Here is a 72,089-nt window from a genome sequence, read left to right on the forward strand (position 1 = left end):
GGTAAATTTCAGACTTTTTAAGACATTTTTAATCCCACCGTATATGGAATTTAAAACCATCTCATGGCTGTCATACATGCAATTTATTATTGCAATATTTGGAGAATTACAGCAAGGAAAAAATTATATCTTTCTTCGGTCTGTACAATGATTGTAAACTGTCATTGGGTCTGTCAGGCTGGAGACATTTTCACAGTAATGTGACCAAAGATATCTAAGACCCATTGAATCTGAATTTAAGACAATTTTAAACTATTTAAGGCCTTATATTAAGAAAACTTTAAATCATTTCAAAGGACCCGTAGACACCCTGATAAAAGATCACAGTAACGGGACAAATCTTCTGGGATCAGTTTATTACTGTGCTCACTGCAAAATCAGTCATACTTTTAATTACAGGTTCCGCTCACAGTTTCATGGACAATATTTCCAAACTTTTTCATGACTTTTCAAGGACTCATGAAAATTTTTTTCTTTCCCCACTTGCCCAGCAGTTTTCAAACATCAGATTCAAACTCTATGTAAACATAATTGGCACACAGGAAGGGAGAGACAAACTGAGGGAGAAAATGACAAAACAATAACAATAACAACAGCAATTGAAAATAAAGGATATGCAATAGGTGTATTTCTTGACCTGAAAAAGCTTTTGACACTGTTGATCACAACTTATTATTAAAAAAGTTATTTTAATATGGAATTAGAGGGGTTGCTTTAACATGGGTAAGTAGTTACCTGAAAAATAGAAGTCAACAGGGTCCACTGTTCCACAGGGATCTGTTCTGGGACCATTGCAATTTATATTATACATCAATGAAATATGTAATCTCCAAAATAATGAAAACAGTATTATTTGCAGATGACACCAACTCATTGTGCTGTGGCAACAACTTGGAACAGCTTCTGGATGATGTGGAAAATGATTTAAAAAAACTAAAGAGTTGGTTTGACTACAATAAACTAACACCGAATTTTCTTTCTCTAATAAAATTTCTTGGAGGAATAACTGATAATAAACTATGCTGGAAACCACACATTAATTATATTAAAAACAAAATATCAAAACCAGTTGCAATCCTTTACAAAGTTAAAGATCTCGTGTGTCAAAAGTCATTATACCTTCTGTACTTTTAAACAAATTTAAAAGATTGTTCAAAAACAGTAGATTGTATTAATATGAAGCACAGCTGGCATAGGAAGTATCTTCCTTCCATGAGTATCCAATCCACACTACAACTAGGTTCTCTCATATCACTTACATATAATCAGAACCAGAAGTATTCCAGCTCGCATTTGTGATTGTATTTCTTTGATTATGTATGTATGCATGCTAATATGCATCTGTGAATCTATATTCGATTGTAGAAACATTACTTGAAATAAGGGGTAGGTCAAGATTAGTGTATAACTTCTACCTACTCCTTTTCGAACGCTAAATAGTTACCTGTTACTATGATTGTTTTATTTTATTTTATTTTGTATGACTGATTACCTTATTGATCACCTACATTTTATTCTATTTTATTTATGTTTGAAATAAAGATTTAAAAAAAAAAAGAAAATAGAAAAAAAGATGGTAAACATTGTCACACATCGCCGCATATTAAAGCTAGGGGTGTCAAATTATCGCGTTAATTGCGATTAATTAATTACAGTCATATTTAGCGCGTTTTGTTTTTTTAATCAAGTTAATCTAATTTTTAATCTCTAACTTTACTGTGTCTGTGTGCGAGTTGCTTTTTTATAAAATCCATTTGTAGGCGTTGGGCTTCTTGTGCTTGAGTTGTTGGGGGTGCAAAACAATGGTCAGTCACACCCTGAAGTGGACATTGATTGACTGTCATTGTGTTTCGGCTTGTTTAGCATAAACTGAGAGGCTCCCATTGTAGTTGGGAGGGCAAGGTGAGGAGCAGTGAGTAGCAGAGAGGACACGTGAAAATGGAGGAACATGTGAGAGTTGTTGGTCCAATGAATGGGAAATTTACATTTCAAAAACGCCCCAAACGGCACCATTGATAAAGGTAGAGTGATATGTTTTCTTTGTAAAAAGGAGTTTGCTTACCACCGAAGCAGTTCAAGTTTAGCCTACCACATCAACGCAAAGCACCCAGTCGCGAGTGCAGCCACAACTAGAGGCGAAGACGTTAGCAATTTAGTGAGCCATAGCAAAGCTCTTCGCCAAACTACACTCCAGGAGAACACCCGTGTATGAGCAAGTGTGCGACCGACAGGCTGATGAACATCCTTGCTAAGTGGATAGCGATGAACTGCAGGCCGATAAACATAGTGGAAGACGAGGGGTTAACAGAGGTGTTGCAAACTGCGTCCAATGACCCATCATACAAGCCACCGTACAGGACAGTGACGGCCAAAATCAGCAAGATGTACGACGGCAAAAAGAAAAACAAACTTGAGATTCTGGTGGAGGATTCGCCCAACTGTGTTGCTATAACCGGAGATCACTGGACCTCAGCTGGCAACCACAGCTATTTGGGGGTGACCAGACACTTTATTGATGGTGAGTGGAACCTCAACTCATTTGCACTGACCGTCATGAAAACAGAAACCAGGCACTTTGCTGATAAATGCGCTGAACAGTTCCTCAAGGTGGCAAATGACTGAGGAATTGAAAACAAGATATCCACCATCTGTACCGACAGCGCAGCAAACATGCTGGCTGCTATGAGAGCCCTGGATGGCAGTGGGTTTGTCGGTGTACTAGCAAAGTGCGGCAAGAATGTTGGCCATTTCAAACAAAGCCCTGCAAGCACCACAGAGCTTAACCAGCAACAAGTAGCACTTGGACAAAAGAGCGAGCAACTTATACAAGATGTACCAACGAGGTGGAATTCGACACTCGCAATGGTCTCATGCCTCATACACAACCAAAATGCTTTCCAGGTTACGTTGGACCAACAGAACAACCACAGATTGGTCATGCCAACCGAAGCTGAGTGGGGGAAACTGCAGAGGCTGGAGGTCCTGCTTGAACCATGCAGGTAAGCCTGAATAAACACCTGTCCATTTTAATGAAATGAACTACTGTCACATGTGCAATCTAAAAATGAATAAACATAAGGTAGTTACTTTTAAGGACAATTAAATTGGAAATCAGTTACACTTTCTTTAAATATCTAGCAAAATTTATTTTGCAAACTTATCCACCTCTGCAGGTATGTGACTGAGCTGCTGGGTGGTGAGGCCTACGTCTCCTGCTCCATAATGCTGCCTGCTTTTTGCCATCTGGACCCTGTCATGGACATCACTGATGATGATCCAGCCTATGTGGTGAAGTTCAAGAATGCCTTCCAGAGGGACCTGGCAGCACACCGAGCTGATGCCAACAAGACATGGTTCAAGGTGGCCACAGCACTGGATCCTCGTTTCAAGTATTTGAAATGTCTTTGAAGAGAAAAGAGAGAACAGGTAAAGACTATAAGGATAAGCTGGACTAATGAGTCCAATTTAGGCCTACTGCACTTAATAGTAATGACAATCATTCATTCATCCACCCGTCCATCTATCCATTCATTCATCCACCCACCCATCCATTCATTCATTCAGGTGTGGACCAGTCTGGAGAACATGCTCCAAGCAGCAGAGCCCAGAAGAGCAGCTACTCTCCAGCCCTCCACAGAGGATGATGAACCAGCTCAGAAGAGGAGGAGCGCTCTCCTGCTGGGGTCCGACTCTGACTCAGAGGAAGATGGAATGGAGTCTGGAGAACTGCAGCGCTACAGAGCAGAGCCCAGCATCAGTATTGATGACTGTTCCCTGCAGTGGTGGTATGCTCTCTCAGGAGCCTATGAAAAGCTGTCAGCCCTAGCATGCAAATATTTGGCCTCCCCGACAACCTCCGTACCTTGTGAGAGACTGTTTAGCCTCGCAGGCCACATAATGCAAAAGAAAAGGGCAGCCTTGCTCCCAGAAAATGTGACCAAGCTGGTCTGTCTCAGTGACTGGCTGAAGAAGAAGAAATAAGAGGCATGAGGTCAGCGTAGCTGCTATGTCCTCTGTAGCCTACTAGAAGTGATTGCTTGATGTTATTTCAGCACTTTATTTTGCGATGGTGAACAATGTCATTTTTGGTGTGCTAACTTACAGCACTGTGATTGATGGGTCTGTTTTATTTATTTTATATTATCTGAAGCAGAGGAAAAGCAACAAGTTCAGTGTTCAATACTTGTATTGCTCAGAAAAGTGTTCTTACTGTTTTTTAATGTGTTAACTTACAACACTTTATATGGACCTGATGTTTTATTTTATTTTTTATAGTCTGAAGCATTCTCAGGAAAACAAGTTCAGTGTTCAATAACAGCCCTAATTACAGCAATATTTTGCCCCTTGGTGGTCGAAACTGAAGGTTGCAGGCAGCACTTGGGAATAGTCTAAAATACAGTGGAATGTAAATGGCTAGGACTGCATCTGTTCAAGTCTGTTAAAAACAAATAAATGACTTTATAAAGCCACTTTTTTTTGTTATATATCAATCTTTTGATCTGCCACAATAGTGTAATGAATTTAAATGAAAATACCTCAAGTTGAGGGCTTTTCTCAGCAATTTTTAGGTGAGATTAAAAAAGAGATTAATTAGCAGCAAGGGCTAGCGCATTTTGTGGCCGCGGCAGCTAGTCGCGCTGCCAGCTGCCGGATGAGCTGCCTCGCCAGCTGCCACCACCGCAGCAGCAGACGGTATTTCGGCAGCTGCTGCAGCACTACCTCTGTTTTTACTTACTGCCACAGAATGGCAGGTTGTTTGCATGTGTTTATAAACGAAGTTGCCTTTGTCAGCGGTCAATGTATATTAGTTTGTATATTATACAAAGCTAGATCCTCATCATTCCACCTGTTTTAAACTACAAATTACAATAACGAACTGCCTCACTAGCCTCCGAGGCGCTGTCGAGGCAGCTCCCGAGGGCAACTGACGGTACTTCGGCACTTGCCAGTTACATCTTCAGGTGTTCCCACAGCTGCCAGTGAGTTGCCATGGCAACTGCCACTGTTTTACCTACACTAAAGTTATGCCCTTGATGTTTTTAATTTCCAACTATTTTTCAGACCCAGATAGAACACCAGGAAGTCCAGCCAGAGCACTGTTCCCACCTGCTTCAAGACTACAACCCCACCCACCCACAACACGGACTGTTGTGGGTGAAGCCTAGCCTACAAAAGTGTGAAATGCAGAACATCAAGGCTGAAAAACTCTTTCATCCCCTTTGCCATCAGACTCCTCAACAGATGACAGGAGTCACACCCACGGACTCTCTCATCACTGTAGACTACATTTTGCACATAATAATCTGCGCATTTGATTTGCACATTGTAATTTGCACATTGCATTGCTAACATCAGACACTTCACTTTTATATATACCAGATATATAAGATTTGTATTCTTTATTTATTGTAATTTCTCTTTTTTTCATACTGTAATTTTATACTATTGTACAACTTGGCATCAGTGTGGACAGCAAAGAAAAAATTTCATTGCACAGAGAAACTTGTTTTTTCTTGCTGTACATGACAATAAACACTTTGAATCTCTTGTTTATTGTTTGAAATAGCTCTAAATACATGGGTCATTTTTTCATACTTATATGTCAAAGAGATGGCGCAGTGGGATAAGCAGGCGCCCCATATGTAGGGGCTACAGTCCTCACTGCAGCGGCCCCGGTTCGAGTCCCGCATTGGACGGCCCTTTGCTTCGTGTCTCTCCCCCTCTCTCTCCAAGATGAGGACTATCTAAGATGAGGACTATCTAAGATGAGGACTATCAATAAAGGCATAAAATGCCCAAAAAAACAATATTAAAAAAAGTAAATTTAGCCTTTTAATAAATAAAGTAATGAAAAATAAAGATTTTTGGAAAGTGAAAAGATGTATAGCCTATAGTAACATAGTTATATAGTTAGAATGCATTCATTTCAAATATAGCCTAAAGAAAAGGAACATTCAGGCATGTATGACATTACATGAATACAGGTAATTTTGATCCATGTTGTGCATGAAAGTGCTAATTAGTACATTAGATACACACAAGTACATTAAAAATTCTCCAAACATGACAAGGCCACACACTGGAAAAGAGCGATGTAAGACCTACACAATAAGTTGTTATTCCTGTTTTGTTTTTTGTTTTTTTTCCATGTCTATTACTCCCCCAGACAGAAGACATTATCCAGAGAGTAGAAAAAGTCCTGTCAGTAACCCCACCATTGCTGAGAAGCAGCTCTTCCTCACGGACGTAATTTTGCCTGAGGTGAGATAAAGAGAATATGTAACAACTTACTTAGTAGTACAAGAATACAATTCACAGCATGAAATTCTGAGTAATGGTATCTGTGTCTTAAGAGTTGCAAATGTCAAAAGACTTTGGATATAGATATAGAGATATATCTATTACTCTATGGTACCATTAAATTCTAATATAATTCTCTAGCTGTTGGAATCAAAATTATAGTGCTTAAATCTATAAGGAAGAAACATATGTATACATGGCTAAATTCAATATCTTTTAAGTTGACAGTTATTCTCATAATTTCTTTGGTTGGTTTTGATTCAGTGGCTGCAAAAAAGTCACAGCATGTCCCGATACCAAGCTGAATCTGTGCTTCTGAAGAGCACATCTTCTAAGGATGACAAAAGGTAAAGGGCGTTGGCTACGGTTACATGATGCCTTCTCATTCGGAATGAAATAAATCTGAATGAAATCATTCGGAATTAAAGTCTTTCCAGGTAGTTTACATGGGAAATATTCATTCCGAATGAGGGTTTACATGGGAGATCAGTTCAATCGCCTTTATTCAGGTCTGTGCAAGGTTTGGGCGAGGGAACGTTTCTGATTGGATAGGGGGCGGGGCGGATGCTACGTGTTTACGTTTACTGGAAGAAAACACTGTAGTCCTCGCTCCGGATAACAAGATGCTTGACGACGCCGTTCTTAGTGCCTTTTTCGGGCGTGTTTTGCTTATATTCTTGAAGCAGCAGTACGACAACAACCATGTTCTGCTAATGCTTCATCTGTTGAGGAGGAGAAGGGAGGTAGAAGGTCGAAGAAGGGAGACAGAAGACCGTGCTGTGGCGAATGGAAACCCTAGAGTGCAACAAGTCCGACTGCTCTATCTCAGCCCGTTGCTATGCAGCCCGTTGCTATGCGCGCTATACACGTCATCGCGCCAGAAGGGCAAGGAAACGAGCATGCGCAGAAAGACCGGAATGAACTTAAAGAGGAATGAGTGTATACATGCACACAAAATTCTTTCATTCGGAATGACGAACGGAATAAACCACCCCCTTTAATCGGATTTAATTTTCAATCGGAATGACCGTTTTTCAATCGGAATGACCGTTTACATGACCACTTTTAATCGGAATGGCCTTTCATTCCGATTAAAAGTGGAATTAAACTGTGCATGTAAACGTACTGATTGTGTGTAGGTGTACATGCTAAATCTCTAAATCCATTCTGCCAGTCATGAACCACAGTACTTTTGTAGGTTAAGTTGACATCACTGTAATGATGGCACCAGTGCATTTACAGATCATATTTTTTACAGACCTGGAGAGATCACAGAAGGTGACTCAGAAAGCATGGATGAGGTAAGACCTTTTCTATCCCAAACCCTCACAGCTATAGACCCATTAAATGCTACTGCAATTTTATTATTGAAGTGGCTTTAGTTGCACGAGACAATAAAAACAAAGCTAAGCATATATGATCTCATCCACTCCACACATTTTTTTGTTGCTGAAAGTAACATTGCATCTTACTGTGAAATGCTTTACACAACTATAACTTATTATTTTGCAGCACAGCCTACTTGACTTGCAGAAAGGTGACACATTGTGGTGGAACTTTAACAAAAAATTATGACCCTTTGGTTTTTTGTTTCTATGAATTGCATGCATGTAAAGGAATAACAATGGAATTATATACAAACCAAGAAGACAAATGAGGTTTAAAGTTTATTTTAATGAAACTTAAATAACAGTTAAGTGTGGGGTCTTAAAAACAAGACAAAACAGTTCACAGAAGGAAGTACTGAAATAGTTAACATTACCAAACTTATGAAAGCCACTTTCACATAAAATATACAATCTTGCTTTTATCGTAAGGCAATATAGCACATTCAATACTGTGAACAATGGTAGCCTACTTAATAAAGAGTATCTATAAATCTCTGGTTAGGGAGTTTGTTGACAATAAAGTATTAAGCATTTCTAATTATATCATCAATTTGTTAATTTGCTGTAAATTATAAGCAAGTTTGAATCATTACTTGGTAATATCAATATACAATGAATACTTTGACCTTGTTTTCTTGTTTACTGCAGAGCATTGTTTTTTTGAGAGACTGCATAGCTGCTGCTGAGTGCTGTCGCAAGACAAAGTTTGATGGAAGGCTTGAAATATCAGCGGCCCTTTCCATGGACAAAGAGGAGCAACCTAAAATCCTCCAGGACCTTCGTAGTTGGGAAGATGAGCATTATGTTGATTCTCCAGCAGAAATGTTTACTTTCATTTTTCAAAAGAAAACGGACTGTGACAATTTCTGGACACAAGTTGTCGAGGTGAAGAACTACAAAGTTTTTGCCAGATTTGAAGAACAAGACTGATTTTTTTTTCTTTGTGGACCATGCAATAACAGTGCAATATACCCACTTAACTTTTTTTTTTTACTTGGTGTGAAATATTTTATTACAGTATTTCTATTACAGATTGGATAAAGGCGTTACATAAAAATCTTAACAGCTGTATAATCTCTTTATTCCTCTTCAATGATACAAAGCCTGTAGTACATGATTGGAAAATGCTGAGGTCAACAGCTGGAATGATCTCGAAGCAGTGTGTATACATACATACTCATTCATACTCATTCGTAGGGCACCATAGGCAATCGTCAGACAAATACACATACAAAACAAACATCCTCTACCCTACACTAGAAATCCACAACCCCAATAACCATGAACAACACACAAGTGCTCCTTATATAAAGTGCAACATCTTCTCCACAGAGGTTCAATTATTAATTTCACTGTTTATTGATGAGTACTCTCCTGACCAGCACAAATGATCTGTGAGCCCTTATTATACATACATACATACATACATACATACATATATATATATATATATATATATATATATATATATATATATATATATATATATATATATATATATACATACATATACAGTAGTGGCAGCTGCCTCGGAGGCTAGTGGCAGCTAGTGTAGGTAAAACAGTGGCAGTTGCCATGGCAACTCACTGGCAGCTATGGGAACACCTGAAGATGTAACCGGCAAGTGCCGAAGTACCGTCAGTTGCCCTCGGGAGCTGCCTCGACAGCGGCAGCTGCCACTACTGAGGCAGCTGCCTCGGTGGTGGCAGCTGGTGAGGCAGCTGCGACTAGCTGCCACAGCCACAAAATGCGCTAGCCCTCTCTCTTAATTAGATCAATTAATTACAGATCATAATTAATTGATCTCTCAATTTTTTTAATCTCTTGACAGCACTAATTAAAGCTACATTAATACACCAGCTGCAGAAAATGAATTTGCCATTATGTTACATTATATGGAGGGTTATCCACTAAAGATGATTCTAATAATTTCATTATACACAAACAAGTTCTGTGACTTATAATGATTTTGACTAATTCCATGACTTTTCCAGGTTTTCCATGACTCTTGCAAGTATAAAATTCAAACTTTAAAGCAGTCTCCTCCTTTTGTTCTTTATCTCACTAGTTTAACTTTTCCAGACCTGCAATTTCAATTAAAATTCAGGATTTGGACCTCACTCCCCACTTTTCTTAGCATGCTTTATGGAAGAGGCCTCTGAAAGCTCTGCCACATGTTTTGCATTTAAACAGTCTCTTTCCTGTATATGTGTGACTTCAACTGGAACCTCTGTGCTCAAGTGATGCACCTTTACACCTGTGTGCGTTCTCATGTGGGCTGTCAAGTTACTGGCAGATCTGAAGTGTCTCCCACATGTTTTGCAAGGATACGGCTTCTCCCCTGAATGAGTCCTCATGTGGTCTAACAAGACACTATTACGTCCAAAAGCTTTCCCACATACGTTACAAGTATGTGGCTTCTCACCTGTGTGAGTCCTCATGTGGACTAACAAGTCACCATTACGTCCAAAAGCTCTCCCACATATGTTACAACTATGTGGCTTCTCACCTGTGTGAGTCTTCATGTGGACTAACAAGTGACCATTATATCTGAAAGCTTTCCCACATACGTTACAAGTATATGGCTTCTCACCTGTGTGAGTCCTCATGTGGACTAACAAGACACCATTACGTCCGAAAGCTTTCCCACATACTTTACAAGTATACGGCTTCTCACCTGTGTGAGTCCTCATGTGGACTAACAAGACATTATTATGTCTGAAAGCTTTCCCACATACTTTACAAGTATGTGGCTTCTCACCTGTGTGGCTTTTCAGGTGTCTTTGCAATTTTGACTTGCACTCAAAAACTTTCCCACATACGTCACATTTTAAAGGCTTTTTACCTGTATTTAAGTTGATCACAGCAGAGGTGTGTGGACTGTTACTGTTAATTTCACTTTCATGATGTCTTTCCTCTGCTTGAAGCTCTGTGTTTCTAGTTGATCCTGAGTCTCCATGCTGGTATTCTTCCTCATCTTGGCTCTCAGCTACATGAGAGTTGTGAGAGAGCAGCTGGTGGTCACTGCTTGGTATCACAGAGCTTATAACTGGTATGATGACGACAGACTCTTTCTCTGCTGCACTTTGAGTGTCGTCATGAATGAAGTCCAGAGTCTGATCTTCACTGTGCTCACTTTCCTCATCAGCAGGAGTCAACATAAAGCCATCAGTCTCCTGCTTCAGTACAAGCTGCTCTCCCTCCTGACTGCTGCACACTTCCTCCTCTTCCTCTTTAATCTGTGAAGGCTCTGGGTGCTCTTGGTCCACACTGGACTTCCTCTCCTCAATACAGAGCTGCTGCTCAGGGACAACCTCCTCCTCCTTACACACATGTTGCTGTGGGAGCTCTGGAGGGACACACAACAACACCAACAGCATACTAATGCGATGCTACAGCAAATATACAGACATGGCAGTAAATTAGTTAAATTAGGTTTCACCCACCTGTCCTGTGTAACTTTATTTCAGGCTTCAAAACGATATCCAACAGTCTGCGCTGACGATCGATCTCTTCCTCGTACTCGACGATGGTTCTTATAAAAACTCCCAATATTTCTTCAGCAGCAGCAGTTAGTCGCTCGTTGACAAACTCTCTCAAAGACTCAGCTGAACACATTGTTGTCTAATGTAGGCTACAGTAAATGTGGCTCGAGGTTTAACTCATAGAGTAACCTCCCGAAGTTAACGCGACTGCCGCCTTTGTTATGTTTACTTCCGCCGGATGTTACACCAGTAAGTTCCGACGGTGAAATACATGAGGTTTTCATTTGTTCCGCTTCCAGTGGTTGGCGATTATAATTTCTAATATCAGTGTCCGGGCTGTAACAAGTAGTCTCAATATCATTGGTGGCTCATAAAAAGGCAGCAATAACTACACGGCTGTCTTTTTTTGGTGTTTAAAGGTCCCATATAATGCTTATTCATAGGTTCATACTTGTATTTGGGGTTTCTACTAGAACCTGTTTTCACGCTTTAATTAAATAACATATTATTTTCCTCATACTGTCAACCTGAATGTACTCGTATTCACCCTAAGTCTGAAACGCTCAGTTTGACCACCCGTCTCTTGAAGCTCTTCTCCTGAAAAAGCCCAGTCCGCTTTGATAGGTCAGTTTTATCAGGTCTTGATGGCATTTTAATAAAATGTACTTCTTCAGTCTCCTCATAATGAGACATTGTTCTTCATTCATTTCATGAACGCATCTCCACAGAAGTTTCAGCTGTGTTTATTGATCTTCAGGTGTGATTTGAGTAAAAAACATTTTAACCACACTCTGCAAACATGTGACTCCTCACTTCCAGAGTTCTTGTGTGTTTTGACCATGAACCAGAACTGACATGTCTCCTACTTGTTTTTAAAACACAAGGCCACTTGACTGTGTGAGATCTTATGTGCCTTTTTACTTGAGACACATCAAAGTTTCTTTTCCTGCAGGTCTTGGAGAGTTATGACTTCTCACCTGTGTGGATTCTCATGTGGGTCGTCAGGCTACTTTTACATCTCAAAGCATTCTCACATGTTGTCCAAGTAAATGGCTTCTCACCTGTGTGGATTGTGTGTGATGTTTGAAATGTTAATCTGGTCGTCAGTGGGACAAAAGAAATCCCGTGCTAACAAAGTTATCGTTTTTTTTTTAACTTTACTAAAATCATTAAGGGTTCATTTTCTGAAGTCAGCTGCTGTAGTGTACCTCCTCTAAATGTGGTCCGGCCAAACTGAGCTCTGGTCAACCTGCATTCTGATCGCGGTGGCTTCTGCGTGCATCTACACCTGCAGTAGCATTGCATTTTTCCTCATTCAGTCTACAGGCATAGATCACAGATGTAACAGGCACAAGGTAAAACCAGTTTTGCCCACATTCTGCTGTCATTGTTGACAAGTTGCTCATATGCACCAAAGAACACGGTGTCTGCAGATATAACCAAGGTAAATTTCAGACTTTTTAAGACATTTGTAATCCCACCTTATATGGAATTTAAAACCATCTCATGGCTGTCATACATGCAATTTATTATTGCAATATTCAGAGAAATACAGCAAGGAAAAAAAAATAGTTTTCTTCGGTCTGTACAATGATTGTAAACTGTCATTGGGTCTGTGAGGCTGGAGAAATGTTCACAGTAATGTGACCAAAGATATCTAATACCCATTGAATCTGAATTTAAGGTGTATTTCTTGACCTGAAAAAAGCTTTTGACACTGTTGATCACAACTTATTATTAAAGAAGTTATTTAAATATGGAATTAGAGGGGTTGCTTTAACATGGGTAAGTAGTTACTTGATAAATTGAAGTCAATATGTTCATATTTATAACGTCAACTCTAATCTGAAGGATGTCACATGTGGGGTTCCACAGGGATCTGTTCTGGGACCATTGCGATTTATATTATACATCAATGAAATATGTGTAATCTCCAGAATAATGAAAACAGTATTATTTGCAGATGACACCAACTTATTGTGCTGTGGCAACAACTTGGAACAGCTTCTGGATGATGTGGAAAATGATTTAAAAAAACTAAAGAGTTGGTTTGACTATGATAAACTAACACTGAACTTTCTTTCTCTAATAAAATTTCGTGGAGTAATAATTGATAATAAACTATGTTGGAAACCACACATTAATTATATTAAAAACAAAATATCAAAACCAGTTGCAATCCTTTACAAAATTAAAGATCTCGTGTGTCAAAAGTCATTATACCTTCTGTACTGCTCATTTATACTTCCATACATAACTTACTGTGTGGAGGTGTGGGGGAACACGTACAGTGCCAACACCAAACCAATATTTACACTACAAAAAAGTGCGATAAGAATAGTAAACAAGACCACCTACAGTGAACTGTCAAACCCACTCTTTATCAAACTAAAAACACTCAGGATTTAGGATTTAGTTGACCTCAAAACTGCACAGATTATGTATAAAGATAAAAATCAGTCATTGCCACAAAATATTCAGAATTTGTTCCAAGCAAGAGACAAACACCACAACTTGAGAGGACTGGATATGTTCAGTAAACCCTTGGTAACAACCAATTCCAAATATCACAGCATCACAGTCAAAGGAGTCAAAATATGGAATGAATGTAGAGATGAAATGAAAAACAGCAGCACTTTAAACAAATTTAAAAGATTGTTCAAAAACAGTAGATTGTATGAATATGAAGCACAGCTGGCATAGGAAGTATCTTCCTTCCATGGGTATCCAATCCACACTACAACTAGGTTCTCTCATATCACTTACATATAATCAGAACCAGAAGTATTCCAGCTCGCATTTGTGATTGTATTTCTTTAATTATGTATGTATGCATGCTAATATGCAACTGTTGGGAACATAAATTTGGGCTTCACACGGAGGCACCAAATATGTAGGGATTTAATTGGCTATCGGAAATAATTAATAATTATTGTCAATAATTAATAATCATGTCAAATAATGTGACTTAATTAACATTAAATCACCTCGTGGGGCACCATTCCCGTAAAGGGAAAAATGATAGCCATTTAAAGATATCAGTCTCAGAAAATAGGTTAAACTATTAATTTGGAGTTTGATTAATAATTAAATTAATGACAACAACCAAAATTAACATTAACGCCTGAAGGATTTCGGAGTTCTTGACACAGCAGCGGTTGACCATTCATTCACTCTTGTGCAACATTAAACAGACAGCAGGTATGATTCCAAAGAATTATATTTATTCACAAACTAGCAAAGCAAACCAAAACACACAAATTCTAACTAACTATATACAAGCTTGGTGTGTATATGTGTGTGTGTGCAAGAGAGAAAAGAGAAAGACAAAGGCGGGTGTGGTGATCAAGGAGCCGTTTGGCCTACAAAACAAAATGGTTGACAACAGGGAACTACAAGATGGCCGAATCAAAGCTGCCTTCAGGTTGGGGGAGGTGTCTGTCTGACCGTGTGGTCAGGACAAAGACAAAGGAAAAGAAGCGGGAACTTTGAGATGCCTGTTTGGGTGTAGCTCTGTTGAAAGCCTATTTGTTAATGAGTCTATGTGAATGTGATATGTGTTGCAAACAGTCTGGATTAGTGCAGAGATTGTTTAGTTGTGTGCAAGAATCTGCTTGTGAACAGTATTAGCAAACTAAACACTTAGCTTTGGCGAAGCCAACTAATCAATGACCTAACTGCAAACAATCACAACAATAACTCAATGACAGCATTAAATCACATACAACAAGTTAAACAGTCTTGCTTAGCTTGTAAAGCTGTGATAAGCTATGCCCAGTTGTTGCATTACCAATCCTTGAATGGATGGAAGAAAGAGTCACTTGGTGGTGTGCTGCTTTGTTAGCTAGCAGAAGAAGGCTGGGAGATGGTTTCAGGTGCAGTCTTTGTTGGGTCCTTTGTTCCAAAGGTGAAACTCTGAGGAAGCTGGACGCTCAGGGTTTAGCAGAGTTAGACGCTGGGTGCTAACTCACTAGGTTTTCTTCGTTGCTGGAACGCTAGTTGCAAACCTTGTGTTTGCAAGAGAGTCTGTGATCAATTGCCCTCCCTTTAGTGGTTTGGGCTATGGAGCAAGGGTCTGGGTCTCTGTGCTGGTCCAAGCAAGAGAGAGAGATCTGTTGGGAGGGAGCAGATCTTTGCAGGCCTGTGACATCACAGAGTCAAATGTTACTGTAAAAGTCCTGTCCAATCAAGTTGTGAGACTTGTGTCTCACTGAGGTGTGAGGTGAGACGTCCTGTGGAGATGGGTGTCACCTAGCTCTCTTTGTTTGAAGACAAAGAGCATGCAGAGGAAAAAGCCTTTAAATGTCCAGTGATGATTTTACCAAATGATAAATCATCTGTGGTCCTGTGAATCCCAACACATCTCTGAATCTATATTTAATTGTAGCAACATTACTTGAAATAACGGGTAGGTCAAGATAAGTGTATAACTTCTACCTACTCCTTTTCGAAGGCTAAATATTTAACTCTGTTACTATGATTGTTTTTTTAATTTTATTCTGTATGACTGATTACATTATTGATCACCTATATTTTGTTTTATTTTATTTATGTTCGAAATAAAGAATCTAAAAAAAAGAAAAAGAAAAAAAAGATGGTAAACAAACACTATCACACATCGACGCATATTAAAGCTACATTACGACGCCAGCTGCAGAAAATGAATTTGCCATTATGTTACATTATATGGAGGGTTATCCACTGAAGATGATTCTAATAATTTCATTATACACAAACAAGTTCTGTGACTTATAATGATTTTGACTAATTCCATGACTTTTCCAGGTTTTCCATGACTCTTGCAAGTATAAAATTCAAACTTTAAAGCAGTCTCCTCCTTTTGTTCTTTATCTCACTAGTTTAACTTTTCCAGACCTGCAATTTCAATTAAAATTCAGGATTTGGACCTCACTCCCCACTTTTCTTAGCATGCATTATAGAAGAGGCCTCTGAAAGCTCTGCCATATGTTTTGCATGTAAACCGTCTCTCTCCTGCATATGTGTGACTTCAACTGGAACCCCTGTGCTCAAATGATGCACCTTTACACCTGTGTGCGTTCTCATGTGGGCTGTCAAGTGACTGGCAGTTCTGAAGTGTCTCCCACATGTTTTGCAAGGATACGGCTTCTCCCCTGAATGAGTCCTCATGTGGATTAACAAAACACTATTACGTCCGAAAGCTCTCCCACATACGTTACAAGTATGTGGCTTCTCACCTGTGTGAGTCCTCATGTGGACTAACAAGTCACCACTACGTCCGAAAGCTTTCCCACATACATTACAAGTATGTGGCTTCTCACCTGTGTGAGTCCTCATGTGGACTAAAAAGTGACCATTATAGCTGAAAGCTCTCCCACATACGTTACAAGTGTACGGCTTCTCACCTGTGTGAGTCCTCATGTGGACTAACAAGACACCATCACGTCTGAAAGCTTTCCCACATACTTTACAAGTATATGGCTTCTCATCTGTGTGAGTCCTCATGTGGACTAACAAGACACTATTATGTCCGAAAGCTTTCCCACATACGTTACAAGTATACGGCTTCTCACCTGTGTGAGTCCTCATGTGGACTAACAAGACATATTTACGTCCAAAAGCTTTCCCACATACATTACAAGTATGTGGCTTCTCACCTGTGTGGGTTTTCAGGTGTCTCTGAAATTTTGACTTGCACTCAAAAACTTCCCCACATACGTCACATTCTAAAGGCTTTTTACCTGTATTTAAGTTGATCACAGCAGAGGTGTGTGGACTGTTACTGTTAATTTCACTTTCATGATGTCTTTCCTCTGCTTGAAGCTCTGTGTTTCTAGTTGATCCTGAGTCTCCATGCTGGTATTCTTCCTCATCTTGGCTCTCAGCTACATGAGAGTTGTGAGAGAGCAGCTGGTGGTCACTGGTTGCTTGTGATATCACAGAGCTTATAACTGGTATGATGACGACAGACTCTTTGTCTGCTGCACTTTGAGTGTCGTCATGAATGAAGTCCAGAGTCTGATCTTCACTGTGCTCACTTTCCTCATCAGCAGGAGTCAACATAAAGCCATCAGTCTCCTGCTTCAGTACAAGCTGCTCTCCCTCCTGACTGCTGCACACTTCCTCCTCTTCCTCTTCCTCTTTAATGTGTGGAGGCTCTGGGTGCTCTTGGTCCACACTGGACTTCCTCTCCTCAATACAGAGCTGCTGCTCAGGGACAACCTCCTCCTCCGTACACACATGTTGCTGTGGGAGCTCTGGAGGGACACACAACAACACCAACAGCATACTAATGTGATGCTACAGCAAATATACAGACATGGCAGTAAATTAGTTAAATCGGGTTTCACCCACCTGTCCTGTGTAACTTTATTTCAGGCTTCAAAACGATATCCAACAGTCTGCGCTGACGATCGATCTCTTCCTCGTACTCGACGATGGTTCTTACAAAAACTCCCAATATTTCTTCAGCAGCAGCAGTTAGTCGCTCCTTGACAAACTCTCTCAAAGACTCAACTGAAGACATTGTTGTCTAATGTAGGCTACAGTAAATGTGGCTCGAGGTTTAACTCATAGAGTAACGCCTTTGTTGTGTTTACTTCCGCCGGATGTTACACTATTAAGTTCCGACGGTGAAATACATGAGGTTATCACGAGTTCCGCTTCCAATGGTTGGCAACTATAATTTCTAATATCAGTGTCCGGGCTGTAACAAGTAGTCTCAGTATCATTGGTGGCTCATAAAAAGACAGCAATAACTACACGGATGTCTTTTTTTTTTGTTGGTGTTTAAAGGTCGTAGTAATAGTAGTAATCCAATATCTTGGTTGAACAACGAACCTCATTTCCGGTTTTACCATTTTTTCGTCAAAACAAAAGCATGAATTTCCTCAGTCCATATAAAACAACATGAATAAAAACATTTATAAGCCTATATAGTGTCATTGTGACCAAATTGATCGAAATCTACGCAATTTCAGCTATGTTTATTGACGGAAATCTATTACCACAGTCAATACATGCGTTTATTTTTTTAGTTACAAACCGGAAATAGCGCTTGTAGTTTTTGTTACTTTATAGCACTACTGTAACGTGCAGCAGTTCCTGTGAAACGTGTTTTTAGCCTCTACAGGGTCAGAATAACATGCATGTGGAAGCCGCAGGACAAATAACATCTGGTATGTAATCATATTTTTCTTGTAACTATTGTCAAGCGTGGACCCATCCTGTACATACTCTCAATTTATAATGTTATAGCTGTAACTTATTCTTTAAATATATTAGCTAGCTAAGAGTGTAGTGTTTCCTGTGTAACTTACTCTTAACTCACACTTTAGTTTAAATGAGTTTAGTTCACTGTTTCAGGGTGGAATGTGCCACACTGGAATCAGTTCACTTAGCCTACACCTGCAAACAAAATGCTTAAACTTACTGTATTTTATTTACTAGACAGTTTCAGCACTAATAAAGCAAACACCTTATGATACAGTCACTACTAGATATGCTTTTAATGCACATGTCCTCCTAATAATGGGATAAAGTACCATAGAATTTAAGCCACAACTTATCCTATTAATCACTGTGTTGCTTTACAGCTTAAGTAATCTAAATAACCAAATCACCAGCATGTTATTCTACATATTCTGATAAATAAATACATAAAATAAAACTAGGTTTTACCTGGTGAAGGATGAAGTTGCTCCAGAATATCAGTCAGTCAAGTAGTTGCTGATTGGACTGAGTAATTTTTGATATTTTTCAATACTTATGCCAATATAATAGGCTACCTATACTAAAACATAACTTGTTTCAGTGCCGCACATTGAGGAATATATTTCTATATTATTTTTTACACAAACCCTGCTCTGTTTTTTGTTTCAGACGTCTATGATGGAATTTACCTGCAGAATTACTTTGAAGCTTCTTTTCTTCATCTCCTTCTCAGTGTTTATTGTTTTATAGTGTTAAGGTTTTATGTTTTCTTAATACAAAGCAGCTGCTGTCTAAAATACAGTTTAAGATTATAATTTTAATAAGGAAATACCTGATCAAAGAATAAGTTAACAGCACTTACAGCATAATTGGCAGTTTTGATATTTGAAGCTACAGACACATTTTAGTCAATTTCTAAAAAGTATTGAGCTTTAATTCAAAGACTAGTCGGCCAAACACAGGACTTCCTGTTCTACCTTCATTTAATTAAATCTTAGACGTACACAAAGTCCTGCTTAAATGATAGAGCTTCTGGATGATGTGGAAAATGATTTAAAATAAACTAAAGAGTTGGTTTGACTACAATAAACTAACACTGAACTTTCTTTCTCTAATAAAATGTCTTGGAGGAATAATTGATAATAAACTATGTTGGAAACCACACATTAATTATATTAAAAACAAAATATCAAAATCAGTTGCAATCCTTTACAAAGTTAAAGATCTTGTGTGTCAAAAGTCATTATACCTTCTGTACTGCTCATTTATACTTCCATACATAACTTACTGTGTGGAGGTGTGGGGGAACACGTACAGTGCCAACACCAAACCAATATTTACACTACAAAAATTCCTGTTCTACCTTCATTAAATTAAATCTTAGACGTACATAAAGTCCTGCTTAAATGATAGAGTTTGACATTTGACAGTTAGGAGACAAAGTCATTTCAAATGTCTTTTTAAAAAAATCTCCCAGCTTAAACATGGAGCCTTCTGCAGCAGCAGGATGCAACGGAAAGAAAAGAAAGAACACCGCCCCCACAGCACATGAGGAAGCCAAGAGATTAAAAATTGGTCAGGAAAGTGAGGAGACGCCGGAGTATGGACATTCCTCCCGCTCACCGCAGATCGCTGTGCTGCTCGACCGCCTTCAACAACCAATTACACCGAATGAGCTGACAGAGCTGCTGCATTATGCCGCTCTGGGGAAAACAGGTGGCATTAAACAGCCCAGGTAATGACTGTGGAAGTAAGGTGTAATCTACTTCATCAGTTGTATCCAAATAACTCTCTGTAATGCACTTTTACTGTGTCCCTGTGCTCCGGCAATAATCTAAATGATCCTTTTAAAGTCTACACCACTTAAACTCTCAAAGTCTTCTCATCTTCTTCCCCACTGTGTCTCCTGTAGTTGGTGTCGCCTCCACCATCAGAAGAAGATTAAAGCTGTGAATGTGGTGATCGTGGAGGGCCTGACCCAGAGTCACTTTTACAAGCACTACCTCAGCTTGCGACACCTCAGGACCAACTACACCACTGTAAGAACAAGAAGAGATCTATACATATATGGATGGTGTCAGTGTTTTGGGTTAACACTGATCCTTGTTGTTTATCTGCCTGGATTAGAGGGTGACTTTTACTCCATCACCTACCGACCTGGTGTCAGGAATCTTCAGCAGTGAAGTTCCTAAATCGGATGGTACATCTTTTTCTCAAAGACAGAGTGAGAGCAGTAAACTGGACAAAGGTGAGAGTCATGTGTGGATGTGTTTTGAGTGTCGACTTTGGTTGTCAAAACATGATGATGTAGCCCACACAACTTTACCGTTTCCCAGTTTTTTTAAAGGCTGCTAAAGAGTTAAATGTTTCAATATTTCCTGGACTTTTTAATTTGTTCTGTGTGACGTAATGAACAATGATTGTTTCATATCCTCACTTTAATCAACTGTTAGTCAAAATAATCTTATTGTGTGTAGTTAATGATCCTCTGAATGCTCTAATTTTCATCCCTAGAATATTGTCACGTTATAATATTGTGGCATGAAGTCAAAACATTACACCACTCAGCAGTAGTTTTGTTTTCCCCCAGAGTTTCTACTCTTACTGATTATTGGGTGTGTGTGTTATTGTGCACTGCTGCAGCACTGTGGTGTCACCCAGTAATCACCAAGTTTGGGACACAGAAGAGAGGACTGACTGCATATGTTCTCACTGAGGAGGAGATGATCAAGAGACACTACCCACTCAAAGGTGACTCTTTTTTTTATTACATCTGCAGTAAGCAGGATAAATGAAGTATTTCCTTGCTGGATGCTTTCATGTTGTTGTTGTTGTTGTTGTTTTTTCTTACTGCCGACTGTATCTTAGAAATCATGAAGCTGTGTTTTCCCTGTCCTCACTAAAATGTGCACCTAGATTTTCCTACCATAGATACATTTTTTTAATCAAAAGCTCAATTTTTGGGGGTCAAAACGTGCTGGGTTAGTGTGGATGTGGTCTCACTCTTTCTTGGTTGCTTTCTGTGTCTCCATCTCTGTGATCTCACTTCTTTTTTGTTTTTGTTTGCACAGGAATGCCAGGCTTTGAGGAGTTTGTGTGCACAGACAGTGTTGACAGCGTGACTGACAGCAGCCCTCTGTATGGGCTTGACTGTGAAATGGTGAGATGCTCCCGGTTATATTCTTCATTCCCATTTCATTGCAGAATCCAGTTATGTATGTTCAAACGATCAACACAGCAGTATGTGCTGTGACAAATCCATGTTTCATACATAATGCAGTGTTGCACAAGTGCAGTGTTCTTGATACGCCAGTTTTACAGTTCCATTTTAAGTGATATGTTACGAGTACACCGGCTATACCATTGCATCAAGTTTAAAAAACAAAAAGTTTCCCTTTGGAGAAGTCTGCGTAAACGATCCCCACCTCTAATGGGCACCTGTATTGATTCTCAACCTTCTATCCTCATTAAAGAATCATTACTCTTGTGTACCTCTTTAAAGTGTTTGGCCATGGAGTGGTCTTCCTAATCGCATATTTATGTTCTGACAGTCTATCTTTTTGTGCATCCTACATAAAAACAGTTGCATGGGCATGTTAGACCAAACCATGTCTAAACTGTCAAACAACCTGTTTTTTATGTCCTCTCCTTTAGCGCAGACTCCATTTATTCAGTATTTCTCAGCCTCTTATAATGGTGATATTATTTCTTTTGTGGATTTTGTGAGAAAGATGTTTAAAAGAAGTTTGTGTCTTGAGTTATTTGAAGGTTTCTATCCCTGTTCCAGCTGTTAACCAGTGTGTCCATGTTGTGTTTCAGTGTCTAACAGAAAAGGGAAATGAGTTGGCTCGTGTCTCTCTGGTGGACAGTGATGGAAACTGTGTGCTGGATGAGCTGGTGAAACCTCAAAACCGAATCCTCAACTACCTCACCAGGTACACACACATACGCACACACACTCACAGACATACACTTATGTATTAAAGCAAGCACATTTTCAAGTAGTGTTTCTATTTTACACCTGTTAAACACCAACGCAGCATTGTAGCAACCACAAAACTCACAGACCAAGTCATTAATTTTTTATTTTTTGTAACCGCTTATCCTGTTGGGGGTTGCGGGGGGCTGGAGCCTATCCCACCTGACATTGGGCGAGAGGCAGGGTACACCCTGGACAGGTCACCAGACTATCACAGGGCTGACACATAGAGACAGACAACTGTTCACACTCACATTCACACCTACGGACAATTTAGAGTCACCAGTTAACCTGCATGTCTTTGGACTGTGGGAGGAAGCTGGAGTACCCCGAGAAAACCCACGCTGACACAGGGAGAACATGTATCAGTACTCATGGGAAGCTTCTCGTCCAATCACATCACTTGATCAGATTAAAATGTTATAACACATTTTTGTTCCCCATGCTGCTGGGTCCCTTCTGACAGGTTCTCTGGTATTACCGCAGCGATGTTGCGACCAGTCAGAACCACCCTGCGAGATGTCCAAGTAAAGCTCAGGACGTTGTTGCCGAGCGATGCAGTTTTGGTGGGGCATTCACTCAACAACGACCTCATGGCTCTGAAAGTGAGTTGCTACTGACAGTTTGATTTCTGCTTGTAACAGTGTTATCATCAGGACAAGGTTGAGTCCTGAGTTAAAGATGTTACAGATTACTGAACAGATTTTTGTTGCAGAACTTTTCCTCTTTCCTCTCCCATTAATCATCTCATGATCCGGTGAAATGTATCTTGCCCTTCTTTGGAGAGGCTGGGCCCTTAGGCTGAAAACCATGGGACTGAAATACAATATTGTAATAAAGTGGTGTATAAAAGTAAATCTCTGGTGTATCAATTTAAAAAAGCTTTGTACAGTAAGTTAGGAACTTTATTGTCCAGTATAAGGGAATGTTTTTGTACCTTTATCACACTCAAAAAATGAATAAACAGACATTGGGAGCACCAGGAACAAGATATCTGTAACATGTCAGTAACTCATATCAGTTGTTTAATAAAAAGGCAGAGAATTGCATTGTCAAAAATGTCAGTATTTCTGGATTTTAAAATAGTGATTTTATTCCCTTCATGTCAGCAATCATTTTAAAGTAGTCACAAAAGTTTGAAGTTTCGCCCTATATTGTGTTTGTGTCCCTGCAGCTGATCCACCAGCATGTAATCGACACCTCGCTGCTGTACAGGAGAGAGTTTGGGCAGAGGTTTAAGCTGAAGGTCCTGGCTGAGACAGTGCTGAAGTAAGCTGAGTCTGTCTGTGTCTCCCTGTCTCTCTCACCCAGCACGGCTTATAATTAAATTTTCCACTTGTGTCCCAGGAGGCAAATACAAACTGAAGAGAACAGGGGTCATAATCCCATTGAGGATGCCGTGGCAGCCCTGGAACTGGCTGAGTACTTTATTAAAACAGGACCACGTCAGGTGACACATCGCTTCCTAACACACACACACTTACGCACACACATACAATTTATATAACTTGTTCTGTGTGTGCCTGCCGTCAGGTTGTAGAACTTCATCTGGAAGAGCTGTGGGGATATACGATCGTGGAGGAGTCCACTGACTGTGCACCTGCACCCACACCAAGTCTCAGGTGCACTACATTACATAATCTGTACACCTCTTTCCACTCTTTACATTTGACTGTAGTTATTCAAACCGTGTCCAGACTTAGTCAGATGAACTGTATCTTTACTCTGGGTTTTTGCCTCCATGATGGGTCAGCAGTTTCCACGCCTCAGGATGGAGCTTTTAAAAATGCTCCCCATGGTGGATCAATACGAAATACAGCCTTTTGCAGTGGTGAAATATAGCTTTTGAAAATGTCTACTCAAATGTCTATGATTTAGTTGTCCCATGGAATCATTTTAGCTACAGCACAAGGGTGTATGAGGTTAAACACCATCACTGAATCTAAAATAATAGACTTGTGGGAGAAATACATCTTCTGTCACTACTTACAGCTTTAAAATCCAATCAATAAATCTATACAAGGATTCTGTTCTACATTCACAATGTGAAACTCATCTCATCACATGTTCTGCTGCAGTTATATCTGACATATTCTCCGTCTTTATTTCTCCTGCAGGTTTTCTGACATCCTGCAGACACTCGGCCGATCAGTAGCCTTTATAGGAAAGCGTTCTGACATCACCCTGGATCCTTCCAATCAGCTGTGGCACAGCTCTGACAAAGAGGTGAGACGAGAAGTTTTCTGGAACCGTCTACTGCCTCCTGACCTTTAAATAACCTTGGTTTTCTACCCAAAATATGTATTGATCTATTTTTTATTTGTGGTACATATAAAGCAAGTTGTCATAAATGGTTTGCTGGTCTCCATTCAGATGTGAATATCTCCAAGCATTTGGTTTTTGTGAATAATCTTTGCTGGAAATTCTGCCTAATTTGATTACAAACTATAAAGTGACAAAGAGATGAATGAAGTTGTTCTTTTTGTCCAAGAGATGACTTAAATTAAGTTCGGTCTGTCTGTAGCTTATCTTGCGTACTACTGGACCCATCAGCCTAACAATATTTTGTGCACAGTTGTGACTGCGACATCAGCAGTGATTTGGGCATTGTGCCGGTCCGTTGTGGTAAAAAAAAAAGGAGCTGAGCCAGAAGGCAAAGCTCTCGATATAGCAGCCCCTCTGTGTTCCAACCCTCATCTGTGGTCATGAGCTTTGGTTGATGACCCAAAGAATGAGACCGTGGATAGAAGCGGCCAAAACAAGATTTGTCTGCAGGTTGACTGGGCTCAAGTTCAGAGATAGGGTGAGGAGATCAGACATCTAGAGGTAGCTCACGGTAGAGCCGCTGCTCCTTTGCTTCGAAAGGTGCCAGTTAGGGCGCTTCAGGCAAAGGCCAGATTTTTTGGGCCATGACAAACCAACATTTTGCCCTTCGTTGTCGCTCAAAAACTGACATCCATAGAAAAGCTTGGTCCCATTTTGAACCGGAGCATCTGCGGATTAATTCCATACCCGATATGTTATGATCCACTAAAATTAGACACGATGTGAGAAGTATAAATTCCCATTTTTGTTATCTTCGCCACCATATTGACTGTAAGAGAGTTGGAGGGACAGTTGGGTGAGATTCAACTGTTCTTTGTTTGGGAGGTGAGGAAAGGTTTTATTGGACGTTGTGTTTGAGGTTTGTCTCCATAAAGCCTGCCTACTCTGGTTATACCTTGATAATGTAACCTGTATATTGTGTCCTTTTACTTTACTGTCATGCATACATGCTGGACACAAAGCCTATCCTGCACTCCCTGTTCCCCAGACACACCTGTTATATACTATTGGTGAATATATGTGAATTGTAGCCCTTTTCCTCTTTTTCCTCCACTCACTATAAGTCCTGCACCTTTCTTCTGTTTCCTTTACATCCTCCCGTTAACTCCCTCCTTTCCCTCTCTCTACCTCTTTTACTTTATCTCGTTTCCTTCAGGTGCTGGCCTCTTTCAGGAGACAGACCAAGTGTCCGTTCCTCTCAGTGCTCCAGTTCTCTTCCCTCTCTGACCATCTCAAGAAGTGCATCCCTTATCAGGAGCGCCAGCACCAGAGGGTGAGGCATTCATTCAGAACGTCTGATGAATTTGAAGTGTCCGAGTGTTGTTTTAACGTACTGCTAAATCTGTGTGTTTATCCTGCAGGTGTGTGCAAACCTTCGAGATATGTGTGTGGTGTTTGCCGGGCCCTTCCCTGCAGGATTCTCGGAGAGAGAAGTGAGGCGGCTGTTTTGTTGCTGTGGACCGGTTCAGAAAATCAAAATGTTGCAAACCGCAGTCAGGGTATATCTCAACTACATGATCCTTAGTTTACAATTAATATACTGTGTTTGTATTTCTGTCATGGATGAACACATCATCCACTGAATACCTCTTAAGACGTGGTTATAATTACTGCTTCAGTGCATCTTAAAATAGAACTGTAAAAGCTGTTTTCCCTGCTCTTGGATGTGCTCTATTAATCTCACCTATATTTTCTGACAATGTTTGGTCTCCAGGTTCATGCAGAGGTAGAGTTTGAGCTGCTGGAGGGAGCTATGCTGGCTTTAAAAACTTTGAATGGACTTAATGTGCAGGGACAGTCCATCAAGGTAACACTCTTCCCTTTTACTGTCACTTTTTCCCTTTACATTATGGTTAAAGTTATTTCAGAACCTTTGTAGTCGGCTGTATCTCCAACATGTGTCTCTTGTGTGTGCCTTTTCTAGGTCCAGAGACCTGTCTACGAGTCAATGCTAGACTTAGATCTGACTCTTGATGCTTTGACGGCTGACAGTCTGAATGCCAGTCATATCTATGCTGTGAAATTAAAATCCAGTATGGTTGAGGGCATACACACTCCTGTAAGGGTCAATGGACACACATCAGAAGCCAAATGTTTGGACATTACATTGGTTAAATCAGCTAACAGGTTGCCCCCAGCAAAAGTAAACGGTCAACAGTTGCAGCCTGCAACCACCACAAAGTCTAAACTGTCTGAGGAGATGGTCAGAGAGACATTTGGTCACTTTGGTTCGGTGGAGAGAGTCGTCCTGCCTGCCAAACACGGAAAACATGCAAGACATGGATACATAAGTGAGTTAAAAGTTACTATCTCTTGCCTCATATGTCTGGAGTCCGAACAGTTTCTAACATGTGTCTGTGGTTGACAGAGTTTGAGAGCTCAGAGGGCAAACATGCAGCCCTCGGCTCCTCCGAGGATCTTCGTAAGGAAAACTACCTCATCTGTCCATCCCTAACTCCACCCCACTTACCCTCGTGGGCTGCCATGACAACACCAATCACCATGGAAGATCCTGACATGGAAGCAGCAGAAGACGAGGAGAGGACCCACATGCACAACAGGTCTCAGGTAGGACTCCAGCTGGTTGTTGTTATTGATGTCTGCGTGTTTTAAGTCGTGAATTGCAAAACTGATGTCAAACTCATGTGTCTACCTGCTGGAAACTTGCAACATGAAGGAGTCATGGCGGAGAGAAGGAAACGGTTCCAAATTAATAAAGAATCGGCCCAATACGCAGAATCCCTGATGGTACGGGTATCAATAAAAGCTTACCAGTTCTCATTCCTGCACATTCCCAAAGTCACTGTTTTGAAAAAGGAGTCAGTGCCGGTGAAAATGGCTGCTGTCTGTGTTGTGTTCAGACAGTTTAATCTCTTCTGCCCCACTGGTGTTGAGACTCTGAAGAATAATCGGCTCTCCATTTTTCATCCATCTGGAAATGTTTTTTCAGCCACACGGGGGTACTGGTGTAGCTGTAGTTTTATATACTTACTTTTATACGGTTGCTTGAGCATCACAGTTACCTTTCAGCTGGCAGGCTCAGCCGATTCTCAGTAGATATTTTCTAGACAAAAATCTCAGAGAGAGAGCTGAGCTTTTAATATTTAGGCTGGCTTTGTGCGTCTAATTTTGGTCTGTCTCGCTTTCTTAAAGAAAACATTCAAATCTGAATGTTTACACAACCACAGAAAGTGACAATGCTTTTGGGCTGGTTGGAATTCACGCACAATGCAGAGAGTTGTGAAGTGCACCCGAGGCAGAGTAATTGCTGCATTTGTGATCTGATCTTTCAGACCCTTACAGTTTATGATTTAGATAGAGAGAAAGATAGAGAGGAAATTCTTTTCCCCAGCTAGTGGTGTATGCAAAAACACAGAATTAATACACGAGAGACAAAAACGTGGGTTGGTATTAAACACAAGAAAGACTTAAAAGAGCTTGTGTAGCTGTGGGAATAGAGCTCTTGCTGATACGGGCCTTACACATGGGATAGTCTATACCTACATCCAGAAGGACGGGGGATAAAGTACTGGTGGAGTGGATCATCTGGGTCGTGAGTGCTTTGCGGATCAGGAATGGGGTGACACAGTCAGATAGGTGATGGGTAGGAATACCTGAGTTTGCTAGCTCAATGAGTAGTTAGCTTTAGGAGTTCATTCTTGTTGGTGACTGTGAGCATATGGAAAAAACAGATGGCACAGAAGACGAAGATGGGGTTGTACCGACAGGGGGTTCAATTTACAGATGGCTGTAAGTCTTTGCTAACAACATTACTGTCCAGTGTAATGCCAAGGTATCTTAGAGACTCCACCACCTCCACCTTTTCCCCTCTGATGGTGAGACCAGAGCAGGCCAGTGTTTTGGGGGGCTAAAGGACAGTTCTTTAGTTTTTGGGATGTTAAGATGGAGAAAATTATTGTCACACCACAAGCTAAAATGGGATATGTATTTGTTCATAGGCCAAGAAAGAGTCACTGTTATTAAGTAGTGTAAGGATTGCTGTGACATCTGCATATTTAAAGTAGAGGGTAGCGGTGGTGGACGGACTCCGACAGTTATTCGTAGATGGTGTGTAAAGAAATGGACTGTGTACACACCCCTGTGGAGAGCCACTGTTGAGAGTAATGAAGTGTGACCGTGATTTTTCAACCTTTGCTGCTTGAGGTCTGTTGGAGAGGAGGTTATGGATCCAGTGAATAAGGGGTGATTGAACTTCTTAATTACGTGATGACGCTGAATTGTGTTAAAAGTATTTATTAAACAAATGTAATAAAGACTCCAATGTGTGATCTGTGTAGGACCAGGAAATGGATAACATGATGGGGAAGCTGGACCGCCGCCTGCGGAAGCTCTTTAGATCCCTCCCAGAAGGCACCTTGTCTGTGGTCGTGCTGCGTGGACACACCAGGTGAGAACTCTTGCGGAGTTTGAGAAAAATCTGCTGCTTAATTAAATACTTACACACCCTTTTTCTCTTCCACAGTGCTCATGGCCAGCTTCCTGGTTTGTGCCTTATGGAGGTCAAGCAAGGGTCATGAGGAGAACAGAGACCCCATCCTCTGTGGGAGTGAGCGCTGCGTAGTTTGACTATTTGACCGCAGTTCACAGGCAGTATTTAACATGACTGACCGCTGTGTGGGAGACTCCTCGGCTCTGATTGGACTCTAGATCAGACCGTTTCATGTAAAACTGTGTGGATGTTGAGTTTCAGCAAATTAAAAAAGATATTTTTATAAAAGTTACCAACTGTAGCTTTAGTGATGGCTCCTTTTTTTTTTAGTGTCCCAGTAAGCATGGTCTATACAAGGATGATGAAATGGGAGCAGCTAAATGGAATTCAGCCATCATGTTTTATTTTTTTAAATGGCTGTGGCATTTGCATAGAAGTATGACTGTACAGACGAATTTGGGTTGGTAGACTTAAATTTTTAGATCATTAGAGTGTAAAATACTAAAGAACAATGCAAGTTTTTAATAGAAGTTTCTGTTCAGTAAGGTCAGTGTTGTCCCATTATTTCTAGCAGAGTTGGAGAGAATACTAAAATATTTCACCTGAATACAAATAATACTTTTTAAATATCAAAATGTATCCAGAATTACTTTGAATACTTTAGTCAATTCAATTTTCTTTCACCATTTCAACAGGACCTCAGTTGTATACTGTCCCAGGGCCCCTTTGTCATCTTTAACAAAATATATAGTCATCAAATTACAGTTTAAATTACCACCAGAAACCTTTAACAGTAGCTGTAAATAAGGGAATTTGAATGTGCAAGTGTAAACATTTCACAGTCCGTAACAATGGTGCTCTGAAGTGACTAAGTGTGAGTTTGAGAACAACAAAGACAAAAAACAGATACTAAGAAACATTCTTTAATTTTTCCCCTTTTCAAGGAAATATTTAAGTATTTTTAAACTTTATCTCATACAAAAATGTATACGTCTTCTTAACGTTTACACCTTTTGCATTAGAACATACTTTGACATTGTTGCAGGTTGACAGTTACAAAACATTTAACACAAAAAAAAGGTAAAGAAAATTAATTCTGTACAAAAAGAAAACAAGCACCTCTTATGAAGGATCAAAATGCCACCAATAATAAACATCACATTATCATTGATAAGCTTATATATGTCTGATAAAATTGGGGAGGTTGACAGAACTTATACATTAGTTTAAAAAATGGGGGGGAAAAAAAACATTTGACTGCATTAAAATACTAAATGACCCAGACGTTGTAAACTACAGGACCTGTCCGGGGCTGTTTTATCTCTCAGGGACTATTAAACAGATTCACAGGGATACAAAGACCGGAGAAAAAGAACATCTCCCTCACATGCACAAACTCGCACACAACTCACACTCTCAAAATATAAGACTGAATGGAGGTGACGGTGTCGTTAAAAATGAAGAATGTTTTCAAAGTGACAACATGGCTGTGGTGGCAGATTCCAGTCTGAACAACACATCAGAGAATAAATGAACATTTCTGGAGTTTAGCTTTTAAGATTCTAGTGAAGTGTGTATGTGTGTGTGTGTTTACCCGAAAGAGTTGCCTGCTCCTCTGATATAAGATCAAAATATGGCAGCTGTCGTTATGGCTTGTGTTCTCTCTTTCAATAGTCCAGTCAAGTAGCTTGGCTGGTAGCTTTGGACACGGTATCCACAGCTGTTGAGTGAACGAATGGATTTAGGGCGTGCACCAAGACCTTACAGGAGAGCGCCCCAAGTGCTTAAGAAGAGACTGAGCGGGACCTCAGTGTGGGACAGTGGCCTCTCCACTCCTCACCTCTTGCTACCAAACTTCTGGGACCTCAAACAGTGACGTTGTAGATTCAGCACCTGTACAGAAGAGGAACAGACATGCAAAGATAAGGACAAGAACGGCACTTTACGGATCTTCATTTGCAGGTTCACGCTGAAATCTAATTGGGTACATTTAAAAGAGGGTTAGGGGGATTTAGGCACATAGCGGTGACAACTGCATACTGCAACACGCTAAAAAATCTCCTGGTTAGATTCTGTTCAGGAGGTTTTTACCAGGAGCCAAATATCTGCAGAGGTCTCTTCTTCTCCAATACAAATGACCCCGGGTCATGCTAAGGTAACAAAAACTTGCTGGCCTCCGTAAAAAAAAAATAAAAAAAAATATAAAGACACTTGTCCTCAGCCTACCCCGTGCTGCTGGCTGAGTAGAAAAGGTACCTGCCATCTGATCTTACAACTCTTGTCAGAGATGCCATCATTGAATGTGTCAATGGTACTATACATGCTGCAGGACAGTATTTATGAAGACGAAATGTCCACAGGTTTTCAACATGTCACAATTATCTGTGCTGTTTATCAATGGATAGAAAAGGGTGTCAAAGTTGTTTCATTCAAGAACCACATTGATGGGACATTAACGTTACTAATCTAAAAAAACAAAAAAAAAACAAAAACAAAACAATGTTTAATGAATACAAGATTAAACCTGTAATAACTGTTTTTGGCAACTTTGGGGCAGCAGAAACTAGATGTAAACACAATTTTGGTATTGCACTTTTTAAGTATGTCACTTTTTTTTTTCATGGCAGTGTAGCCACATATATAAACTTTCTTGATTCCATTTGGGATAAACGCTCTGAGTTTTGACACTGCTGTTTTGGTCATGCTTTAGATGATGCAGACAGGAAGTGAGTTAGTGAGTTTCGCTATCGTCATGCAGATTTTGGCCATTATTTCTCAACAATTTGTGAATCTGTATTTTGTCAAGTCATGCTGCATTTCGCTCCTCCTTCCTGTTTACACTGTAACCGTGGATCTACAGATGATGGTAAATGCATTACGTCTAAAACTGAGGAGCTGCAGTTATAAGGAGCGTCTTCTCCATTCAAACTGTGTCAACCTGATTCAAAGTGCCATCAAACCCTCGCACTGACAACACACCTTCAGACTTCTTTTTCTTGTTCTTTTGACCTTTCCTCCCATGGGCTGTCGGAGCTTGTTGCCAGGTGACCGTCCCCTCAGCATCACTGCCTTCAGGAGTTTGCCTCTCATCATCATCAGGGATTGGACTTGACCCTGATGAATCTGATGGCTCTCTGCAGGGCACAGCAGCCGTTAAGAGACTTGTATCACAGCAAACAGAACAGCAACAGCGTAAATGTTCATCTCTGTTTTACTTACGCCGTCTTGAGCCATCCTTCTGAGGTCTTGCTCTCAATAGCTTCGGCATTTGCCTGCCCACTTTTGTCTGGGAAACACAATGACAACCAGTATATGAGAGCCTGAATTAGACATCCTTATACAGTTTATACACTTTTATTTATTTAGCAGGGACACACTTAAATGTGTAACACCAAGCATCACAAGGCTGAAGCTGGCAAAGTCATCCATGTGGGAAGAAAATGACAAATCATTATGGATAATTGACAAATGTTGAGACTACAAAAGGCACAACTGAAAAAAAAAAAATCATATTGCTCATTACAACATCAGAGTAAAACCAAAAATGAATCCACCAAATGTACTGCATGAATCATGGAAATCCGGTAACAATTAGTGTTATTTTATGTTGCAAAATTCTTGCCAAAGAGCAAAAGACGTCCTTCGTTAACTAATATGAAATGCAAAACTATCCCTAAGAAATATATTGGGAGAATGTTGTCGATCAAAAATGCGCCTGACTTGTTCATTCTGCAGCAGGTGGCCAATGATAAGATGTGTCTGATAAATAAATCTGATGGTAAACAAATTACCCAGCCTTTATTATTCACAATACCACCTGCCCTCTCTCCCTCAGGGCACACTCAATCTCCGCTAAGTACTTTTCTTAGGAAAAACCTGCTTCATGTTACCACACTGCAGCAGGAAAGTAGCTGTGCACACATGCGTTCACACACCATCAGTTTTCATCTTCTTGCTGCCTGTGCTATCCGGGTATGAGTAGTGACTCCAGCCGTCTGTAACTGGAGTGTCTCCGAGCCCCTGCTCTCCCTGAACGGGGCTGATGCTGCGTTTCCTCAAACCCCTGGAACAAAAAATAAACCATACATGCATCAATATAAATAGAGACTGTGCATATCTGCAGATACTCCCATACTGAGAGGTAAATACATTGAAGATGCAGTGTATATCAGTGCAGGTGTACCTGGGGTATCCAAAACCAGCAGAAGTAGCAGAGGTGTAGTGAGGTTTCACCCAGCCGTCCTCTCCCCAAGATCTGGGTGTCTGGCCGAGCTTCTCCTTGTCCTGCTGCTTACCCTGGATGTACTCTGCATACGTCTGGATCCTGTAACTCTCTGCATAGCGGCTGGTGTTCATAGCTGCGTGATGAGATGAAGATGTTAGCGGGTAAGCAGGCTGCATCAACCTTTTCTGTCCTGTCGTGTGTGTTTGTATTCAGCTAGGATTTGACACTCACCTATCTGCACCTGGTCTGTCTGACTCAGGGACACAAATGCTGATGTGTCATCTATCCATGAAACCTGGATGTTTCCTGTGAGGATAGTAGAGGTAGAGATTAAGTAATAAAATATGGGTCATGCTTGTGTGCAGGCAGAATTATCAGGCAAAATCATGTCTTACCAAAGGCACTGAAGAGCTGGTAGAGGTCACTAGTCTTCCACTCTTTTGGGAAGGTGACGTACAGGACATGGTCTCTTTTAGGCTGCACTGTGGGAATACAGGGAAAAACAGCTATGTGTAAGGGGGGGGGGGGGGGTGTTAGATTTAATTCAAAGCTGTATAGAGCACAATGTGGCAGCAGGGATATGTATCCTGTGTACACAATACAAACAAGACAAGGAACTTCTTGTGAAACACTGCACCACAGTGCTACTAACATTCAAAAACTCCATAGGGTTCCTTTAAAAATGTGGCATGTAGTCAGTGCATAAATCCTGACATATATTCCTGCTGTGCAACAATGTCTTACTCACAGTCTGGTCCTGTGATGTTGAGGTAGGGAATGTCTATTATCCTCATCAGGAAAAGCCTTGAACAAAAAGTATTACATGTATGCTTTAAAAATATTTTTAGCAGTTTATTAAAGACAGGAGCAAATACAGTGAGTTTAAGTGCATCTCTTACTTGTTGAAGAAAGGCTCAATTAGTTTGGAGCGAGCAGAGATGTAAGCTTTTGGTGGAGTCAAGAAAGAGCCTGTAAAGAGAGTGTTGAGCAGACCAAGTCAAACAATGCTTATTTTGAGTTTTCTAAAAATTTATTTGCAAACCTGATTAGTGGGATTGTGTGTTACCCAGGTAGTTGGCCATTGAGATGAAACAGAGGCCAGTGATGTAGGCATCGTACCCGGCCTCGTGGAGCTGCTCCTGGGCTGTGTCATAACTGGGGAACCCCTCTGCCGTTTCTAAAAAGGAACAGAACAAAGAACGACAAAAAAAAGGTGTCAGCAATATTTTGAAGGTTGGGAGTGGTTCAGGCAAATGTTAGAGTATTTACTCACCAACTTGTGGTGACTTGAAGGGGCTCTCCTTCAGCTGTTTCTCCAGCTCTGCCAGAGAGGTGTTCGTGATCATTTCCTGAAACATCAAAGTAAAATAAAACTTGTTAGTCATCTGTCCCCCGCCGCCCCCCCCCAAACAATAGCTATTGAGAGACACTCAATCTTCAACAGAATTTTGGACATACATTAGAACTACTTGTTGGCTTGGTGCTGACCAGTGATGCAACTTCACCAAAGATTCTGCCACTGCTTTAGAGGCTATCTTGTCAAAAAGCCCCAACTACTTTTAACCTTTGCGTTTTAACTTTAATAATAATAATGTCCAATCAGTTACTGATTTTACCTTCCTAAAATATCTTAATCACCAACAACAAATTGACACCCCTGGTATTCAACATATACCTTAAAAGGCTGAGTGGAAGCCATCAGCTTTGTGTCCAGAAGTCTGCAGGTGGATAGATAGCCATTAAGGTGTTGAATAACAAGAAGTACAGAAAATCATCTGTTGTGAAGAGGAGTAAAATAATTTAGCAAAAAAGGAGAGGACTACATGCCTTGGGAAGACACACATCGTGACCTCTTTAAAGTCTGGGAGATCCTGAAGAAAAGAGCATTGATGCAAATAATCAATAAATCACATTACCAAGTAATAATCTGCCATGTCATTAGCTAAATTGTTCTGATGTTTTTACCTCTGGCAGAGGGCAGTAGAACTGGTGGATGGTGTGCATCACATCCAAGAGCATGTTGTGACCAACCACGAGTTTACCCTGTATGTGGGATGAAATGGGCGGTCAGATTTTCCAAAGCCAAAATATTTAAGAACAAATGCAAAAACAAAAAATAAGCAACAGAAAGATGCCATTTTGGTGCAATAAAGAACAGTAATGATGCAATGAACAATGGGTCATGTATTCCAGTTGCTAATTAATTAATTTAAATACAATTCTTATGATTAGAATCAAAATTTAAGATTTTTAAGATTTTACAGTTTGACTGAAAAAGTTGAAAAGACTCACAGATTTAGAGATGGCATGGATGACCCTGGAGAAGCCAACAGCATCATTTAGCTCCTCCTGTTGGCAATAGAGAGGTGTGGTGCAAAAATATTAGAATCAATATCTAGTGGATCCTTCAAGGGAAACTTTGCCCATTTTCATCCAGCTCTGTGTCATCACAGTGTGTGCAGATGAACAGTGTTTAAGGTCCCTTCTGGAACTCCTCGGTCATTTGCTGGCAAACTTTAATGACATGTTTTTGCGTCACCCAGCAGACTTTTGCCAGTGGATAGGCTAGAAGATCTGGGTGCTCGCTGCACTGGGGAAAACCAGCATGTTCATCTGTACACGCTGCTTATTTTCAGACAGCTCTATGTCATAGCAAAGTTTCCCTTTAAGTTCTTCATAATGAAAGACAAACTTGTGTGAACACACTGCTCACCATTAGGATAAAAATGTGACTAACTCTTTAATTTAATGTAAATCTTGATGCCAAACTCACCTGCTCTCTCTCTTGTTTCTGCTGTTCCCTCCTCTTCCTCTCTTCTTCATCTACCTTGCTGACCTGGATGTATCGCTCCTTCTGCACATATAAAAAACTTGTATCACTATTTTACATATTTCACACAAGAATGAAGGGGAAGACTGGTGGAAATAAAACTCTGCACCTTGTCTGTTTCCACAGTTTCCACATGTAGCCCCTTGGGGAATCTGTGAAAACAAGACAAACCTTAATCTTCACAAAAAAACAATAAAAAAACAAAACAAAAACAAAACAACAGCAACAGCAAAAGTGTTGCATGGTACTCACTTCCAGTTCAGTGTCTGGTATATCAGCTTCCTCTGAAACCTGGTGGGGAAATATAAGTATAGGTAGAGATAAGAATATCATACAAAATGTACATGATTAATACAAATTCTGTGTGTTTTGAGAGAAGGACTAGCGTACCCAGTGCATGGCTCCAAGTCCAAGGTCTTCTCTGAGTTACTGAAGAGGGCCTCAACTTTCTCTCTGTGAGGAAATGATCAAAACACAACAGGGCAGACACTTATGATGGGGTCTCCTTCCAGTTGGCAATGCCCCGTATACTTCAAAGCCACCTCAGCTGGCTCTTACTAATGTGAAGGACTTAAGATGCTGCCACTATACACAGTCCTCATACACAACCCTGTCAGCACTCACAGCTCTTCATACCACTATGGTCTGAAACAAGAGCCACATTACTGCCTTCACTGTACATATTTTACACAAAAATGTACTCCATATGTTCTGCAACACTTACATCACCCTGTTGATGAAGTCTTTATGTTCCTCAGGGACATGTGCAGGGCCTTTAGAGGAGGATGGTGAGATGTAGGACGGCGTACCTACACCATTAGCATGCTGATTTCTTCTCTCCTCTGTCTGCTCCCTCAGCTGGGCTTCCTCCTCTTGGTTTAGGTATGGGATTCCTTTGAAAAACAGTCTCAGAGTTATGTCTCTGTACTGACCTTAAGTTCTAAGGCAGCTCTACATGTTCACTTACCTAGACAACTGCAAAGCTAGATAATTTATTGCATTATGTCATTCAATCACATTAAACTTTGTCATTTTGAGTTCATGCTCTGAAAGACTACTAACAGACTACAGTAAGGTGAAATAAGTTTGCTGTTTTCTTGCATCTTTTAAACATTCTCTAACATTACCACTGGAAAAAGGTTGAGGGTGAACCGGGACAGTTAGAAGTCATAGTTTCTATAAAGACTAGCCTAACAATCAGATTGAAATGCCATTTTGTGGGCAGTGATTCAGTGGTTTGGATCCAGACTAACAAAGGACCACTATCTCAAGTCTGAGAGAGGAGCAAGTGGCCTGGGGCCAGCTGTTCCAGTATGACAGATGATGACAGCTTTCCTAATTCCCACACTGAGGCAGAGGTACTGCTCAAAAGTTTTAAATGCTAATTCCAGTGTGAATGTTTCTCTACTGAATCCAAAATGTTTTTCTGTACCAATATTAGTAAAACTTCAAGTGTTAAATGTCTTAAAAACATATCCATGTACTTTACCTAAATTAACTGCAATATGAAATCATTCAGAAGATATATACACCAAAATAAAAACTGACCAAGCATTCACTACCGACTTTCCAGAATGACTATGTGATGCTGTAAACTAAAATATTGAGGTTTAGTACTGACCAAAACAGTATTACACTGTCACTTTTTGATGCACTCACCATGACAGAACACCTTGTTGAAGTCAAATCCTTGACTGGCCAGGAAGTCAATACTGGAACTCTGAAATGACAAAGATAATCATCTGTTTTCACAACTCTCAAAACAAAAAGCCAAAAGGCGTGTGATCTTTTTACAGCTGTGCAGGTTTTATCAGGCACAATCATTTTTAAAACCACCCAAGTCATAGTCACTATTAAAAACTTCTCAGTTCACACAGAAGGACCCAATGATCCCAAGGAGTTACTCGCACTTACTTGACAGATGAACTTTACGTCTGGGGACGTCCTGTTGAACGGTTTCGGGAATATATAAAAATTAAAAGGCTTTGTGATATACCTGCAGAGATGGAATACAGGAAACAAGGATTAGTGAAATCATTCCAGTAGCTGGCAATTTAATACAATAACCTGCGTGCAAGTCATACAAAATCTGAATCACTTTAATTGCTATTTGACAAATGTTTTGGCATCCAACATTGCTATGAGGGAAATGCATGTAAACTGCTGCTTGTTTGGAATATCTTAAACTGAAATTACAATAGAAGATAAAACGTGTTTACCATAAAGCCATGAATCAGGCTGGATTACCCTGCTAGGTGACTCCAGTGCAAAAAGTTTCTATTAATCCAACAGTTTCTCTTTGCTAGAGTATCATCTGGTTCTAGTTTGTTGTAGAGTACTAGATTCAACACATGATTTAAAACGGATGCATCATCAGGGCAAATGTCCTGATGAACAATGGCTCAAGGATTGATTTTGACAAGACAGGGCCTCAAGATCTGGTATTAACACAGAGCCCACCTTGAGGCCCTTATCACGTCAGTTGATATTTGCTTGAGTGTTGGATATTCGCAAAAAAGAATTCTATTTAATTAGTTAAACTAGTTTTTGGGTCCCCTGTAGCTCTGGAGCCCCAGGGCAGCTACCCATCTGGTAATCCAGCCTTGCTTAAATTAAGACATGGTACAATGTGTACTTGTGATTTGTTGGTGTGAAAACACACGCACATTTATTTTGTTCAGTTGTTGAGTCCAACACTGTCTCCAAAAGAACTCAGAACAAGCTGGCTTTTTCTTTGTACCGTACAATGAACCAGTCTGCTCTCAAAATGTTTAATTTTTCTTCATATGAATAGTTAGTTTGAGAGTGTTCTGTCTTCTTTAGAAGATGGTACTTCTAATTTGTCCCCAAATATCAATGTCAGCGAGTTTGTTTTTTAGATAAACTATGACCCCCGGATGTTGCATCCCCTTTTTTTCATGATTAATGGTGACAGTGTGGTAGAGATGGATCTTGTATTATGTATGGTGTATTGTATGCATTTGTGTTGGACTACTTTCTATAAAGCAAATCACACCTCAGGGACATTAAAGGTGCAATATTGTAAAACTTGTAAAAAGTCAGATTTCCATTTTTAAATTAAAGCAGGTATAGCTACACAAATACTGTGAAAGTATCAAAACGCTAAATCCACAGAGTAATGTACACAGTCCATACCCTGAAACTGTGCCTTGAAACGAGTCGTCAGGATTTCAGTGAAGTTGTAATGTCACAACTATATTATATAGACCTTCTCAAACTTCAAACATCAACATTCTAAATGCGTCCTGAGTCTCCAACGCAGCTCTCAATCATGTCAATCGGTCCATGAACTGTGGTCAAATTGTCAAACTAGGCAGCACTGGTCAAATATGAATCAAGATTCTGTTACTGCATTGCCTATTTCTTGTCTCAAATGTTTACAGAGACATAATTTAGTGTACAGTTTAGCTGTAAAATTAGAAAGTTGGTCCAGCAGGTGGGCGGTGCTTGGTTATCTGGTAAACTGGATCCAACATAGCAGCCAGGTCACAAACGTTCTCATTTTACAGCTAAACCGTACACTAAAATGTGTCTCTGAAAACATCTCAGATGAAAAACAGGCAATGCCGTAACAAAATCTTGATTCATATTTGATTTGCACTGCCTAGTTTTAACAGTTTGACAGCTGCTCCTCTGCTGTGATTGGTTGTTTACATTCATATGCAGTAAGGCCATCACAAATGCTACAAGGCAACAGAACAGGTTACCAACAGTTACCAACTGTAGCTTTAAGGAGAGAGGTGCTAAACAGAGTGTTTCAGACAAAGGGTAAATCCAGGTATATTCAGGCATGGAGTAAGAGGACAAATAGTGTTTTTTTTTAAACATTACATCATTAGACGTGTCCTAGTAGGAACCCACAGCACAAGTATACACCTGGAAATTTGCATAATATGGGACCTTTAAGGTTTTTTGAATCTTGAATAAAATCTATAATTATGCATTTGTTTGGCAGATACTCACTTTGACTTTGTCTGGTCGTACTTGAATGTACATAATCCGAACTGGAACAGCAGAAACTCCATGGAGTGCTGGAGGACACACACACACACACACACACACACACACACACACACACACACACACACACACACACAGTGGGAGAATTAAAATGAGACGAACAGATTGGGTTATGGAGGGAAAGCAGGATGGAGGTGTGCATTACTCTGCTAACCTTTTTAAGCTTTGTGTATCGCTCCTCCGGTGTGTCCAGCCCGTTGGTGAGTGCACTGACATTAGGACCGTCGCTTATCCCTACAAACACACACATATATGACACATAACGTTATCGCAATTTACATTCACACCGCTGACTATTTCAACCCCAATTCCTGCTTCAACGTTACCTGAAAATTCTCCATCGATGGCAAGGAAGTCAGCCTCGTCTATCGCGCTGTACACCGTGTTTAAACTGTCCTTATAATCTGGAGCAAGAAAGGTAAAGTGTATTAACATCAGCAGCTATGTTAGCGTGATGGGGGGCGCGTGCTAGCCAGCAGGGTAGCACAGCAACCCGCAGCCTTGCAGCTAACAGTTACCTAGCTAGCTACATAGCAACACAAAAAGCAGAGGAACAGAAGAGGTTAGTCAGGTTTAAAAATATCTCAGGTCATTACTCTGCTGTGCGTTATCAAGATGTCCACAGCTAGCTCAAAATACAGTGAGAAAAATGTGGCTGGCTACTTACTCTGGCGTGTCACCTCCATCCCTGCACAATGACTGAACCCGGCTGACAGCTAACGTTAGCTAGCCTACGTCAACTGGCTTTTAACCGTTTTACAAACACTTCCGGTGCCAGGAGGCACGAGTCTATGGTTCGTACGAGCTGTGGTGTTTTAAATGAGATATATTAAAGTTTACATTAAAAATAACATATCTTATAATAAATATTATAGGTAATTTAATATTTTACGTGTTGGTTAAGATGTTAGATGGGGAAATGAAACTGAATTGATTTTGAGGTGCGTTTTACTGCCTTTCTTTTTATATTCTTGATATTTTTGGTTGAAAATTTGGTTGTAAATGTGTGTATTCATACCACCCATTCAAATAACCCCAACTAAAGATACACCCAAAGTAAGAGCCTAAAAAACAAAATAACAATGACCCTCTCATATTTCAGAATCAGAATACTTTATTGATCCCCAATGATAAATAGTTGGGACTATTTCCGGACTACTTTATTTCAGTTAAGGTCATAAAGGTCATACTGTTCCAGAGAAATTACATTTGTAGAAATCAGCGTAGTTGTTTATTATGGTACTTTTTGCCATATTTTGTTTCTTACTCTTACTTGCCTCATTTGTGTGATGATGTATTTTGCTTGGCTGCTGTAACACCACAAGGTCCCTTTGGAAATCAGTGGTGGAAGAAGTAGCCTACACAGATCTGCTACTTAAAGGAGTGCATCACTAACAACATGACCATTTGTATATAATTTGGTCATGTCGTGTTATCTTCAATTCCTGAAGAAAACTTTTCTTTTACATGCCTCCACAGAAAATGGTGAACATATTGATTCACTGATTGATTGGGGGCCAGGTTTAACAACAGCAAAACTATATCTCACAACTCGTGCAGTATGAACCAAGTGTCATTTATCCAGTTGTATGCTCTGTGCTGCCTAAGAATGTAACCACCCCATTTAAAACTGAACTGAAAGTGAAACTTATGCTCTCTTCAAAGCCAGACTCCATTATGATTTTTTAATATTTATTTACTTATTGCAAAAATGCATGTGTTTGGGTCATACAAAAGGTAGATGAGTGAAGTATTCCTTTAAATAAAAGCAGAAAACCATATTCTAAAATACTCCATTACAAATAAAAGACCAGAATTTAAAATGTTGCTCTGAGTGTTATCAGCAAAATGAACTTCAGGTATCAAAAGTAAAAGTACTTATTGTGCAAAACATCTCACTTAAGTGTCACAATATAATAAAATATCAATATAGAATAGTAGCCTACCTGTAAAACTTCAATTAAAAGCCTTGTCCCAGTTAAACACCTTGTCTCCTTTACTAGCCTGGTGTGGCTACACATTTTGACAAATAAACACCTGTCTCAATGAGAGGCCTGGTCTGATCGCCAAGGAGTTCATTTTTTTTTAATAGAATATCTTTGGATGTATAAAAGCGGGTTGTTGACTACCTCAAATTATGTGTCCATTCCTCGATTACCCTTTGAGTAAAAGGAATCAAAGGCCTGTCCCATAAAGACGCCTGTCTCAAATATAGGCCTGTTGATTTCAGTGATTTAAGCAAATAATAGCCCGGGCTACTAATCGAAGTTTTACAGTTTTTAATTTTTTATCACAGACAATATGCCTACACATAAGCATTTTAATATTGTAGCTATCAGTGTGGAGACAATTTTAGATTCTCTTTATACTAACTGCTAGATTGGTAGGCTCCAATACTGCATCATATCATATGCAAAATGCTTTTTATGTAAAAAGTAACTTGTAACTATAAGTATCAAATAAATGTAGTGGGTTAAAAAGTGTGGTATTTCCCTCTAAAATGTAATGGGATCTTTACAGTCTATGAGCGGAGGAGAAATATAAATAAGTATAGAATAGAAATACTCAAAGTACATAGCTAAGATAAGGCTACATCAAATTAAGGATGCAAGATGCTTTCATAATGCAGCTGTACTGTAACCTTATGCAGGAACATCGACCTTTTACTCCTTATGCTTTTCATGTACACAGAATAACACATTTATGAATTTATGGTCACTACTTTAATATTCTTTATGGTCAGAGGAGGCTGGACCCATCAAATCTGAGGCAAAGGCAAGGAAACAAGGACAAAATCCATCGCAGTCTATCATTATGTAATGCACCTCCACAAAAACTGCCTTGAATATGAGCAGGATTTGTGGCTCTCACTGTGGATCATAGTTGGATCTGCTGCATTTATGAGTTGAAGTTCCTGATGTGATTTAAGGTGGTGTCTCTGAAGTCAGGCTGGCGATACCGCTGCCACCGAGTTCATGAGAGGCAGAGCAACCCCTGATATTATTATCCACAATTTGTATGCTAAAATCAACATAAAGAAGTATTTTTCATAAGAAGACGTCTTTGCAGTAATGCAGGGGTGAGATATTCCCGCCACTGAAATGCAAAGATGACATTTCAGAGAGTATGGACAGGAGGAATTTTTCTCGTCTTTAATGTAGGGAAACAGGAAGAAGCTTCATCTTTCATGTCTGATGTTTTCTCCAGGGGTGTAATTTTGTAGAGTTATATGTTTTTGACAGTTTTTTCACAGATATGCAATATAAATTCTTTCCTGTAGCCTTCAGATGTACTGTATGTCAAATATAGTTATCTGTGCATGCAGTGAGCTGCATCCTGTATGCCTTAGATTTTTATTACTATTATTATTTAGTTGTATTATCCTGTGGGCCTGGATGTAGACAGGATATTCACTTCCTCTAGATTATTATTATTATATTCTTTTAAGTTGACAAGACGCAGAGGAAAATATAATTACAAATTCTGCAAACTGAGATCAAAATAATTCCATAAAAGCATCTCACTTTAGAACAAACAAAAGAAAAAGCTGAAGAGAGAGGAAACAAACATCAGGATGACAAAGATATGAGTGACATGGGAAAAAATAGATTATAGCAGAGCACAATGTGGTGACAAATGCTTACATAAGTGATAAATGACAAGGCAAATTAAACAGATTTAATTAAATATGGTTGATGAGTGGAAGTGAGAGTGGGAGGCAGCGTGTGCGTGTGTGTGTGTGTGTGTGTGTGTGTGTGTGTGTGTGTGTGTGTGTGTGTGTGTGCTGAACTTTAACAGAGGGCACTTGAATCACAATTGATCCATGGGATGCCTTTATTTTTGAATGACCTTTAAGGTGTCATTTCACATTTACTGCTGTTGTGGGTTTTTCAGCCCACACACTCTGCGCCAGAATCTGTGATGTGTTGCTGGGAAAAAAAAACTGCAAACATATTCAGTCAACTTTCCCCAGCTTGTTGTTTTCAGGTCTGTTACACGTGTGAACAGAAATGTCATCACAAACAGCTGAGCTAAACCTGCATGAGTTTATCGTTTTTGTGAAAAACACGTCCCCCTAAAAGGTTTTCCTACTCTTTTCACCATCAGACATCAGTGTGCTGATCTGCCGAGTGAGTCAGAGATGAGACACTCACTCTTGTTCGACTGCACATATCCACTATCAGTCTCAGAAAATCAATTTTTCTGAATGAATGAAAATGACTTTTGCTCCCTGCTGAGTAGTGAAAAGTATTATATAGAGAAACCTTTAAAACAAAAAAATGGGCATTTTAAGCCATTAAGGCACAGGTTTATATGTTCTGAAGTCTGTCTGAAAGCATTGCTGATGTTCCCATATTGCATTGAGCTCATTTTTGGCAGTGGTGAAACATAACTGTGTAGGCGCAATTTTTAGATATTTGTATTTCCATGTTAAGCTGCTGTATACTTCACTTCATTTAACCTCCTGAGACCCTGTGTCCTCACATGAGGACATCATATTTTGGGTTTACTTGACCTTACTCTTCATTCAACTTACCTTAGACCTGTTGTCCTGGTTTGTGGACACTTTTTTGTGCCATCTAGTGGTAATGAGACCACAATCTAATAATCAATGTAAAAACAAGATGGCAGCCATCTCTGCCAAGTCAGTCTACAGCTGATCCCGACACAAAAGTGGACAAGGTCCAAAACCTGATCAGATTTTATGATTGAAACTTGTGTATTTATGATTAATAATGTTGGTAGTTTAATATGGCAACAAGTTTGACCAATTTTAGCAACAGTAACAAGCTAAGACCCTGTTAATTAGGAAGTACTCATTTGAAGACATTGGGACTTTATTGTCGTTTCATTTGTGGACATTGGGACTTAATTATGGTTGACAATATTTTATTTTTCATACTTATCGGGTCCTACTGATCCCAAATAGCATCGGAGAAATTAAATTAAAAATACATATCAAATGAAAGTCTCAGGAGGTTAAGAGGCAAATATTGTGCTCTTAACTCCATTACACTAATTTAAAAGCTTTAGTTACTTGTTACTTTACAGACTCATAATAATTAATAGAAAATCTAATCAACTTATATATTATGATATATTATTATAGCATAAGCTACTCATAAAGTAGGGTCCAGCGATATGGAGAAAATCAAATATCACAAGATTTTTGACCATCAATATTGATATTGCGACAATATTGTAGGGTTGATTATTGGAGCAGCTGATTGATGGAAGGCAGTCAGCTGATAGATCACATGATTCCTTTCTATGCAACCAATTGGCGAATCTCATTCAGGGTGCCCTGTTTAAACTGCTCTGGCCTGCCTACTGTTGCTGCTTCCTCTGCAAGCCGCTTTGCAACCTGCCTCCACCCCAGCTCCTCCTTTTCATGTTGTGTCAGACTCATCAATGTCATTTCTGTTTGTCATTGATGCTGCTCTGTTCTGTTCTCGGGGGGTCTTTGCTGCTGCTCTCCCTGCTTTAGGCTTTCCATGTAGGCGCATGGAAGGGCAGGGAGGTTTGCTCTCTCTGTCTCAGGCTTTCCTTGTTTGCACGTTGAAGGGCAGAGAGGTGTGCTGTCTCTGCCTTATGGCTTTCCACATAGGTGCGTGGAAGAGGCCTTTTGTGTAGGCCCAAGGAAAGGCAGAGGGGCCCCAGAATACCGCCAAATATAATACTGAAAATGGAAATAAAGTTTTCTTTGACTAAAGTGTTCCTGACTGATATCACTTTACTGTAATACAGCCTGTAAAACCAGAAAAACACAACACATATAATGATATCCAAAATCTAAGACAATATCTCGCCTTATATCACGATATCGATATTATGTCAATATATTGCCCTGTCATAATATAAAGTAATTAAAATGAAGCCCATATTTACCAGCTGCAACATTAAGGTGATGAACACACCAGTGCAGTAATAATTATGATCCAGTAATATAATAAACTCTATACCTAAATGGGCCACAGTACATCTGTACTTTTAATTGTAGTACTTTATGTTTGTGATGATAATACCTTTGTACTTTTACTTGAGTAAAATTTTGGATGGATGTTTGGATGCTGGACTTTCACTTGTAACAGAGTATTTTTACACTGTAGTATTGCTACTTTTGCTTTAGTGAAAGATCTGAATACCTCCTCAACCACTGATTTTTAGTTGCTGTAATCATTCCTGCTGTCCATAGTGGATACAAAGCGCTTTCAGTGAAAACAGTAGGGGACAAAATCCTATGTAAAAATCACTTTGCCCAAAATTTCCTAATATTATTGTTAGTCTGCTGCGGCTCGGTGAGGAAACACTGTCTGTGGAAACATAATTTCATACACAGACAGACAACAGTACATTTTGTCCCCCATCTTTTACACTGAATTCTCCTCAGTAAGGGATCTCTTTGCAGCCCATATGTACAGCAGGAATGATTACACCAGAAACGATCTATCATGGCCATATGTGAATGTCGGTATTGTTTTAAGACAGACTTCAAAAGGATGTGAACCTGTCCTTTAATGGACAGCGACAGTGGAGCGATGACAGGAAAGGAGAGGAGGGAGAGACAGAGATGAGGAATGACATATGAACAGAAGTGCCCAGCTGGATGCAAACTGCTGCGATCACACACACTTTGTCATTAAGGATGAAGGTCAGCTGTGTATATAATACCATAATATTTATTCATACGTTAGGTAATATGATGTGTGTTTTACAATTGCCAACATTCACTTACGTAGCTCTCAGCCAGATTTACCCACAGTGGCCTTGGGGCAAAAATATGTATGTAGTCATTCCTGTCACAGCTGTCAATCACGTTCTGTGCACACACTACACATGACGACAGCGTCATTATATTTTGCCTGGAGAAAAAACCTGCCCTGCTGTGTTGGAATATTAAGTGGCCACAGGTTCATGGTGTTTATCAAATTAGTTTATGGTCATTTTAGTCAACACAAATACACTTGCAGGAATATATACCGGGTTTATAGTCTGATAATCAAACTGAATTGCTGTTTTGTCCCAATTTTATTATTCAGTGTTCATGTCGGCCATTTTCTGTCTACCCTAACCTAATCAGCAGTGAGTGACATATCTTCTCCACCGGCGTCATTTTCAGTGTATCTAAAGTTTCGATAGGAGTTGTTATCAGCAGTTTTTGTTTTATAAGTCAGTGAAACACACATACTAATGTAAGACTTTTTATTTCTGTAAGTTTACTGAGTTTTCTCACTAATCTCATCCACACTTTGGAGAAACCTCAGCTAATACTGTTGCGTTGTACATATTTTAAATACTCCAGGTAGATTTTAACTTCAGACATACTGTCACCCACCATCATCAAGCCTGTATCCCCCTGCTCCCTAGTTTGATTTGATGCAACACCAATGTGGGAAAAGGTTACTTTTGAAATGTAACAGGTTACGTTATAAGTAATGTAACTCACCACATTTGATTGCTTTATTATTACTTTTCTAAAAAAGATGCAACAGGCTGGAGCCTATCCCAGCTGACACTGGGCGAGAGGCGAGGCACACCCTGGACAGGTCACCAGACTATCACAGGGCTGACACACAGAGACAGACAACCATTCACACTCACATTCACACCTACAGCCAATTTAGAGTCACCGATTAACCTGCATGTCTTTGGACTGTGGGAGGAAGCTGGAGTACCCACAGAAAACCCACGCTGACACATGGAGAGCATGCAAACTCCGCACAGAACGGCTCCCTCCTGGGCTCTGACCAGGAACCCTTTTGCTGTGAGGTGACAGTGCTAACCACTACATCACCGTGCCGCCCCTTCTTACATTTATTTTGTAATTTAATTAAATGTAAATTGTAACTTCCCAACACTATGTAACACAATCAAGCAGTGCCAAAAGCACAGCTTTTTGATTTAGATGTCATATTGCAACTTGTAGACTAAAGCTTCATGGCAAAACCAGGCTTAAAGCTGCACAGTTTCTTGAACATTACCCTTCTTATACACCCATTGTAAATATTGTTTTGCTGCACCTGCATACCAGATTTCTTTGTGATGACATTTACATCCATTTTTACTTCTGCCCTTGCGAGTAATGAAGGTTAAACAAATCTAAAACATTCCCAAACCTCATAAAGTGCCCATCAGATTTGAAAATATTCCTTGGTTGAACTAAAACCTAAACTAGACAGCCACCACCACCACCACCACAGGAGGGCACTATACTCCACCATTTTAGATAGGTTGTTATCTCGCTTTTGGAGAACAACTCCTCTCTTCCCTTACACACACACACACACACACACACACACCTGCATGTGGACGCTTGAGCTCACTATAAAGCCTCTCTGCTCCCTCCATTTTTTTTTCTTTTTCATCAAAGCACCTCATAGCTTTTACAGTCAAAAGGAGCACAATAGAGAAGTCACAGGCTGGGCAGAGTCAGGAAGTGAATGAAAGAATGAAATTCAGTCAGGGTGAGGGATGAGTGGTGGGATGGAGAGGCAGTATGGGTGGAAGGGAGAAAGGGGAGCTGCAGTTTAAGGTAAAAGCAGGCTGAGGGGAGACCATTATCTGTCAAGTGAGCCTGTTCGTGTGTGTGTGTTGTTCGTTTACTGATCCAATGAGTAGCTTTTTGATGGAGTACACAAAGACACTGAAGAGAGGCCACAGGGGATAGACATATTAAAGAAGGAAAATATGTTAGTGAAAGAAGCAATCAGGAAGGTTGGATGAAGGTCAAGGGTGATGAGAGGCTGGAGGTTTGTAATGCTGCAGGTGTACAAAAATCTAAAGAACACACAGTGAAGTATCATAGGTGGAAAAAAGTGGGGTTGTAATGTGACAGTTAGTGGTTCAATAAACATTTTCTAGGCTGTCACACACATAAAAGCGTACACATACACACAGAGAGAGGGGAGCTCACATTTTTTGTAACCTGCTCAGACAGTCGTGTTATTGCTCTCCTAATCATGCGTGAGATTAGGTGGCAGCACACAAGCAAAAACCTGCTGTTGACACGTCCTATTCCATTTCATCACACACATGCGCACACACGCTCTCTGTTTTAACTGGTCCTCAAGTGAATAGAAACTGATTTGCTTTCGGGCCAAATAGAGGAATGAATAAGTGTGGTTTATCACTCCATAATTGTGGGGTGTGGATGGGAAAGGAACAGAGACGTGGCTGTGAAAGGGATAAAAGTTTTTCAGAGTTGTGGAAGTGCAACAGATAAGTAAGAACAAAGAATAAATTGATTGCAATTTAGGAAGAGGAGCTTTGCTGGCTGCCTCTCTCTGGTCTGGTTCTTTGTTTAAAAAGAACTTGTGGGAGGATGAGGGGTTTGACTCGGATGAAAGGAAAAGCTGGAGTGAATCTCAGCTGTGGAGACAAGGAGGAGGAAGTCTCACTCTCCGAGGTGAGACTCATAGAATTTGTGCCCACAGTTTTCCGTCACTAGTGTACAGAAATGGCTTCGCTTATTACATCTGGGACTCTAAATTTATCTCACATAATCACAGAAGTGCGGCTAATTCTGTAAATGACTCTTCATCTCCAGCTATTTCTGAGTTCCCTATTGTTTGCTGCAGATGCGACTGAGATCTCAAGCCAAACACATATGTACAAAAGCAGAATCCAGTTTTTGACTCGGGGTGAGTTTTGGGCACAGCTCACAGGCACGCAAGGATAAGAGAGACTCAGTTTTTAGTACAAAGGCAGAGCACAGGGTACACAAGAGACATCAGACAATGCATATCACTTCAAATAAACTATACAAACAAAATTATATTACAATATGTGCAACTGAGTAAAAAGTTTAAACCAAAGTAATGCATAGACTAAAAAAGAACAAAATTTAAAATAATATAGATTTTTAAAGTAGCACTTCTTAGAAATTTGATATTAAATGTCCTGTATGCAACTCTATAGCGCCTCCTGCAACTCAAGAGCTCAAACTGGCTGAAGAGAGGATTGGAGCTATCTGCCAATATACTCCTCGCTTTCCTCCTTGTCCTTTCTGTAAAGAGTTGGGTCAAAGGCTTTTGTGGCTTGCCAACGATTTTACTTGCAGGTGTCACAATCTTAGAGAGTTTACTCTTAAATGTACAGTTAAGGTGACTGTACCAGACAGGAAGGTGAAATGCTAAAACACTCTCAACCATAGTTTGGTACACTCATTCTCAAATCTGTTGACTAACACCACAGGCCACAAAGTTTTCTAAGAAGATAAAGTTGCTGTGAGCATTTCGTGAAAATATCCTCAGTATTTTCAGAGAAGCTCACATGGGAGTTTAGAACCAAACCAAGGTATTTAATTTTCCAGAGTTTCAACACGTTGACCATCGAGTGAAACCGGCTCTGTCTTCAAATCTTGTTTCGTGCAAATAATCAATTCTTTAATCTCATATGCTGATGTTTTTGCATAGAGCCCCTCTAAGAAATAGACAAATGATGTTACGTAAGGTGATAGGAATTGCTCACATTGATGAGCCTACAGACAATTACAGTCTGACTGTACAGATCCCATCAACTCTATAAAGAATTTTAGCATCATTCAGCTCATTGTTTTGGTTTTACAACAACTTTACCACTTTGGTTCAGCCTCACCAATGCTGTTTTCAGATGCAGCTGCTTTCATAACGGTTTATGAAAATTAGCGACTAGCTACTGAACATAGTAAAGCATTGAGCAGCTAAAAAATTATATATTTCCCTCAGGAGTTGGTGGAGACCAAAACAGAGCTAAAAGGAGAGTGACTATTAGACCTGAATAAATCAGGTAGACACAAATAAAACTCTGAATCAATGTTGCTCTGTATCTGCTAGATGTACAAATAAAACCACTGTTTACTAACAAGTTCACTATATCAGCTAAATAAAGTTAAATAATGTTGTGTCTACAGCTTGCTGCACAACAAAATGAGCCTGGTCTGAAGTTGTTGAAATTTGGCGATTGAGCAGTGACTTGCAGCATCAGAAACCAACGAAAAAAGGTGTGATAGGCGGTCGGTTGCCGTTATAGTTTAACGGCACCCGGTGGCATCAGGGGGAAATGTGGTGGGACAAGGACAAAATTTAAGGTGGCGAAAGTCTGACTGGGGTGAGAGGGAGGGGTGGTGAATGGTTCCAACAAACATCAGCTTTCACCCGAGATACTAGTTTTCGTGTCCTGTAACATTCTAAAGCCAAATCCTGCTCTTTCTTTCTAACCCGAGCCATGTTTTTGTTGCCTGAACCCAACCATGTGTGTTTGTTGTTTAAGGAAAAAAAAGTCAATTTGCAGTCTTGTACGATTATTTTGAAAGAGACTGTATGTAAACAATGAATTTCCTCTGAAAACAGAAGTGTATTTTGAAAGAAGACAATATATGTAACAGGCAGAACTCTAACAGCATCCCAGAACATCAACAACCAACACACCCAGGGTACCTTGCACGTCATATGTGGATGTGGAAAGTCCATGACCAAACGTCAATATGTGATGAGGTCAGAGTGAGAATGTGTTGACAAAACCTCTCCTCTCTGTCTTACCCTGAACATGGACTGTTAGCTCATGTTAGAGCTGCAGGAAAAGACGTTGTCACTCAAACAGTACATGCAGTGATACTTAGCTCATGGCCCATGGGCCAAATGTGGCCCACATATGTTGCAGGGTGGCCCACTGACCATTTCCTAATTCATAATTAAACTGAACTGATTCACACTGGGATTTTATTTGTACTTGTATTTATTTTGGTAAATAAATTGCCAAAATGCAAAAAAAAGCATCAAAATAGAGCTTGTTTATCAAAAAACAAAAGTCCCAGAAGATCCCTCACCCTCCTGACTAAGCCCTGAATGTCCTCAAATCCAGGAAACACCCTTGCCTGCGGTGGGCTGCTTTGACTAGACTTACCTTAATAATTAATTTCTTCATCTGATTAATTTGTTTATTAACTGGCCTGTCATTTTGCAAAAGTGAAAGCAAGTTTAGTATCCCTGAGTATGTGCCCATTTGTAATGAAAGCATAAAACTGACATTTTTAGTTAGCCTACATTTCACTGAGTTGTGGCAGTGTGGCTTCAGTCTCAACGGTCATATGAAAACTCATGTGAGGTACAATGGGTGTTAAACCCTAAAATTATTTAGGATCTCGCTTCAGTGCTTGCAAGACCCAAAGTAACAAAACAGGGCCACAGGAGAATTTGGCTGCAATGTCAAAGCCAAATTAAGAGCCTCAAAACTATCTTTAGAAGCTAAAGATGTGTCTGGATAACATTATATACTGAGCGGTGTTATACACCAAATTCAGCTATGATCCACTAAAGCGGTGTTATGATGCCATATGAGCATAAAGTTTGTTACCCCTTTGGCATGGAGGTGATAGCAGTTGTTCTGTGTTACACATGAAACAGACGTCAACATGGGGATTTTATTGACTATAACTTCTAATAGAACCCTCACACAGATGCGCATTTGCACACACACACACACACACACACACACACAGAGTTGAGCATTGGATGATGATAATCTCAGCCTGTGATGGCACTCACTGCCACAGTAATTTTATGAATCACTTCCAATTTCCCAGGCCTCTGACTCTGCAGGATAGGAGGCAGTTACCATACAGTTTTCTAAAAAACTGCCCGTGTTATCCCCATTATAATATCCAATACTTTCTCTAGCTGCAAGATACTGTGGAGATAGATAGATAGATAGATAGATAGATAGACTTTCTAAACAGCTTGGTATTGCTATTACACTGTCTTTCATCATTCAGCTGAGAGAAAAGCCATGCACTCCTGCTAACTTTCTCTCTTATACACTTTCTTTATCTTGCACATGCAGACATGCAGGTACACGCACACACACACACACACACACACACACACACACACACACTGATGCACAATCCTTGCCAGTGCTCAAAACATAATTACCAATAATGTGAAGGTTTATAGAGACTGATAACATTCAGATGTTACAGCCTTGAGACAGCAAACAGTAACAGCAAAAAAGGAGGTGGAGCATCTTGTGAAAGGCTTGTTATATTATTATGATTGGTGTCCAGCCACTGAGCAGGCTAAAATGCCATCGACCAACCAGGTAACTTAAACCTGGACTGCAGTACTGTGTTGTCACGACACTGGAATTTGTAGCTTTAATGCAGTACCTCAATATCTTTTTGATGACACAGGGAAAAACTGACATTGAGGGCATACAATTAAATTCAAATAAAGATTAATAGCAATTAAGGTCATAATATTACAGTTACAACTTTTCTTTTTTAATAGCAGAGCAGAGCAGAATGACTGTAATAAATATTAACAGTAAGAGGGTGTAAGAAAGTGCAGCTGAGAGCAGTATTCAGAATGAATGTGCATCAGTAAATCAATATTTTTGACAACACTATTGCAGTAATTTATTTTTTGACCACCTGCGGCTAAACAGAGCATGGACATATAATCACCTTATAAAGCTGTTTTTGTGTGTGTGTGTCAGCAACCTGTTGCCTGTTTACATGTTTAAGAGACACATTAGCTTTCATTTGGAGTTGTGGTTCTAGTTCAATATTCACTTTTGCCCTGGTCCAGTCTCAACCAACTCCTGAAGGAAATATCTTTCTCTTAAGCCTTTAAATGCTCCACTATGTTCACCTGCTGGTTGCTGACTTTGCCAGTCTGCTGTTTGGTGCTGAGCAGGTGCTGTACAATTGCTTATTAAAGCATTTTGCCATAAACAGCTGCCTGAAAACTAGGCTAATGAGAGCCACGACAGTGAATCAAAATAGTTTATTTGTGGAACGGAAAATAGAAACAACAAGCTGAAAGACACTAAAATGCTCCAAGAGCTGAGGGAAACTGTAGGATTAAGTGATAATTCTTAGTAGGCTTGTCACAATGTGCTACTCACACAACGTGATTTTGCCAAGTAGGACCTGCTCCTGGATAAACATCCAACATCATGTTCTTGGACCAACATTGCAATCAACCAATCATAGCCCTCTGTCATCATCAGCGTGTGTTTCTTTAAAAATTCCTTTGTGCTCTTCAGATTTAAGCTAGTTTGGGAAATTGAAGTTAGTACAGTTAGACAAAATCCTCGGTAACACTGAACAAAAACCGTGTAAGCTGCCACAGGGTTAACAATTAGCTTGCTAAGTAGGCATACTATGCTAATGAGTAAACCTGCCAATAGATTAGAATATTGGCAAGTTAGCTTGCTAAGTAGGTAGGCCATGCTAACAAGTAAGCTTGCCAATTGGCCAGAGTGTTAGTGAGTTAGCTTGCTAAAAAGGTAGACTGTGTTAACAAGTAAACTTGCCACTTGGCCAGAGTGTTAGTGAGTTAGCTTGCTAAGTAGGTAGACTATGCTAATAAGTAGGCTTGTGAAAAGGCTAGAATGTTAGTGAGTTAGCTTGTAGGTAGACTATGCTAACAAGTAAATTTGCCACTTGGCCAGAGTGTTAGTGAGTTAGCTTGCTAAGTGGGTAGACTATGCTAACAAGTAGGCTTGTGAAAAGGCTAGAATGTTAGTGAGTTAGCTTGCTGAGTAGGTAGGCTATGCTAACAAGTGAACTGTTCAGTAACAAAGAGTTGCTCCTTTTTTCCCCATGTTGATCCTGGATAGATTTGGTTAGGTTTATCCATGACCATCATCATCATCATCATCATCATCACACTGATTCTGGATTATTTGTATATGCTGACATCAACATAGCAGTGATGGTCCTGGATCACCATAAGCAACTCTATCCAGGATCTACATAAATAAATTATCCACAAAGCAGTCAAAGTCCTTGATCCTTGAACACTAGCTCTGCAGTCCTTAAAAAATAGTTTTGAATAGGTTATTAAAAAAGAAGGTAGGTCAACTGCAAAATGACATCATTCTTACTCGTAATGTTAATGAACAATGTCTGAGCCAATTAGCTTACTTGTTAGCACAGTCTACCTAGTTAGCAAGCAAACTGATAAACCTGTTGTAGCTTGCAGGGTTTCTGGGGTTTGGAAAACTATCATTAGCTCTGAAGAAGCAAAGAGGAATTTTTAAAAGAAACACAGGAGAAGCACACTGATGATGTCAGAGGACTATGATTGGTTGATTACAATGTTGGTCCAGGAATGTGATGTGAGATGTTGATCCAGGAGCAGGTCCTACTTGGCAAAATGACATTGTGCTGAGCTACTCCTTCAGTATTACCCATGAAATTGTCAAATTTGTCATTTTTATATATTATAATGTGTGTGCTCTATATTATTTACTTTTGTGCCACTGTCATCAACAACAACAACAGGTGTGATCCGACAGCCTAATCAACATTTGTCAGTATCCAAGTATGGAGAGCATCTCCAGCGGTACAGACACCAGCTTGAAATATTTTAGTTCTCGGGGGATACATCGGAAGTTTTTAATAGGCTAGATCAGTTCAGTGATTTTCAAAAGAGTGTGTGGTTTAAAACTGTTTGTTTATGAAATTATTACTGTTACACCCCCTGATTCTGACTCTGCAGCCAAGATTCAAAGTTTAAATGGAGAGCTTTTTTTTAAGAATATTTCCACAGAGATGAAGAAAAAAAAACAGGGTTGCCACTTCATTTAACTGAAAAATGGCTTTCAGGCACTGCTGGATCTAGATTTCTTTCTCGTTCTGACTGGACAGACTTGATGAATTAATCTATTTTTCATCCAAACACAACATTTGAGACAAACTGTTAAATTTAAAAGAAACACTTTTTCTTCAGCTCACCGCCAGTAACACATGTTTGCTTAAAAACCTAAAAGACCCCTTTTTATTTTTCTGAATGATCATTATTAGCTTATTTGTGTGAATATCTGCAAAGACATAGTTGTATTTAGTTTGAATTAATATCTTTTAACTAAGGAGGTACACATTCAAAGGAGGATATACATACTCTCCATCTATATGCCAAGGTTTTGGGGGGTTGCAGGGGGAACGTCCCTCTCAATATTTATGTGCATGTGCACAAAAACATGAAAGTAGCAGAGAAATTTTACTTTGAAGAACCGCAAGAATGTGACTCATAGATGCAACAATGCCACAGGTAAAGTATTGTTGGTGTTATGCGACCTCAAAAGCAATGGTTGCAACCTGCCAAAAACCACAAGGAACAAGAAGCGATGTTGAGGCTATGCTTCAATAGAGACAGCTGGCTGTTGCTGCAGGAGGAGACCAGGAAGACTGGAGGTAACACAGCAGAGGCTGCTCTGATACAGCCACAAATTATCAAGAGAATAAAATGAACCAAAAGCTGGAATTCTAGACTGTTAATACAGCAGTATCAGGGTCACTGTTAGAAAGAAAAAAAGAGATTTTGATGATCATATCAAAATATTATGAAAAAAAGCTGTGATATGTCAAGAATAAAGTCATAATAGAATAGGTTGCTCAAGTCACAATGATCCATCCCCTCCAGCTATTTAGACTTGTAAAAAGTTTGGACTGCAGTGTGGTGTCTTTCATCTGGTTACCATTAAAAAGCTTTGGGAAGTGGCTGAGAGTAATGCTTAATCAGAGGTGGCGAAGTTAACAGTTGTGAGGACAATAAGCCACACAATAGTGAGATTTACGTCTGATCAGAGGTGTTAGTGAGTTTTGTTTTTTGCCTTCAATGAAGAGCAGCACCTCCCGAAACTTCCTCTCACCCTGAAACCACAGTCTCAAATGGGTTCTCTTCTCAAAATATTACCACCTAATTCTAGAAATCCCAGAGAACACAGTGTTGAATTTGCTTTGAATATCCAGAAAGTTTTGAACATGTGCAGAAATCTTGCTGAAACACTTTTTGAGCTGTTACAGAGCAGAGGTTTATAAATTAATTAAAATCAATCCATTTTTCATTGACGTGAAAGGATGGCACATTTAAAAATGTTACTTCCCCAAACCAAAGACACAAAAGAGGATGGAAGAGTAAATCATGCCAACATGTAGTTATGCTCCATGGCCCTATGGGGTGAACAAAACTCCACCACTGACCCAAACTTACCACATAAGACACCTTTAAAACACAAATCCATGGGATTTATTAACAAATAAAACAAGCAGACAAGACAACAAGAATCCCAGGCTGAGAGGCAGCAGGACCAGCAGTCCCTACATCAGAGGCCCCTCTCCTCTGCTGCAGGCACAGCAGCTCTTAAACACCTCCTCCTCCGTGCCAGGTGCAATGCACGTCATTAAGCAATTCAGCACATCTGGGCTGATGTATAAAGGGAAAAGGGACACCAGCACAGAATACATACAGCCGTAACGTGTTGACTTGAGAGATCGCATGAAATTAGAATTTAGAGCATCAGTAACTTATAAGAAAACAATACTTCACTGCATTGTATCCCATTATATTTTTATGCAGTGAATAGTTACTGCCACCTGAAATTTCTGTTTGCCTTTACATAAATAAAGACATTTCGAACCATAAAAATGGTAAAAAAAAAAAAAAAAAAAAATTCGCCCAATGCAGTATTTGATGCTCAAAATTTCCTGGTGGAGGATGTCTGGAGGTCTATATGCATATACTCAATGTTTAAACAAAACCTACGCCCTTGTCTCCATTCTGTAATAGTAATAAAATAACCTTTCAGTTTAACCATCACAGCAATACCGCAAATCTGTGACCTCCTAAATAACCACAGAGTTGAATGAATCAACATCTTTCTGACAGTGTTAAAAAAAAATCAAACAAAAACTTAATGAAAGCCTGGTCACACTCAAATTGTCACAGTGAAGGTCAGCCTCATGAAAGTGGACCTTGAGGCTTGGTGGTGTAGAGACTAGGCCTATACTTGCACAACAAGTTGACAAACCACTGTATCTAGTGAGCTATTTACTGACATCAGTAGGTGATTTGTTGATTTTGAACATGGGGGATGATTTGATTGACTCACTAGCATCATTTGGGATGATTTAACACATGCAATTGGTCTATGAGGTAGTCTCGTGGCATGGTGGTGCAGTAGTTAGCATTGTTGCCTCACAACAAGAGGGATCCTGGTTCGAACCTCGTGGTGGAGGAACTCTCTGTGCAGAGTTTGCATGTTCTCCCCATGTCGCCATCTCCGGGTACTCCTCCTACAGTCCAAAGACATGCAGGTTAGGGTTAGGTTAATTGGTGTGAATGTGAATGTGAATGGTTGTCTGTCTCTATGTGATAGTCTGGCAACCTGTCCAGAATGTACCCTGCCTCTCGCTGAATGTCAGCTTGGATAGGCTTCAGCCTGTGCTACAATGCTGCGCTGGTGTTTAACAGGTGTTAAAATAGAAACAGTGCTTCAAAATGTGATAATTCTCAATAATTAGTTGGTCATGGGTCTGGGCCCAGATAGGACAGCATCTGGATCTGGATCTGGAGGATAGAGAGGGATGGCAGGCTGAAAAAGGGTGATGCACTTTGGTCATTTTACTAAAAAGCAAGCTAGTTGAAATAGCTCCTCAAGCTATGTTGCACAGTTAGCTTGGTAGTTTGCTGGACAAAAGGATAACAGGTTGACACACTTATTTCAGGAGATGCTGACTCCTGTCTTATAAATATCTGCAAACCATGTCTCTGTGGAGCAGTTTCCGCTACGGCTGAGCAACACAGCCACACAGCTAATAGGTTATGATAGCTTCCTGTGTTTCGAACTCACTGACTCTGTGTTCCCTCAAAGGTCAACCCTGTCAAGTAAGGGCACAAGAACGTGGCATTAGAAGCTCAAAGAAAACCTGATTAGAAACATCACAAAGAAGGATTTTTTTGAAGGTGGATGGTATGTGTTGCATTAGATTGCAAAGGTAACCAGCTCTTCTGCAGTTGTGGGCCTAGTAGCCTCCCTCATCCATTTACTACACCTAACAGTAAAAAGTCTGGCTCCAAATACTCAACATAAAAGCTCTGACAAATCTCACTGACTGGTAACCACTGGAAACTCACAGTCACTGACTGTATTTGCATCGACTGCTGCAGTCTGTTACTTTTATCTGTCCTTTCCATGGTTATATATGAGAGTTGATTCATGCACAGTCATAGCTCATGCATCATCAAGCAGCTGGATGGCTGGATGTGACGCAAAATGCTATAAAAATTCTATGAGTCATAGTTTGATAAAGGTATGTCACAAGTGCCCTTCAATAATGAGATTCCCGTCTTTAATTCAATGCTATGACCTTATGTTGGTTGAGCCTGATGTTTACATGGCAGTTTCTTATATATTGTTTTAATTGGATGATTGTCAGAATATTGCTTTAAACATCGCCACTTTGTCCATTATACCTTCGTACTGTGGGGGAGGATGGTAACCCGCGAATCAAGGTGGGCGGGTTTGTGTATGTTTGTGTATGTGTGTATCAAAGAAAGAGAGAATACACTTTAATGAGTGTATTTGAGCGATGTTTTAATGAAGCTGGTGTGTGCTGACGCTCATAAGTGTACCTTGTGTATAGGCTTGTGTATGCGATGTGGCTCAATTATCTTCAGCTGGTGCGTGGGCAAAGCATGAGAGTGACACTGACATGAAAACACTGTGCATTATTTATAAAGAACCAGTTGTTGCAGGGAGCGGTATACAGATGCACACACAAGTATGGATGAGTACCTTCCCACACAGCGCATTAGTTGGCCCTTCAGTCTGATAACAGCCAGTCCATCAGTCAGTCACTCGGTTAGTTGAAGAGTCACTTTGATGTCAGTCACTTTATCAGTTAGCCAGTCACACTCACACAAATGCTCACCTTTTAGTCATGCTTGCAGTATGGCTCTAGGGATAGCAAGGTTGGTCGGTTGGTTGGTCCAGACTGATATGTCTCAACAGCTATTGGGTGGACTGCCATGAAATTTTGGTACACATGCGCAGGGTCCTGAGAGGATGGATCTGAATTACTATGTAATTTCCCAGACTTTTACTTTAGCACCACCTGCAGGTCAAAGTTTTCATGTATAAGGTGAAATATCTCACCATCTACATGATGCCATCCATCCATCCATCCATTTTTATCTGCTTATCCAGGGTCGGGTCACTGTGGCCACAGTCCAAGCAAAGCACCCCAGACGTCCCTCTCCTCAGCAACGCTTTCCAGCTCCTCCTGGAGGACCCCAAGGCGTTCCCAGGCCACATGAGATATGTAGTCCCTCCAGCGTGTCCTGGGTCTGCCCTGGGGCCTCCTACCAGTTGGACGTGCCCAAAACACCTCTACAAGGAGGTGCCATCCTGGTCAGATGCCTGAACCACCTCAACTGACCCCGCAAAGGAGTAGCAGCTCTACTCTGAGCTCCCACCCGATGTCCAAGCTCCTTACCCTATCTCTAAGGCTGAGCCCAGCCACCCCATGGAGGAAACTCATTCGGCTGCTTGTATGCACAATCTCATTCTTTGGTCACTACCCAAAGCTCATGACCATAGGTGAGGGTTGGGACTTATATGGACAAGTAAGTCAAAAGCTTCACCTTCCAGCTCAGCTCCCTCTTCACCACGATGGTCCGATGCAGCACCCACATCACTGCAGAAACCGTCAATCCATCTCATGCTCCATTCTACGCTCACTTGTGAACAAGAGATGCTTGAACTCCCTCGCTTGAGGCAATAACTCTCTCCCAACCTGGAATGATGCATTGGCATTAAATTTGAAGAGACAGTCATGGTCTGCAGAGGTTGAATCCTAATGACTTCCCCTGTCTTTTCCTCTTGTGCCACCATGAAGCTCATATTCATGGTTTTGACTAAGACATCTCAGCAACTATTGAACAAACTGCCCAGAAATTTCAGGTACTCCTCAGGATGAAATAGAATCACTTTGGTGACTTAACCTTTAGCACCATCATGAGTTAAGAAATGTGTACAGCACTTGCCCGGCATTTATGGTGCTGGAATAATCAGAAAAATTTGTTCTTGTCAGGGAAAATTCATGTGAAGGCCTCAAGTTGGATCAGTTTGAGAAGTCTGCAAAAATTTGGTGCATGAGCCAAGTTGACATCATTTTTGCAGAAATATGGTGGATGAAAGTTTATGTTCGGTCAACCCAGGCTCACTCTGAAGTCGTCAAAATACAGTGCTTGGGCAGTGACTTGCAGCTTCATACACTGACTAAAAAAGGCATCCTTTAACATCGGCATGATACACAGCCAGTTGCAGGTACAGTTTAACAGCGAGTGGTGGCATCAGGGGGAAACGTGACGGTACAAAAATGAAAGTTGAGCCTGCGTAAGTCCAACTAGGGCAGATGGGAGGGGTGGTGGAAGGGTCCAACAAATACCGACTTTCACTCGGAAGAGCAATGTTTGTGTCCTGTAAGATTTCACCATGGTGTTAGTTGTTGGAGGAAAAAAACATTAATTTGCGTTGGTGTACTGACATAGAGCGTTTATTTGAAAGAGACTGTATGTAAACGATAAATTTCCTGTAGAAATGAAAGAGTATTTTGAAAACAGACAATGCATGTAACAGGCAGAACTTAACATGGCTTCCCAGAACATCAACAGCCAACACACCAAGGGTACCTTTCACGTCATATCTAGACGTCGAAGGTCCATGACCAAACATCGATATGTGACAAGGTCGGAGTGAGAATGTGTTGGTTCAGTTAACGGCAATTAACTTTTTATTAATTCACATAACCTATTGCATGTCATTTTTTTGCTCATATGTAATTAGTAATATGCTATTAGTTTGTAACTTTAACTTGCTGTCCACATAGAGTGACCTAGAAAAGTTATTTATCATCATTTGTCAGATTTGTCATCATTTAGAGGATGTGCTGGTGCAGCAACAAGTCTGGGACAAAGTCACTTTGTAATATAAAGCTTCATACTGTACTGTTGTTTAAATGCCCTCAGCGATGACATACAGCACAAGTTTTTTGTAGTGTCTACGTTGTTTCCACATTACGACTTAAAGCACTTCATGAACACATCAAAGTGTGAAAAACAACTTCCCAACTTGGGAAATGGTACCATCTGAGGAACATGTGAAAGCAGCACTGATACCTGAAAAACAAATGACATTCCCACCATCCTCAGATGTTTGATGTTTGTGTAGTGTAGGTAGAGTTCTACGAAAATGTGTTAGCACCAAGCACCACTGTGCCTAAGTGGCCTGATGGCATATATTTTTGTGTTTAGAAAATGAAACAGCTACCTTTGTTGGCATGTTTGTCGTCAATAAGAGGAAACAAAGACCAAAAGAGAAACTCAACTTGCAGTATTTAATATGCTGTTTGACTGCTAAGTCATCTGTAAGAAGTGCAGTAAAGAAATACCAAAGCTACGACTGCTTATCATAACAGAGGTGATATAAGGCAGCGAGATGGGAATTAAATAATTTCGTGCAACATTACTAGATTACAGACTTCTCATGAATTTGTCAAGCACTGTGTCAGACGTAGTGGTTTAAAAATTTCACGGGTGTAGTCTGTGTTTGGTGTCCTTTCTTCACCTCCTCTGCTTCTCTCTGGTAACCTTCTCTTTTGCTTTATCCTCACCCTGTGTTATTGACATCTCTTTTATCATTTATATAATATTATGATCCTCCTTTTCAATTTGTGTTTTTAAGTCCAAATCTGTTTGTCTGTCTCAGTCAGTGTTCTCAAGTGTAACTGCCCAACCAGCCTCTCAGTTAAAGCCTGAATTATATGTCTGCATCCTAATGTATGGGAGTCCTGTAGTGGACATGTGGTCTTTAATAACAGAGGTATTAATAGTCTTTCATTCACTTTATGAATGATAGAGTGTGATATAGAGTGTGAGCAGAAGGCTTGCTGTAGAAAAAGTCTTGGTCTTCAGTTTGCTTGATGAAAGTTGACGTTTTTCATTTTGATCAAAGAAATACACAGTTTAAAAGTCTTTTCTGTAAATCCACTTACAACAACCTTTGTAGATCTCATCCACGCTTGTCACCATTTTGCATGTAGGTAGCCGGCTATGTACGAAGATGACATCCCCATCTATAATCCCATCCATGCAGCTCTGATTGGCAGATTGTTCCTCCAGCCATGAAAACAAAACGTCTGGAACCAGCTAAACAGTCAGTTACACTTTTGATGAAATTTAAAACAATGAGCAACTAAATAATGTCCTATCCAGGGTCCTTTGAATCAAAAGAGGCATCTCTGAAGTAACTTAATTTAAAGGGACAGTTCACTTCCGAATCAAATTTGGTGCTTAAAGCGCCCAAACAATTGATAAAATTGATAAAAAACCTCAATAGCAATTTCTCTTTACAGAAATTATGATACGATTAATCCATAGACCTTGTTGTGCGCAGTTTTATATAAGAACTATTTTATTGCTACCAAATTTATCCCGCAAACTGAATCAGCATGTAGCTACTGCTAGCTCACCTCGCACCACTGAGCTAGCTAACATTACAGCTCAGCCGAGGTGCTCTCACAGGAACTGCCCATTGGTTCGACAGCCCATTGGTCTGACATCCCATTGTTCCGACCATATTAAACCCATTGTTCCGAAGACCGTTCCGAAATCATCATGATGCCCTGTGGTTAAGGTCTGGTTAGGTTTAGGCACAAAAAACACTTGGTTAGGGTCAGGAAAAGATCATGGTGTGGGTTAAAATGAAAAAGAAAGTGACAAACACATAAGCCGTGAGCCTGCTCCGCCTCAAGCCTTTCTCAGCTGACCCAGAGCTGGTCGCGGCACACCATCAAGGTAGAAATACACCCGCCGGGAGCCATTAAGCACAGCGGACCGTCGGACTAATGGGATGTCGGGCCAATGGGCTGTCGGACCAATGACATGGATCCGCTCTCACGAATACCAGCCTCATGTCCATGAGAACATGCATGCCTCTGTGTGTGTGATGATAGGTAATGGAGTTTAAATAGATAATTCCCCTTGCAGGCCTGTTTACTGGTTATTTTATTGGTATTGTCAGCAAGTTCAGAACGCAGAGACTGACATCTGTGGTTAACTGTAGCTAACTGCTGTCTTGGGCCTGTGCACCTAGTCTGTAAACACCGCAGTACGGCACGTACTGACTGCTCTAACTGCGTGATTGCTTTATGTGTGCTCATTCATTATCTCCAGATTGTGCTATAAATGTGTGTTTGACTGGACAACTGCCATCGTCATCGATCATTTAACACAGCAGACAGCAACATTCACAGATACGGTCGGAGGGTTTGGTTAGTAGAAAGAAAATAGTTCCAACATGAAACTGCTCACAACAAGGTCTGTGGATTATCTTGAGTAACCGGGTCATGTGGAAAGAGATGTTGCTGTTGAGTTTTTCAAATTGATATTTTGATTCTTTGAGCACCAAAAGCTGAGTGCCATCTAGTTACATTATATTCAAGAGAAAGCAGACATACGAGTCCTGCATCGGGTCGAATACCTACAGATACCTGGTGGGTGACCACAAGAAAGTTGATTTGTAGGTAGAAGTTTGTCTTAATTTTCAATTCCGGGTTCGGTTCTGGATGTAAAAAAGAACGCATGGGTTGTATTGCGGGTGCTGGGTGATAGATAAATTGAGATAAAATGACAATAACAACAATTTAATGTTGTCATGTTTTAATCTTTTGACTGTCGACTTTCTGTGCAGGCTCTCCTGTGCCATCTGGAATATGAGAGCCACTTCAATCAGGTGTGTCACTAACAGGTACATTAGCCTTGGGGATGTGTACAACTTTATGAAAATAAGCAAAAAATGTAAATTGTAGGTCCTGAATTTCTTTTGTTTGAAAATATCACAGTATGAAATGTCCCAAAATTATCATTTTAAACTATTTTTCATTATTTGAACAGCGCATGGTAGGAGGCCCTGGGGCAGACCCAGAATACGCTGGAGGGATTATATATCTTGTCTGGCCTGGGAACGCCTCGGGGTCCCCCAGGAGGAGCTGGAAGGTGTTGCTGGGGAGAGAAATGTCTGGAATACTTTGCTCAGCCTGCTGCTCCCGCGACCCGGCTTTGGATAAGCAGTTGAAAATAGATGGGTGGATGGATGGGTGGTTATGAAGAAATTGGTCACGTGTGGGTGGCTGGGCGAGTATTGCATGTCGCAGTTCTGGTTCAGGGGCAGGTCTTGAATAGCACCACAGGTAGGAGGGAAAATATGTGTTTTTGATTTTGCTGGTGAACTGTTCTTTTAAGTCAAAGCCATGGTGTCTGCACTGCACTGAAGTATAATCAAGGCCTAAAGCCAAATATTCTTTGTGTCATGCCCCTGCTGCTCCGTATGCCCATAATTCATCTTCCTCTGTGACGCTGTGTTATGAGTTAGGACAAGCATTCAACAGAAACAATACAGAACAGTTTAATGGTGGCAGTCAAGAACACAGGAACAAGAAATCCTGCCAGGAACACACACACACACACACACACACACACACACACACACACACCTGTTTCATCATTTTCACCACAGTTTAGATAAAAGCCCTTTTTGTCAATATAGAGTAGGCTACGTACAAATAAGATCATCTATCTATCTGTGTGTGAGGAAAACTCAGAAGAGAGAATTTATGGTAAACGCTGCGTGCACACACACACACACACACACACACACACACACACACACTTAATCTCATACGGCCTTGTGATGAGGGAGGATTCAGAGGTAGCTTGAGCCTTGAAGGGAAAGAAAAGGGACGATGGAGAGAGAGGAAGAAAAGGAGAGGGAAGAAATGAGAAATAATGAGAGGGGGATCATGTGAGGGTTTGGGGCTGTTCTCAGTTTTTAATTTGACAATAGCGGACACACACAAACACACACTTAAACCCACATGCACACACATTTATGTCTTCTTTTTCATCTGATATTCACAACCTAGACATTAAACTTTAATTTCTTCTCGGTGGTTGGTTATTATATTATTGCAGATTTACTCTGTGAGTGTGTTTATGCATATGTGTATAGTTAAATGATCGGTGTGTGTGTATGTGTGACCTGCCACGTAAAAGAGTTTACCACACACATGCTCAAAGGAAGGATTGATTATGTCCTGTAAACTGACATCCAACACATCGTGGCCTTGACATGCGTCCCGGAGACAAGCAGGAAATGAGATTGTGTTTTACTGGCGTGTCACACAGGTGCACACATATACACACACCAACACACACACACACACACACACACAGTGGAGGAAAAAGTCTCGTTTGTATCTGAGGGTTGAAATTCAACATTTGCTCATTAAAACCACTGTCAGAAATGTAATGTGATATATAGTGCAAAATTTGTCATCTCACACACCGTGTAAAAGGGAGAAAATTATCTGGTGCTGACAAATGTGTGTGTATATGTGTGTTTCTGTGTGTGGGCTAGGACTGCAACTTCTATTACAGGAGATTGTCTTATTTGTCGGCTCCATGTCACAATGTATTTCAATATTTAGTGATTGCAAAACATTTCTGTGAGTTTAATTTGAGCTTGCTATTTACTTCAAAGCTATTTCCTTTTCTCTCCCAGTGAGTTTCATACACTTTGTCCTCTGCTGCTTAGAATAATGTTTTACACTCATTTTTACTCATGTGAATGTCTATAAAATGAATCTTTTCACAGCTAACCATTTTAAAGGAAACTGAAATTAAATGTGTTTGAAATGAAATACCAGCTTCAGTGAGGAGTTCTCTTGTCTCTAGAAATGTTCCCACTAATTCAGGGCCAACCAAGACGATGCTCAGTGCATGCATTAAATAAGAGCAGAGGATAGTATTTCATATTTTAAAAACTAACATCCTCTCCAAAGCAAAAAGGATTTAAATAGTTTGCATTTAATTTAAATTGCTGCTTTCCTGTAAAGTGTAAGGAACGATTTCAGCCTTTGGCAGTGAGATCCATGGCCCAGTTTTAAAGGTAATCTAATAGTATTTCTGCTATCGGATTGAGTCACATCATTCAAAAGCAAAAAAGGATTCTGATCCTGTTTCATCAAACCTCCAGAATATGTTGTTCAAACTTTTTTGGATTGGGATATTGAGCAGAAGGGTGAATTCAGGGTGGATTTCAGGAACAAAACACACTTAAATTAAGCCTTTTGGTGAGGTAAAGTATCAAAAACGAATTCTAACTTTCATTTATCACTTTAAATTAATGACTACGTTTACATGCACAAAATCATCTCGTTTCTTGGCTAAAAAAGTTTTTTACTTTACATGCAGCTGTGCACACTCCGATTAATGTGTCCTAACATGAGCTTTCAAACTATAGAAAAGTGGAATGGCTGGAGTCATTGTGCCATTTTGCTTCTTTGCATCAAATAGTTTGTGGCATGTTGGTGCAGTGGTTAGCACTGTTGCCTTCTCTGGGTACTCCAACTTTTTCTCATAGTCCAAAGACATGCAGATTAATTGGTGACTCTTAATTGTCCGTAGGTGTGAGTGTGAGTGTGAATGGTTGTCTGTCTCTATGTGTCAGCCCTGTGATAGTCTGGTGACCTGTCCAGGGTGTACCCTGCCTCTCGCCCACTGTCAGCTGGGATGGGCTCTAGCCCCCCCGCAACCCTCAAGAGGATAAGCGGTTACGGAAAATGACAGAATGAATGAATGCATCAAAACAGGATTTTTTTTTCAAGTTTCTTACTGGTGGCGGACTTGTTCAACAGTGCGTGCACAGCCTCCCTCTTTTATTCCTTCAACCACTGTCTTGAAAAGGTTAGCAGTGCAATATGTGGACATGTCCAAAAACTTGTTGATACCCAAGTCTTTCATAATGTTTAAAGGTAGGTGTTTTTCTTCTTCAGAGGCTGTGTGTTGTAAACTGAGGTAAAAACCCCAACTGAGATGCATACTCATGTATATATGTCCAAAGAACGCTCCTAAAACCCAACTAGTACCAGCATATTCCACGTCTTGATCACAAAATGCCACATTCTGAAAATCCAAACAGAACATGCTGTTTATGACTCGTATCAAATTCAGAATATTGTGGTATGCGGAATAAGAGGGAAATATTAGTGTGCATGTAAACGGACCCGATGACACAGTCAAAAGTAGCTTCTAACAGTTGCATCTCCCCGTGCTGTTTTCTGTCTCTTTAAATAAAAACACCCACACTGGCTATTCTACCTTTTTTTTTCTGCTTAGCAGACTATATTGCAGTTTGTTGTCCCATTTAGAGAACTGGTTATCTGGATATGATAATCTTGAAAAATTTGTGTCAGGATCAGGCTGATTCAATCCGATGTTGCTTTGAAAAACTGGCACGAAAGATAGATTCACTGATATTGCATATGAAACATGAGATGTCCAAATCCAGATCATTCTGATCCAGATTACATTTCTTGAACAACTGGGTCCAGGTAAGTGCACTTTAAATATTAATGTCCATCAGGAGCAGCATAATGTGGCTCACACTCAAGTCACTTGATACAGATTTATGGATGAACAAATGCCAGCTCATTAATCAAACTGTTTCCATTGTATCGCTGAGCATAAACATCTCAATCATAAACTTTGTTTGTGTAGCACTCGAAAAAGAGATTTACAAGGTGATTGATTAATAAAGACACCATGCCACACCTGCCAACGATGACACAAATTGTAGGCTGAGTGTCTGAAATCTGATTTTAATGAGTTACACAGGATGACGTGAAAGAGTGGGGAGTGATTTTGGACACAGTCTGTGTTTACCTCCTGAAAGAAAGTCACGCCTTTGTCATCCTTATTGGTACATGGAGGTCGGTGACCTCATGTTACTCTCAGTTCAGCTTATTCTCCATCGAACTTGAGCAGAGAGCTAAACAGCAGGAGTGAGTGAGAACACGGGGGGTGAGCCATAAAAAATGTAAACAGAATGTGTTCAAGAGAACAGCCAGGACTGCAAAAGCTGTATCTGTTTCTGATTTAAGGATGGTCTGTGGTGTAGCTATGAGACCTTAGTTTTACCACAGACTTGGTTAAATATGGTTTCACAAGGTCAGAAATATAAATCAGGATTGTGGCATTCAGTTACTTTTTGTATGAATAAAGCATTTAAAAATTGAGTGCAAATGTTTATCCTTGACAAAAATCTCAACACAAGATCCACTCACTAGATTCTATCTTCCCGTGAATTGTTCTCGGAGCTGTGTGTATGTACACTGAAGTAATGTTAACCTTGTCTGATATTCAGACAGAACTGTCAAGTTGCTCCGTTTCCGTCAGTATCACACTGGGGAGGAGGGTTCGATTTTCCTGAACCAGTAACTTAAGACCAACATATCCACCTGAAACATCATTTTAAGTCCACACTGATGCCAACATACTTGTTTTGCTGGGTTTTGAAATTAAGTGATGCTTTGATTTTGGGCGATATTGAGACGACATGTGGATTTAGAACAGCCTTGATAGCAGCGTCTATCTTGTCTACAGTGCTCGCCATTGTTGTTATTACTCCTCATTGGTTCTGGCGCACAGCTTGACAGCACTTGACAACAAGGTTAGTCATGCCTGTGGCACTGATTGGCTAATCGTTAGTCCCCCCGTGGTGCTTTATGGTCATTTTTTATTTCAGCTGAGAAACTGCTGTTTCATGTCTTGATGCCAGACGAATCCATCTACTCTGTGGAACGGGCAAATTCCAAGGTCTGGACCCAGACTCAAATTCCTTGTATGTGTACACATACTTGGCTGATAAAGCTGATTCTGATCCTTCATCAGCGTACTCAGTTGTCATGGAGTTTGCTCAGTTGTCATGGAGATGGCTCAGTTGTTGTGATAAGTCCATGACAGCTGTTCAATCCAACCAGTGAAGACATGAGATGCAGTTGAAAGGCCCAGAAAAAGACAGAATGGACTTTGAGCTGAGATTATTTTTTTGGTCAAATTTTAAAATGGATTTCTAAAAGAACTGTGAGCCAGTGCACTGAGGCTAAACTGGAGTCATTTCAGTAAAATGGTTTGTTGGAAGTCTGGCAGCGGGGCTTTGAACAAGCTGGAGGCAGTTTATTGAAAAGTGAGACTTGCAAAAGTGGAGTAGAAAAATCTAAAGGAAAATTATGACTGTTGCAGTGCACATTAATGTAATGACTGAGCATTATATTATCACTTCAGAGGTACCATATCAGTTAAATAACACCAGAGCTCATAAACACAGGGACAATTAAACAGGAAAGATCTCAGTGAGGCAGAAACTGAGATACAACACAGTGCTGTCAGAAACAAGAAGCCGAGCAGTTTGCAGCAGAAGCATTACATCATCAAAAAAGATTATAAATGGAAAGTGAGCACAAGGCGGACAACTGCCATCATATCTTTGCAAAGAATGGTGAAGAAAATTATTTCATTCAACTCTTTTTACTTAGAGCATGTTTAAATTAAGATCAAGACCAGAGGATGAAGATGGGAAGCAACTGATGGTGTCTGAGGAATCTACTAACTAGACATCCTTAAATCCTAATTTTGCAAACATCCATGTAAATTAATGAATCACAAAAAGTGAAATGATTAATTGTCTCCCAGCCGATTAAATCAGTGCTTATTCTAGTCCACTGGGCGCAGACATAACTCACAGCTTGAACCAATAATAGACACACTGACCGGGGCTGGAGGCCCAGGCCTCTCTTAATTATTACACCACTCATGCCTTTGTAGAGCTGGCTGAACTGTAGCCTGTGAGAAAATACACAAACACACACACACTTGGAAAGCAGTTTTTAATTCCCCACACACAGTGCAATCCTTGTTCATAAGAGTGGAAGGTGAGCGATATGCTGTGGGTTCATACGTCCCAGAGCGAGCTGTTTTTCCATCCCTGATGAGATACTCAATCCTCGGCATCTCTTCCTTCAACATCCCCTCCTCCCATTACCCTCAGAAAACTAGTCCATATATCCTCTCCTTGACATTTATAGAATGAGCTGTGGCACCTTTTTGTACTATCTGCACATATATACTCCTCCTGTTTCTCTCTCCCACATATGCACACACTGTACATGCACAGAATCACATTCAGATAATAAAGGGAGCTATAAATGATCTCAGGTCAGCAGTAGGTCACAAGCATGAAGATGAAATCCTGTCTGTGATGTTTTCTCATTCTAGATTATTCCTTGCAAATATATTCATGACTGCCCCACATGGCATTATTGGCATTATCATGTTATCTTTATGGACCTCCTAAGTATCTGCTGTTGTAGTCTTGGCAGTTATCCATCCTATGAATGAGATCGGACTGTTCTTTCTAACAACAGCGAATTCAGCAGGGTACAACAAATACAATGAAAACTGGCTTTTAATATCCGTAATATTTAACTGCAATCATCTGGAAGTCAAAGGAGAATATTTGACTCTTTGTGGATTTTGCTCAGCTTTAGCCAAATACACATGCTTTCCTCACATGCTATTTTGGTTTCCTTTTGCCCACAGACTAGCCACAGTAGCTGCTGCCCACCCTCAGAGCAGCCGTCGTAGCAGTTTGTGAACTGGAGCGTGTGCAGCACCACATGTGAGGCTGAATAGCGGGGTATGAATCTAAAAAAACCTTGAATTTATGTAAATTGTCATGCACAGAAAGAGATGTGAGTGCTACCTCATGAGCAGATATGCAAATGTGGTGCTTTTGAGTGTCAAATGTGTCAAAGGAAGTCACAGTCAGTATAGGAAAATGGAATAGGAATGAAATTGTTGGAGGTCTTTAAAGCCGGGCTGCAGTAACTAACTGTGCAGCTGCTTAACACACCAGTCTGTGTGCAGTGGAGCCAAAGAAAAAAACTTTAGAGAGCTACAGTGGAAAATGAAATTATCATAGCCCATGTCTGATGATGACTTCAGGTAATGACATGTATTCCTGCATGTTATGAAACCCATTTGAACAACGGCTGCTAATGTCACACCATTTCATAAAACTTTTCCCCCCTGTTTAATGTAGTCCAGCTTCTTTGTCAGACACAGAAGAACATCCAGCATACATTTTGAGTCATGATTCTGGCCACCTGATAAATGTGAGGCCAACATTTGTTTCATTTATTCACTCATT

General features: G+C 40.2%; 3 protein-coding genes across 5 annotated transcripts; 1 reads left to right on the forward strand and 2 right to left on the reverse strand.

The window, feature by feature from the left end:
• Window positions 1–8,669: 8,669 nt before the first annotated feature.
• Window positions 8,670–17,776, reverse strand: LOC117255483 (uncharacterized). The gene is made up of 5 exons (XM_078166598.1): window positions 17,507–17,776; window positions 16,086–17,409; window positions 12,427–12,493; window positions 11,135–11,312; window positions 8,670–11,037 (listed from the first exon to the last, which is right to left on the reverse strand). Exons 1-5 carry the CDS (start codon window positions 17,676–17,678, stop codon window positions 9,806–9,808), a joined length of 2,973 nt encoding a protein of 990 aa, XP_078022724.1. The 5' UTR covers window positions 17,679–17,776; the 3' UTR covers window positions 8,670–9,805.
• Window positions 17,777–18,220: 444 nt separating this feature from the next.
• Window positions 18,221–29,410, forward strand: rexo5 (RNA exonuclease 5). 3 transcript variants are annotated; one of them, XM_033624506.2, is made up of 19 exons: window positions 18,221–18,330; window positions 19,842–20,099; window positions 20,277–20,403; window positions 20,492–20,612; window positions 21,008–21,115; window positions 21,436–21,524; window positions 22,184–22,299; window positions 22,810–22,948; window positions 23,518–23,612; window positions 23,691–23,793; window positions 23,877–23,965; window positions 24,461–24,569; window positions 25,825–25,941; window positions 26,030–26,167; window positions 26,383–26,475; window positions 26,593–26,959; window positions 27,037–27,236; window positions 28,967–29,076; window positions 29,152–29,410. In XM_033624506.2, the coding sequence occupies exons 2-19, from the start codon at window positions 19,849–19,851 to the stop codon at window positions 29,204–29,206; spliced, it is 2,427 nt and encodes an 808-aa protein (XP_033480397.1). In that variant the 5' UTR covers window positions 18,221–18,330; window positions 19,842–19,848; the 3' UTR covers window positions 29,207–29,410. The 3 variants fall into 3 exon arrangements, with proteins under 3 accessions (XP_033480397.1, XP_033480400.1, XP_033480398.1); XM_033624509.2 differs by having other exon boundaries at window positions 26,030–26,101; XM_033624507.2 differs by having other exon boundaries at window positions 18,235–18,330; window positions 19,034–20,099.
• A 616-nt stretch (window positions 29,411–30,026) lies between these two features.
• Window positions 30,027–40,972, reverse strand: parn (poly(A)-specific ribonuclease (deadenylation nuclease)). Its single transcript, XM_033624510.2, has 26 exons — window positions 40,882–40,972; window positions 40,541–40,618; window positions 40,369–40,448; window positions 40,158–40,225; window positions 38,088–38,169; window positions 37,833–37,893; window positions 36,898–37,066; window positions 36,564–36,626; window positions 36,426–36,464; window positions 36,283–36,325; window positions 36,117–36,197; window positions 35,636–35,692; window positions 35,309–35,386; window positions 35,171–35,214; window positions 35,019–35,061; window positions 34,617–34,692; window positions 34,410–34,520; window positions 34,243–34,312; window positions 34,092–34,147; window positions 33,739–33,825; window positions 33,575–33,649; window positions 33,302–33,476; window positions 33,054–33,181; window positions 32,338–32,404; window positions 32,098–32,252; window positions 30,027–31,011 (listed from the first exon to the last, which is right to left on the reverse strand). The coding sequence occupies exons 1-26, from the start codon at window positions 40,898–40,900 to the stop codon at window positions 30,965–30,967; spliced, it is 2,052 nt and encodes a 683-aa protein (XP_033480401.1). The 5' UTR covers window positions 40,901–40,972; the 3' UTR covers window positions 30,027–30,964.
• Window positions 40,973–72,089: the final 31,117 nt, after the last annotated feature.

Source organism: Epinephelus lanceolatus, chromosome 3 (assembly GCF_041903045.1).
Source record: "Epinephelus lanceolatus isolate andai-2023 chromosome 3, ASM4190304v1, whole genome shotgun sequence".
NCBI lineage: Eukaryota > Metazoa > Chordata > Actinopteri > Perciformes > Serranidae > Epinephelus > Epinephelus lanceolatus.

Bases quoted from the DNA above. Each gene is read 5' to 3' on its own strand.
- LOC117255483 (XM_078166598.1), bottom strand. From the start codon at position 17,678: ATGTCTTCAGTTGAGTCTTTGAGAGAGTTTGTCAAGGAGCGACTAACT. The intron at 17,410-17,506 runs GTGGGTGAAACC...GTGTCCCTCCAG, and splicing joins AATAAAGTTACACAGGACAG to AGCTCCCACAGCAACATGTG. The intron at 11,313-12,426 runs GCAGGTTGACCA...AGCCTACATTAG, and splicing joins GAAGCCACCGCGATCAGAAT to ACAACAATGTGTTCAGCTGA.
- rexo5 (XM_033624506.2), top strand. From the start codon at position 19,849: ATGGAGCCTTCTGCAGCAGCAGGATGCAACGGAAAGAAAAGAAAGAAC. The intron at 23,966-24,460 runs GTGCACTACATT...TTTCTCCTGCAG, and splicing joins GCACCCACACCAAGTCTCAG to GTTTTCTGACATCCTGCAGA. The intron at 26,168-26,382 runs GTATATCTCAAC...TTTGGTCTCCAG, and splicing joins TGTTGCAAACCGCAGTCAGG to GTTCATGCAGAGGTAGAGTT.
- parn (XM_033624510.2), bottom strand. The intron at 40,449-40,540 runs GTAACGTTGAAG...GTGTGTTTGTAG, and splicing joins CATCGATGGAGAATTTTCAG to GGATAAGCGACGGTCCTAAT. The intron at 36,326-36,425 runs GTGAGTACCATG...TTGTTTTCACAG, and splicing joins TACCAGACACTGAACTGGAA to ATTCCCCAAGGGGCTACATG.